Source organism: Musca vetustissima, unplaced genomic scaffold (genome assembly GCF_032173495.1).
Source record: "Musca vetustissima isolate MV318-11 ecotype Yass unplaced genomic scaffold, APGP_CSIRO_Mvet_v1 utg29781, whole genome shotgun sequence".
Classification (NCBI taxonomy): domain Eukaryota; kingdom Metazoa; phylum Arthropoda; class Insecta; order Diptera; family Muscidae; genus Musca; species Musca vetustissima.
In genome coordinates, this window is record NW_026887599.1 from 25,957 (window position 1) to 87,747 (window position 61,791).

A 61,791-nucleotide genomic window follows, 5' to 3' on the forward strand; every position below is an offset into this window, starting at 1 on the left:
AATTTGGTATAACGTACTGAATTGGGCCTAGAGTGATGTCTGCCAAATTTCGTGAAAATCGGTCCAGCTTTAGATATAGCTCCCATATATAGTTTCGTCCGATTTCATGTAAATGGTGCACCAAAATCCCTATATATGTTTCGATTTGCACGAAATTTGGCACAACGTACTGAATTGAGCCTAGAATGATGTGTGCCCAGTTTGGACAAAATCGGTCCAGATTTAGATATAGCTCCCATATATAGTTTCGTCCGATTTCATGTACATTGCGCACCAAAGTCCCTATATATCTTTCGATTTGCACGAAATTTGGCATAACGAACTGAAGTGAGCCTAGACTGATGTCTGCCAAGTTTCGTGAAAATCGGTATTGATTTAGATATAGCTCCCATATATAGTTTCGTCCGATTTCATGTAAATGGTGCACAAAAGTCCCTATATATCTTTCGATTTGCACGAAATTTGGCAGAACGTACTGAATTGAGCCTAGAATGATGTCTGGTATGTTTCGTGAAAATCGGTCCAGATTTAGATATAGCTCCCATATATATTTTCGTCCGATTTCATGTAAATGGTGCACCAAAGTCCCTATATATCTTTCGATTTCCACGAAATTTGGCATAATGTACTGAATTGATGCTGGAATGATGTTTGCTGAGTTTCGTGAATATCTATTCAGATCTAGATATATATATTTTCGTCCGATTTAATCTAAATAATGTACCAAGTTCTTATGTTGCATAGCGATTTGAATTTAACCAATATATGGCTGATAGGAACAAAACGTACTGAAATTAGAATAACCTAACCTGTGACAAGTTTCGTTGAAATCGGTTCATATTTGGATATAGCATCCATATATAAGTAAATTGTGCATCAAATTCCTCATATTTGTTAGATTGACATCAAATTTTGCACAACGTACAAAATTGAGCATAGTTTAAAGAAGAATACCTCGTACCTTTCAATGAGAGGCACTTATCTTCATCTATATGTAAAGAATACGTCCCAGAACTATTGAAGAAGACCTTCTATTCGTCTATTACACAATCTCCTGTCTTTTAGTCTTCTGGAAGTACACAGAAGGCCTGAATTCTATAAGAAGACACGCTGAACTTTTGTAAAAAAAAACTTTTGGTCATATTTAGCAATAATATGTAGCCATCTGTTTGAATAAAATCAGGTCTTCTTTAAAAATGCTTTTTTGTGTTCTTCTGATCGGGTGTAATAATTCCTGCTGGCTGTATTTTATAATGGCTTCCGATTTTTTATGAGAAGGCCTGTTATATTTAAAAAAAAAAAAATACCTTCTGGTCTTCTTTATGAAGATATTCTGGTTTTCTGTGAGGAGGTCTTATAGCCTTCTTTGAGAAGGTCTGCTGGTCTTCGATAATGATATATTCTAGTCTCCTTTGAGAAGACCAAAGATGAATGCGTTCTACAATCAAAAGACCACCTAAAAAGGCCTCATGCAGTATGAGAGTATATACAGCTCTTCTAGGAGAAGATATCCATCATTTCTAGGTGACGACTTCCACTTTTTCGAGATGACTTCCATTATTTCTACAAGAAGATTTCTAGGTCTTCTTCTGGCCTTCTCTGAGGATGTCTTCTAGCCTTCGTTGAGAAGGTCTGCTGGTTTTCGATAATAACATATTCTAATCTCCTTTGAGAAGACCAAAGAAGAATACATTTTATAATCAGAATACCATCTAAAAAGACTTCCTGCACTTTGAGGGGATAATCAGCTCTTTTAGGAGAAGGTATCCAGCATTTCTAGGAGACGACTTTCACTTTTACGAGATGACTTCCATAATTTATACGAGGAGATTTCCAGCTCTTTTACGAGAAGTTCATATATTAAAAGACTTTAATCTATTCTATGCGTAGATCTCCTTTTCTCTGATAAGACCAGCAGCTCTTCTATGAAAAAGAAGAAGACCTTCAGCTCTTCTATGAAGAAGACCTTCAGCTCTTCTATGAAGAAGAAGACCTTCAGCTCTTCTATGAAGAAGAAGACCTTCAGCTCTTCTATGAAGAAGAAGACCTTCAGCTCTTCTATGAAGAAGAAGAAGAAGACCTTCAGCTCTTCTATGAAGAAGAAGAAGACCTTCAGCTCTTCTATGAAGAAGAAGACCTTCAGCTCTTCTATGAAGAAGAAGACCTTAAGCTCTTCTATGAAGAAGAAGAAGACCTTCAGCTCTTCTATGAAGAAGAAGACCTTCAGCTCTTCTATGAAGAAGAAGACCTTCAGCTCTTCTATGAAGAAGAATACCTTCAGCTCTTCTATGAAGAAGAAGACCTTCAGCTCTTCTATGAAGAAGAAGACCTTCAGCTCTTCTATGAAGAAGAAGAAGAAGAAGAAGAAGACCTTCAGTTCTTCTATGAAGAAGACCTTCAGCTCTTCTATGAAGAAGAATACCTTGAGCTCTTCTATGAAAAAGAAGAATACCTTCAGCTCTTCTATGAAGAATAAGAAGACCTTACGCTCTTCTATGAAGAAGAAGACCTTCAGCTCTTCTATGAAGGTGAATATTTCGAGGTGTTCCAAACGGAATGACAAATTTAACATATACTCCGCCTTGTAGAGGTGGATATAAAAAATCTAAATCTGTAGTATATCTTTAACTTATTTCTATTTTTTCCTCTCTCTATTGACATTTCATCTTTGTAAACATGACCCCCCAAACAGGTTGCAGTATTTGGCATTTACTGTTTACGTTAATGTTTACAGTTAATTTGATTGTACATTTATCTCTGCACCAAAGTATTAAAAAACCACAACATCATTAGGACATTTGCTGTTTAAAATTCATGAAACGTTTAGAGGCGAATATCACTTCATGAATTAAAAATGGCTTTACGGGTCTCAATTTGCATACATCTGTGCGTAGGTATGTCTTTATTTTGAAAACCCGAATTGGAAACAAATTGATTGGTATGAGATTTAGGAATCATAAAATAAAAAAGGCTTCCATAACGTACACACGTATGTATGTTTGTGACATTTCTCAAAATTGCAATGCTTATAGCCCTTTAGCATTTGAAATATCCGTGTGTGGTTTTGTTTGTTTCATACCAATCATAGATATATCTATGATAGGTTATTTTATTTTATTTTATTTTATATTGTTTATGACAGTTGAATGTCCTTGACAGTGCAGAGGTTTTTTGTAACCAGTTTGCGTGTCTTTTACACAAAAATAGACATGAACACATAAATGTGTTGTGTTGTATAGATGAAATAAAATTAATATTTTAATATGGATATATAACTAGACCTCGGATTTTTGCATATTTTTTATGCTTTATCCGATTGGACTCAAATTTTGTATTTAGGCGTTTCATGCTTTAATCGCTCGATATTTGGGGTCATGTCAAAAATATGCAAAAAATATGCAAAAAATATGCAAAATATATGCAAAAAATATGCAAAATATATGCAAAAAATATGCAAAATATGCAAAAAATATGCAAAATATGCAAAAAATATGCAAAATATGCAAAAAATATGCAAAAATATGCAAAATATGCAAAAAATATGCACGGTATTGCTAGGTCGATATGCGATAAATATATGCAAAAAATATACAAAATATGCATTGTCGATATGCAAAATATGCAAAAATATGCAAAAATATGCAAAAATATGCAAAATATATGCAAAATATGCAAAAATATGCAAAATATGCAAAAATATGCAAAATATATGCAAAATATGCAAAAATATGCAAAATATATGCAAACATATGTAAAATATGCAAAAATATGCAAACATATGCAAAATATGCAAAAATATTCAACATATATGCAAAAATATGCAAAATATGCAAACATATGCAAAAATATGCAAAAAATGCAAAATATATGCAAAATATGCAGAAATGTGCAAAATATATGCAAAATATGCAAACATATGCAAAATATGCAAAATATATGCACGGTATGCTAGGTCGCAATATTAAAGATAGAACTTTGAAATTTTGCACATATATTATTATTACTCCTAGGATGTTTGGTATTGGAAATGGGATATATCGGTCCACGTTTTAGTATATCGCCATATAATAGTTATATATGTTTGCATGTTTAATACATATATTTAGCAAATTTTTCATAATGCCCCAAAAATCTAACAGTTGAACCATGAAACGCATACATACACAATTAGATTTCTATAGGTTAAAAATAAAGAAAGCACACAAATTCGAAAACTAACCTGTTTTTTTTTTTTTTTTTTTTTGATTAAAATGATTGCATATGTGAAATATGTTGCTCATATTTGCACATATTTTGCATATTTTTGCCTATATTTTTCATATTTTTTGCATATTTCTCGCATATCGACCTAGCATACCGTGCATATTTTTTTGTATATTTTGCATATGTTTGCATATTTTGCATATATTTTGCATATTTTTGCATATTTTGCATATGTTTGCATATTTTGCATATATTTTGCATATTTTTGAATATATTTTGCATATTTTGCATATTTTTGAATATATTTTGCATATTTTGCATATGTTTGCATATTTTGCATATATTTTGCATACTTTGCATATATTTTGCATATTTTGCATATTTTTGCATATTTTGCATAATTTGCATATTTTGCATATATTTTGCATATATTTTGCATATTTTGCATATGTTTGCATATTTTGCATATTTTGCATATTTTGCATATTTTGCATATTTTGCATATATTTTGCATATATTTTGCATATTTTTGCATATTTTTGCATATTTTTGCATATTTTTGCATATTTTTGCATATTTTGCATATGTTTGCATATTTTGCATCTTTTGCATATTTTTGCATCTTTTGCATATTTTTGCATATATTTTGCATATTTTTGCATATTTTGCATATGTTTGCATATTTTGCATACTTTGCATATATTTTGCATATTTTTGCATATTTTTGCATATTTTTGCATATTTTTGCATATTTTTGCATATTTTTGCATATTTTGCATATGTTTGCATATTTTGCATATTTTGCATTTTTTGCATATTTTTGCATATTTTGCATATTTTTCCATATTTTGCATAGTTTTGCATATTCTGCATAGTTTTGCATATTTTGCATATTTTTGCATATTTTGCATATTTTTGCATATTTTGCATATGTTTGCATATTTTGCATATTTTGCATTTTTTGCATATATTTTGCATATTTTTGCATATTTTGCATATTTTTCCATATTTTGCATATATTTGCATGTTTTTCCATATTTTGCATAGTTTTGCATATTCTGCATATTTTTGCATATTTTTGCATATTTTCCATATTTTGCATATATTTGCATGTTTTTCCATATTTTGCATATTCTGCATATTTTTGCATATTTTGCATATTTTTGCATATTTATAGCATATCGACCTAGCATACCGTGCATATTATTGCATATTTTAGCATATATTTTGCATATATTTTGCATATATTTGCATATTTTGCATATTTTTGCATATCGACCTAGCATATTTTGCATTTCTTTGCATATTTTGTGTATTTTTGTGTATTTTTGTATATTTTTGCATATTTTGCATATTTTTTGCATATTTTGCATATTTTTTGCATATCTCGTGCATATGCAAAATATGCAAATATGCAAAAAATTAAAAAATATGAACCCTTCAAATAATTCTAAATCCTTTGAAACGAATTTGTGTCCAATCAGAATTTCGATATCTTCATTATTAAAAAATATGCAAATATGCAAAATCCGAGGTCTATATATAACCCACAAAAAAGGGTACAAATTCTCATTGTGTCGAAGAAAGATTGAGATTATATAACAAAAAATACTCAGGTTCATATTATGGCATACCACAAAGTCTTTGTATAGAAGATCAGTCTTTAATATAGAACATCTGAAGGACTTACTATAAAATTCGGTCCTGCTAAACCAGACCACTAGTTCTTTTTTTATACATGTTTAAATGGTTTTATTCTTAAAAAAGGCTTATATACGGCCAAATGGACTTCTTAATAATATTTTACAGAAGACCAGAAGGAACAGAAAATTGGAAATTTCCATTTTATTTTCCTGTCTTTTATAAAAAGAAGGCAAGAGTATATTAAAAGAGCTGGAACTTCTCTAATAGAAGTGATGGAAATATTCTCAAAGAAGGGTTGGAGGGCTTCTCATTGAATAACTGGAGGTATTCTCATAGAATGCTGCTGGTTGGTATCTCATAGAAAAGCGTAATGACTTCTCATGGAAGAGTTTGAGACCTTTTCATAGAAAAACCGGAAGACTTCTCATAGATGAATAGGAGGATTTTTTTACAGAAGAGTTGGAGATATTATTATAAAATGATAAGAATCTTTTCTTGTATATGCCCAGAAGGTCTTGTCATATTAGACCGCATTAAAATCTGGCCTTCTCAAAGAAAACTAGAATATATTTTTACAGAAGATCAGAAGATCTCCGAAAAGAAGAACAGAAAGTCTTCACACAGGACACAAGCAGGTGTTCTTATTGAAGATCAGAAGGCCTTCGTATGGAAAGCCAGAAGGAATTAAAAAAAGAAAACCTGAAGGTCTAAAAGGAATCATATCTTTATTGATGTAATAGTGCATGAAAATGTATGGATAAAAATCCACACCTTTGACTTTGATAGTCTATGAAAAATATGCTGTGCACACTTCTCTTTTTTATAGTCTAGACACAAAATAATCACTCAAAATTTTCTATTACCCTTTAAAAATTCTGCGTTTGAAATACATTATAAACGTAAGCGCTTTTGTCGTTTCTGTTACCCTTGTGTTTTATTTTTATACGCGCTCCTGTGGTTTTTTTACAGTTTATGTCTTATTATAAATGTAGATATAATTGGTCATAAGAGATTTCACCCCACACATTTGTAACGATTACCTTTAACCGTAAACATTTTATTTTTATGAAAATCCTTATAGTTATAAAACGGTTATCAAATGTTTATATCATGCTTAAAATTGAATTGGTTATATATGTTTCCTGAGCTAAGTGGGGCGTATACGCATCATACATTGTTGTTTTATGGAATTGACACAAACGTGACATATCAAACTTAAAAGAAGCATTTTTAAGGTCTTTAGTTATTTCTTGTAAATCTCAAAAAAAAAAAAAAAAAAACAAGGACAGACAAGGCAATAGTTGAATATAGAATCTATTAATACGAAAATAATAATAATTATTGTTTTGTGGGAAGTGTTACACAACTAGTAATGTGTTTGTATTAGGAATTGAGTTACAAACTTATTAATGTCTTATAGTACGCCATATACATAAATTTAATAAATTATAAAAAGTTGCGTATACGTTATTTGTTCATATTCGAACAAACAACGTATACGCCAGAGGTAACATGAACATCTGATAGATTATCAAATTTGTCTCCACACCAATTTTACGTACCTTGATAATTTTGGACACATAATCACGAAGGGTGGCGGAGTCTGAGAAGAGAAAAATAATTCCGGATACAACTATAAATATATTCCGCTATGTAATTGTAACGATTTTTTTAATATATAGACATAATTTTTGACTGTTAAAGAGTACTGAAATATAAATCTATAAGGTTTTCTAATGAAATGTATTATTTAAGAGTTCTGTGATCAAATACATTTTCAGAACAACAAAGCGATTTAAAACTGCAATTGAATAGGAATGTTAGAGGAAATTAGTTATCTTTGACAAAAAAGTAAACTTTAAAAACATTCACAAAAATACTTTAGGTGGCTGTATATGGGCATAATAATGCGTAAATGGCGATTGGAAGAGTATGCAATCGACGTTTTTGAAAAATCGATTTTGATGACAATTTCTATTGGTATACTTCTTGTGGCATTCCTATAAATAGCATTTTTTTTTTTTGAAGCGAGTTGAATTTTGTTTTATATTTTATTTGAATCTACACTAATTCAAGAATGTTCATTTAAAATGTCTAGTGAAAATCTCAACAACTCCGGAAGATATTGCCGATTTATTGTGTCAGCATCAAGTGACGGCAGAAGTACCTCTCGAAATTTTATCACGTTTTTCTCGAAACAGTATTTTTACAAATGGCGGACACTATAACTCAAAAACAAATCATACAATCGGTTTCAGATGTAAACCTAGCCTATGAATTAGGATAAATGTAATCGGTCAACATCTTCCTTATTTTCTAAAAAAATGTTAATTTTTGTGCGATACAATGATTCTAGTTCGTACCAGAGCAGACATGGGTACTTTCGAATGCCGTTGCAAATTTTGGAATCGGATGTTCTAATGATTGGAAATGATGAAAATGTAAAATCGATGTATGTAGACCAATGTAGATTGAAAAGTTTGATTTGGTTTTATTTATTCCGAATCCCATACTGTTACAATGAAAGACTGACGCTTTCTGGCTGGCTGGTATACACGCTAACTCTTCAAGGGAGAAACTGATTTCAAACATTGTCATGTCGGAAGCCATGAACCAAACATTGCACAACCTACTGCTTTTCATCAATCCTGGGTCAAGTTCGAAGATGTAAGCTATCTATCAACTCCTTCTTGTACCTCTCCCACATAGAGTCAACATTTTCAATATTTATAAATTCAATGTAAGGCGAATACAATGTCTGACCCGAGGCAAACGGCGTACATCGTCATATCGTTTTCAAACTCAAATCAATTTCATCCGAAAATCAAGTGTAAGTCCGAATGTTTAGTTCTTTGGTCCACTCTTTCCCCCCAAAAATGTGTCAAAATTGTGAACTTTTTTAATCGAATGTCATGCGAATGGAATGACAGATTTGATCCATACTTTGCAAATCGTAATACTTTCATCAAGCCTAAATGAATTCGGATGATAACACCCATCGCCCCTCAACTTCTGGTACCTCCCCATTCGAACATAGTTTTACTAACAGTTTTACTTACAGATTTAGTGCATTTTTGGCTTAGATAGTTGATGGACCAGATACCAGACGGTAATTCCGAAAGCCTTGGCAAACCATATACTGAGACTACCTCTCGGCAAAACCGTCATACACTTTTTTTTCTCAATTTATGCATGTCCGGTATTGAAATCACGATAGAGCTCGCAATATTTAAGATAGAACTTTGAAATTTTCTAAATACTTGGCTATTACGGCTATGGTATTGAAAATGGGATATATAGGTCCACGTTTTGATATAGCGCCCATATAACGGTACCTCTAAATATTCGGTATTTCGAGATTTTTTGGCACTTTTTAACGGATTTGTCTGTAATTTGAGCTTCCATTGGATAGAAAATTTCCCTACCAAAAATGTCCGATATGGGTGCACTTTTTAGGATCGCTCCCATTACGGTATTCCACATTATTAGATGTTGGGACTTCTTTAAATAGATTTTTCATTTGTTTGGTATATTGAGTTTTTATTGACAGACAAATCTGATAGATCTTGCTAATGAAACCGATAAATATTGATCAACAGTTTACCATAACACCCCTGTAATGGTACTCCCAATTATTCGGTATTTTGGTGATTTTTGGCACATTGGGTAACACATCCTCCAACCAACTTCTGACCCCATATAAAATTATCCACAATTTATCGGTAACATAAGGTTTTTTTCCACCTTTTTGAACCAAATTAGCTGTAATTTAGTATATCGAATTTTCATTGGGTAACAAATCTTCCTACCAAAAATTATTAACATTGGTCAATTTCTTCGTAACAAAAATTATAAGTATTGGCACATATTTTAGATAGCCTCATATATCGATACTCCCCATTATTCCGTAGTCTTCTGATTTGGGCACGTATTTTAACCGAATGGGCTTTTATTTGGTTCTCACTGGGTATTACATCTAACTACCAAAAATTTATCATGGCATAACGCGCTACATACCTAAGGTGACAAATATATATCTTTTGGTGGAAGGTACACAACTTTCGGCTAGACCGAATTTAACGACGTTTTTTCTTATTCAAACTTCATAGAATCAAATATTCTTTAGTTTCTGGCAATATCTCTAGAAAAGCAAATACTAAAACATATTCTAGACTTTTTTGAGCATCATAGAAATTAAAAAAAAAAAAAATTAAATAGCATGATATGATGTGCTATAATTTTAATACGATCAGCACGTTGTATGTGTAAAATGTACTAAAAAACAATAACAAAAAATACATCTCATGTTTGTGGAATATTTTTGCTCAATATATCCACAATAAATAAATAAAAAAACATCACAACAACAAAATAAATACGAGGTGATAATTAGATTTGTAAATAACAGAAATAAATAAATAAACGAATATTAGCTACTTACCAACCATCAAGCAAAATGGCTTTAAATGAAAGCAGAAGCAGCTAATTTGAAATTCGAAGAAATTGGCTAAACGATAATCACACAAAATCACATTTAACGTATATTTATATTTCACTAAACACACTTAATTTTATATATAAACACAATTTTTTTTTTGTTTTATTACATGGAGGGAGAGCACAATATTTTTAAAATTTTATTTTTTTAAATTTATTTTTTAGTTTTTTTTCTTTAATATATGGCGCTATATATAATTCTAGGTTTTTTTTATACAATATCATTTAAGAAAATTATTAGATTTTTTTTTATTAAACATTGCAACAGCAAGTTGTAGCACGCCATGCTAACGTGTCACACGACAATTTTAAGATTTTCATTTTTTTTTAATCCATTGTACTTAAAGAGGGCAAATAAATCGATTTGACAGGTTTTTAAATTTTTTTAAAACTGTTATACTGATATATAACTGTTATACCATTACTGGTATACAACTGTTATACTGAGACACAATTGTTATACTGACATATAATTGTCATATTGAAATATCAGAAAATAATTTATTTATTTATGTTTTTTTCATATTTTTCTCACATATTTCGCACACACGCGAATGTATTGAATTTTCTTATTAGAATTTGACTATTCCCACAATCATCACTTGTTGTTGTTATTTTTGTTTTCTACACAAATTAAATAATTAATTATTATAATTATTCTATGTTTATCATGACAACAAAATCATTTGTGACAATTTTCAAATGAAAAGAAGAAAAACGTAACGGCATTAATTAACACTTGTTACGTTATGTTCACATTCATCCAATCGCTCGCTCACTCACAGACAATTTATTGTTTTCACTTTTAGTGTGTTTTTTTTGTTGGCTTTGTACTTTAATTGTTGCACCATTTAAACAGGTGGTTGTCACCTCCTTTTTCACTCTTGTTTTGCTCTAGCCTCAAATCGCTAGAGATTCAATACTTTTTTTCACACTTTTGGGAATTCCCTTTTACGCGGAAATGAGAATTGAAAATTCTCTAGCCATTAAAAATTTTCAAAATAATATCCACAATTATTTTTTTTTAATTTAAAACTCTTTATTTTTTTAATAACTCTTCTAATTTTTTCCAATTTAAAACAGCCTGTTTGATTTTTTAGAACGTTTTGCCACGAAGTTCTCTGAAAGCGCGTCGCGGTGTTAACCGGCCAACGTTTCACAGCAAAATGTTCGTTCGTTTTCACAATAATAAATAAATTTGCCAAAACCTAAAGCTCATCATCATCATCATTCTCGTTGCCGTAGTACTCGCCGCAGTCATCATCATTATCACGTTCTTGTTCATGTTCGCCGCAAAATAGTAGCTCTGCTGTCTGTTTTGTTAGCTCACGAACATCTGTTAAAATCGTCGAACACACAATGACAACAACCCCACAAACACAACTTCATTATCATCATACAACTACCACCCCCACTTTGTATGCCCAATACATCCTCATCATTATCGTTGTAGCCGTAGTAGTCCCCACCATTCAACCCCCAATGACTTTGCCCGCTTGCTGTAGGTCGTTGGGTTTTACTTCGCCTTTTGTTTTTGTTTGTATTCTATTCGGTTTTGTTTTGCTTTACATTTTCGTTATACGGAAGACTGTATGTCTAGCAAATGTTTGCGCACAATACATTGACATTGAAATGTGTGTGTTTTTTGTTTCGATTCGCTTTACTATCCTTTGTGGTACTTATATGGTTAGTGTGGGGAATAAAGTCAGATGGTTGTTGTCTGAACTAGAGGAATATTATATTATGGACAAAGGACCGAAAATGGCGGAAAATTCAATGCTAAATTTGCTTAGAATATTCGAAATATATACAACCGTTATTTATTGCACATATTCGAAATACTAAAGTCTGAACAAAATATTTCCAACGACTAACATTTAATCGGAATAGTCCTATAAAATCCAGACAGGAGTATTGGACTTTATTCTAACTAAATTGTTCGATTTGTATTTAATTTCTTTTTGTATACTCTCCGCAATAGGGTGCAGCATATATATTAACCCTTTCAGTGTCAACAAAAGTTTTTGTCGGAATAAAAATATAAAATTTTGTATTTAATAATCATATAATAATCATAAAAAGAATATATTCGAATATATTCGACAAAAACGCTGAAAGGGTTAATTTTTTTTTCGTTCGTACACCTTGTGATGTTAGTCGAAGACCCTATGTCGATTTTCCCTTCCCCGCCTATTGGCGGTTGCATGTATTCACTACTTCTCCTAGGAAGTTCGTATAGATCCCATATTACAATTGAAGGTTACCACCTCATTTTCCAATTGACGGGAACATAAGTCGGATTAAATTTCATTACCGATTAGATTTCATTATAGGTCCATTTTTTTTTTTTGATATAGCGTCGTGAATAGATTTCTTTTCGATTGTGGGTTTTTTGATGGTCCTACGTGAATTGTTACCAACAGAATAGTCTGTAAGTTGGCTTTCTTTTTTTGTATTTACACAAAATTTTTAATATAAGATCACGTTTTGGTTTCCTCCTTTTTTCGGCATTTTGAAGTTTGCAAAGTGACTGCAATTTGGCATTCTGGGTTTTTGGGAGGGAATGGAATATGAGAATGATGTCAAGGCATGGGTGTATTTTCTGCAAGTATATTTTTTGTTATTGCGAGCTCGATAAATCAAATACCAAAAAATGTGTAGAGTTTTAAAAAATTCCAAAATTTAAATGAATTTTTTACAACAGAAGTAAACAAGTTTTAAAAGGGAAAACCGAAAATCATTGTTTATTTTTTTGTTCTGTTAAAGTAGGTATTTCCAAAACTACCTCTATATAAATCTAGCGCTTTAATAAATTTGGTACCATTTATTACCTTTCGTACTCGTGTAGTACTTATTTCCTATAATAGTTTCAAGTTTCGTAATTCGAGCTCTATTGGTTAACCCATACCCATAATTTACCTTTCGTACTCGTGTAGTACTTATTTCCTATACTAGTTTCAAGTTTTGTAATTCGGGCTCTATTGGTTAACCCATACCCATAATTTACCACATGTAGTACCAATTAGTACATATTAATATAGATTTCCATAAGTAACCTCCATTTAGTACACATAAGTACAAATTTCAAAAACCACATACATTCCCCAATCCTACAGTCCAACAATAATCTTAATTCCAAATTGCAGAGTTCTAGCCCTATCGGTTGACTCGAAATCAAAATTATATCAAATATAATAAACATATGTACAAATTTCAATTACTATCTATATCATACAATCAAATGAAAATCGTATTTTCTTGTTTCAAGATTTAGCCCTATTGGTTTACCCTAAATCCAAATTGTAACAAACTAAGTGCACATACGTATGAATTTCCTCAATTCTACACTGCACAATTAATCTTTATTAAAATGTTTAATACCATTTACAGTACAAATTTCCAATCCTACACTCCAACATTGTTCCTAACTCCAAATTTCAGGATTCGTGCTCTATCGTTACATCGAAAATCCAATTTTAGTACACATCAGTACGAATTGCCAAAACGACCTACATACTTCAAGTCTGCAATGCAGTAGTAATATTATTTCTAGATTTCAGTGTTACTGCTCTAACTACATCAATAACCCTCAATCCAAATTTCAGAGTTCTGGCTCCACCGGTTCGCAAAATACAAATGGTGTGGTTTTTAGTACTTTTCGTACCGTTATAGTACGAATTAAAAAAAAAAAACTGTATTATCTGTTAAGGAAGTCAATCAGTATGTCAGTCAATCACTTAATCTTTTATTAATATAGATACCCAAGAGAGTGGAAATATAGTAACCATCTGCGGACTTGATCTAGGTTTGGTAGAAATATTACAGTTTGAATAAAATCGGACAAACAATTCGCTTGATATTGGATTAAAAAATAAAAAAATTACGCTGTCCCATTTTTGGATAGAATTTAGGTAAAGTCAACGCAATAAGATGTGCAAAGTTTCGATGAAATTGGATATTCCGTTCGCTTCGTATGACATGGACAATTAAAAAAAAGTACCCTTTTCCATAAGTTTGTTATTGAGTTGGCATCATTTCAAAATGTTCCCTTCGTAAGGAATATACCAGGCTTATAACCATCTTAGAAATTGATTTAAAGTGAGAAAAAATGCGAAAATGTTCAGAGTTTTGTCAAATCGGTCATTCCATTCGCCTGATATTGGATTTATGTTGACCCTTTGTGGGGGAGTTACTAGTATGCCGATAAGTCCCATCCTTCAACATTAAACTGTCATGGTTATAATATTATGTTAATCAAAGTCTACTTCCAACCGGATAGTATGTTCACGTGATAATATATAATAAATGTTTTTTGCTTTGCAAAATAGTCAGTGGGGAACGTATGGCATTCTCCGCCGAGGGGTAAGACAGGGAAGACTATAGTTTCGGATCACGCCACTGAAATTCATCAGTTCCCTTATGGGTAGATTGTGCAAAGCAAATTAACGGAGGAGGAAAAAGGGAAGAATAATTTTTTTATTCGAAAACTAATTTCCAGGTGTTGTCGGATGTATTGATGATACACACGTACATATATCATGGACCCAAAAGAAGATGTTCGCCACTTTCTGCCATTCATTTTGAATGCGTGTTGGTGGGCCATAGCAGTTAAGGTCTTCTGAAATGGCCTTCCACACATCATTGATAGTGGGTTTGGTTTGTAGTAATAATAACCATTATGGGAAGCCTACAAAGTTCAGTTATTATAAACAGCAACCAGAAATAAATGGTTGCCGAAAAATTCTATTTGAAGCAACTGAAGTTGACAACAGTTGCCATCCATAATGCAAATTTGGCAACTGGCAACGCAATTAAACTATGGTTGCCATCCATAATCGACCCATTAGTTTTTTGTTGGAATATTCTCCTCAGAATATATTTATTGCTTCTATACAAAAAACCTTTCATACCAAAATGTCTCTTGTAACAAATGTTTTGGTAATATTATGAAAAAACCTATAAAATCATATATAGATAGTGCCATAGTGTGTGGCCTAGAGACGTCAACGTTCGCCGCAAAAAATATAGTCTTAAAATTCAAACTTTGAGTCGCATATTAAAACAAAATTGAACATTTGGAGGATCTGAATTTCAACCAGACTAATAGCGGTGATAATTACCCAGGCTATGACTATGGTGTCGAATGTGCCCCATCAAATGCCGAAGCTACCCCGGGTAGGGTCACAGTCGGGAAATTTGGCTTTTTACAAAAATGTAAACATTTGTAACTAATACTAATTTATTATATGTTCTTTATACTAGTTTTTATAATTAGGTATCAGACGACAATAACCAGCCATATCTGTTGAAAAAGTACTGAGATATAGAGCTCTTAAAAAAGTGCCGAATGTGCCCCAGTCTCCGCTACTACTTATTTCCACATAGCCAATGTCAGTTGCAAATGTTTAGTCCAATAATGTAGCTTTCAAATTTTCCACAGACGTTGTTACTTATCCCTGGATGTTTGGTATTGAAAATGACATATATTGGTCCACAGTCGATACTTTTGGGGAGAGTTTGAACTTTTTTTCATCCGAAGTGACTGTAATTTATTACATTATGTTCCATTGAGTAGCATATCATTCTATATCGGTCTAATTTGTATGATAGCTCTCATATATTTTGAAATTTTAAATTATCATTGGATAGCAAATCTTCCTGCCAAGAATTGTCGATATAGGTCCAATTTTTGAGTATAGCCACAATGTAATGGAAACCGCAATTATTCGGTATTTTTGGTATATTGGGCAAGTTTATCAACCGAATTGGCTAAAATTTAGTATTTTGAATCCTCATTTGGTAGCAAATCTACTTTATAAGATATAACGTTATACCATTATTCGATATTTTGGGCAACTATTTTAAACGAATTGACACTACTTTGTTTGTCATTGGGTCTCAAATCTTCCTACTAAAAATTTACCATGGTATAGCCCGCCATTTAGGTAGGCAATCAATTGCTTGTATTTTATATGACCTCCTTATGGCGGAGGGCCCGGAAGAACTTATCAAAGTTTCACTTCTTTATTGTTTGAAGATTATTTCATGCATGGTGGAACGTTTTATTTAACATTTCGGAAGGTATCACACAAATAAATGCTTCGATGTTATCTTCTAATGCGTCAATAATACACGATCTAGACGGTCAATTGATTGGCATCGAAAAAAAAATAAATTCTCACCGATCTCGTCTCTTACGAATACGAATGCACCGTCTTGTTGAAACCAAATGTCGAGCTCTTGAATATAATTTCACACTGTTGCGTTTTTCTACGTTCCCATGGAGCCAAAAATGAGATTCGTCTCTGAACAAAAATTTTCGATAAAAAAGTGCGTTGCGATATGTCGTTCGGCTTCAATTCATGCACCAGGTGGATTTTGAATGGCTTCACAGCTTCCGCTAAGTGCTACACATTGTTGGGTAACAGAGACTCAATTGCTTATAATAGATCAATTAGTTGGTGAACTAAACTGACTATTAAATTGGAGAGGTGTATGATTAAATTTCTCTTAACCGGATATACCGGGTCATTATAGACTGACATAAATCTATGCAGAAAATGATCATTATAGACCCATGCTTTGACCTCCATATTTTGACATTTTAGGAGTTTTAACCGCATTCCGGTGTTTTGTAGGCTGGCGTACCTATACTAAAGGTTCATATTTTGGCATTAACCCCATATGAATATCTCGACCACTTTTCAGTATTCTCTTGTAGGCTATCGTGCAGAAAATTATAATTGCAAGTCCATGTTTTGACATAGATTCCAGATAAAGGTTTAACCCAATATTCGGTATTTTGAGGATTTTAGACACATATCCCCACCAAAAGCAATTAATTTGGTACATCTGGGAATGTACCGAACATTATTTTGCATACATGTATTTAAAGAATTAAAGAAGAAAATAATTTGACAAAATCTTGTTGTCTTCTTGTTGCTATTTGTAATTAAAAAAAATTCTTCTTTTCAACGGCGAGCATGACCGGCGATCACTGGAGCATCCGAATCATAAATTTCCAACGCAAATAGAAATAGTACATATCTGACTCTGGTATGAACTGGGATTATTGACTTTGAAAAATCGCATATTTTCAACCCTAAACCAAGACGGAAAATAGGGAGATTATCTTCCCTATTTTCCGAATTGATTTATCCCAAGATCCTATCGTTATATATGTAGGTCCAGAATAACGAGTTAAAATTTGAAACCAATTGGATTACTAGTTTTTTGTTTAATTATCGTGTCCACCAATCGTAAAACGCGGTTTCGAGAAAATCACGTTGAAATTTTGACAAACATACTCGTTATCAACTGCCGGTTACACAAAAAATCGATTATATATTCAAGAGTCTTGAGAAGTTATAGGTTCAAATTCTTGAGAAGTTATAGGTTCAAATTAAAATTAAATTTATTTAATTTAATTTAAATACATGGTAAAATAATTTTTCAATCCCCATAATTTTACGTCATTCTCAAATATTGGTAATTTTGGAATATTTGGACCACTTTCCTGCGAATTTGTTAATTAATATCACGAATTTGTTTATATATTCGAATTAAGGACTCTTTCGAGTACTTTTGTTTACAGAATTAAAGAAATAACTTTTAAATTTAATTCGAATCTACTATTACTTCAGAATGTCCCCTGAAAAATTCTGGTAAAAATATTGGAGATATTCCCGGTTTATGGTGTCCGTATCAAATGACGACAAGAGTGCATCGAAAAATTTCGTTTCCTCCGATTTGTCCTCTACATTTACACATAACAAACAATTGCTTTATAAAATTTATTTGCCATAAGCCATATATTTATCTCTTATAATACAGACATTCCAATATACATTTCTGGCCTAATATTTTCTGAATTAAATAATGATAATTATATTTGCAAAAACAAAGCAAATTATAATTCATATAAATATGTGAATAGCACAAAGAATTTGGCAAACACTCAATAAAGCGGCGAACGACGCACAAATGCTAGAAATTTCGCAATATTCCAGGTCAATTAGACTTTTTTTCCAAAGTCATTAATCAAAATCAAAATTTTTGTGACCATTCAGATCCTGAAGGTTATTTTTTGGGAACTTCTTCGCACGATCAGACAACATAGACACATTTGAAATAATTGACAAATAATTAACTTTGATTTTGTTGTCAACAAAAATTTGAGTGATTCCTATAAATGGTTTTGGCGCCCAACATAAAATTTTGTTTGGAATCAAAATCATCACATAGCGCGCTCAGTTGTTGTTTGTGTATTGTCATTATAGTGTCAAAGACCCCACCACCCCTCATAGAGTACAAACAACGAGCGTATTTGAATAGACTTTGTCTTTGATACGTTTATTTTTTTATGGAAATGCTGGTGAACATTTTTTCGGGCAAATAAATTTAGACGGATGTGTGTGTCTGTTGGCAGCCAACATTCCGCACACAAGTGGCCATGATTTTGACATACTGACACACACAACAGAGGTGTTAAGAATTTGGAACACGGTTTCACAACGCATCACACTGACAGCTGTTGTTGATAATTATATTGGCCCTTAGCATTAGTTTGCTTCTTTTTTTGGGATATAAATTAGGTATAATTAAATTTCGATTAGCAGGTTTCCGGTTTACGAGGTGAACAAGAATAAGATATTTTAATTTTGTTATATAATTCAGGGATGTGTGAAATTTTAATGTAACTTCGAAGGAAATACGTCTTTCACTAAGGGCAGAATTAAGAAGAATTTCCTGATCAGAAAAAAGGGGTAATCCATCACCGAAGAGATTTTTGTTGAATGACTTAATTTGGTTTTCGAAAAAAGTATTGGATTTAAAAAAAAAAAAATATCTATTGTATCCGTAGTTTTTAATAATTTGATTTTTTAAAATTAAAATTATTTGCAGGCGTGAATTTTTTAAAAATATTTTTTTAAGAGACTATTATAAGGTGTGGATTTTTTTTAAATTTTTTAAAAATATTTTTTTCAAGAGACTATTAATAGGCGTGGATTTTTTAAAATTATTTTTTTCAAGAGACTATTAATTGGCGTGGATTTTTTAAAAATATTTTTTTCTAGAGACTATTAATAGGCGTGAATTTTTTACAAAATAGTTTTTTCAAGAGACTATTAATAGGCGTGGATTTTTTAAAAATAGTTTTTTCAAGAGTCTATTAATAGGCGTGGATTTTTTTTTAAAATATTTTTTCAAAGGACTATTAATAGGCGTGAATTTTTTAAAAATATTTTTCCAAGAGTCTATTAATAGGCGTGGATTTTTTTAGAAGTATTTTCTGAATGGACTATTAATAGGCGTGAATTTTTTAAAAATATTTTTTTTCAAGAGACTTTTAATAGGCTTCTATTTTTTTAAAATATTTTTTTCAAGAGACTATTAATAGGCGTGAATTTTTTTAAAATATTTTTTCAAGAGACCATTAAAAGGCGTGGATGTTTTAAAATATTTTTTTCAAGAGATTCCATATATTTACGAATATGTATATAATTAAAAACATTTAGCATAACATATTATGACTTGTGATAATTAATTTACAAAAATCGAGAGTTAATTTGTTGTATATTGCTTTACAACAAATACAACACACGTTTGTAAAGATTGTGCGGTGCCTTTTTTATTTATTTATTTTCTGACACTTAACGATCAATAACTGGCACGTGATGTGCATTTTTAAACGCTGAATCAATTTAATAGACATGCGATTTATTTACAAGACACATTTGTCATTAAACACTACATACATATATAATGATTACACGCAATATTACCTCTACACACACACCGGCACTCTCAATTAACAATTATTGTAAATGTTAAGTATTATTGTTGTTGTTGAATGTATAAATTTATTATATTTGAAGTATTAAGTTATATTGGTGAACTTTGTTAAACCTGTCAATAAAAAGCTCTAATATTTTTTTATTTTCAGCTGATTCTCCGGTTTCGGTGCGTGATAAACATGAATGTAAGTAAGCTTTTTGACATGAAAGCTCTTGCTCAATTTTATACTCTACAAAATGCTTTACTGCAGGGTTGTTCATTTTAGTATTGTTTTACATATATTATATAGATTAGTGTGGAATGTTGCCAATAGATGGTGATATAGGCCATAGCTATTGAATACGCGAACTTGTAAAGATTTAGAATTGTTCGGTAAAAAATACAGAGAGACACTTTAGATTCAAATAGTCATAATTTATTTATGTACATCAGGCGCTCAATATTCCTTCTTTACCCAAAATGCCAGTGTTTCTAAAGAATTTGTAAACCAGTAGCGGTCTCCATAGGAAATTCAAATGTTTTGTTCCATTTGTTCACTTAAGGGAACCCCACCCATTCTCGATTTTAATTTTTCAAGATTTTCAATGGGATGATAAATCAATACCAATGCTTGTTAAGGTTTGTAACTTTACAAATATATATTTTTGGAGATTTAAAAGAGAAGAAAAATAATTTACAAAAAATTTTTGTTATTGTTTTTTTGTTGTTTTTTGTAATTAAAGAAAAATTCCTTATTTTTGATAACGGGCATTATAACTCCTCACTGGAACATCGGAATCCAAAAATTCCAACGGTGTTAAAAAGAGTACATGTCTGGCTCTCGTATGAACTAGGATTATGGCGGACCTTTGAAAAAATATTTTTGGAAAATCGCCAAGTTAAAAATAAGGAAGATCTTCACCGATTGGCTTTATCCTAGTTCATAAGATAGCTATACACTCACAGAGAAACGTGTAAAAATTTGGAATCGATTGGGTTATTAGTTTTTGAGTTATCGTGCCCGCCATTCGCAAAAGAGAAAAGATTCGAATTAAATAAAAAAAAAGAAAATTGACCCCAGAGGATGGGGGGTCCCCTTAATATTAAGTGTTATTGTAGAACAATTCAAAACCCGTCTTTCCCCATACCTAGTTTTGTATCGAAAATGGTTACCAAGATTTTAAATTAGTAAGTCAAAAATCGACAAGGCTGAATGAAACAATACCCTCTACCACGAAAAATGAAAAATAAAATAAATAAAAATAAAAGATAAATAACGAATAATGACGAGAACTGCCGATGGTGTTATTACATATATCATTTGGCGAAGCTATGAACCGATATTAAAAAATTGCCTACGGCTTAAACACTCAATATAGCCCCCATATAACAGTACCCCCAATATTTGGAATTTCGGTGATGTTGGATACGTTTTTTAATCGAATTGACAATTTTATATTTTCGGTTCTCATTGGGTAGTGTATCCCTCTATCGACATTGACACAAGTGTATTATTTTATTTTGTAATTTTAGGATTTTGGGCATGTTTTTAAACCGAATGGACTGTAATTTTGTACTTTTGGTACTAATTTAATAGTAAAATCTGTCTACCACAAACTACACTTATTATGGTAAATTTTATTAGAATTTGGGGAGTTTTGACATGTTTTTCAACTAAATTGGCTGTCATTTTCCTACCAAATATTATCATTATAGGTCCACATTTTAGTATAGCCACCATAAAACGTTATCCCCAATATTCCATATTTTATGGATTTTAAACATATTTTTCAACCGTCACGATTTATTATTCGTATGTTCAACGTCTGCTCCAAACCTGATGGTCTATACCTTGGTATTTCGAAGAAGATCCGATTTAGGTATTTAGAATGTTCACCTCAGGGTGGAGGGCGACGTTTTAATTTGTGTTCTCTCTGAATGTGTCAACTCCAAAACTGAACACATCATTAACATCTTCTGGGGATCGTTGACCACCTACGTTTTTTTTTTTAATATGTGAAACTAAAAAGAAGTAATTTGCTGTCAAGTCAAGGTTGTACATCAGATTATGACCGGTTAAAAAGACTTTGATTTCACGCCATGGTTCTCTATAATTCTTCTTCTTTTCTTCGTTTTTCGTATTTTATCGAAGACTTTAGCCAAACAAATTATGGTGTAACACTCAGAATTTTTAGTTATACATTGCTCAATTAGAACAGCCACTATATAGTCCACATAAGTCCTATTTTATTTGTCTCATTCGCATATTTGAATGATTTGGCACCTGTGATCATATAACTTTCTTCACTGACTTGTGACAGAACGATTGTTCCATAAGCCGAGCTTAAAAATGATTTCCAGGGCGAGTCCAATTTGAAAGGCCACGTTCCGAGATGTTGTCGTCCACTTGATATTTCCATCGGATTCGTGGCCTTCCCCTTCTGCCTTTTGAGCTGAGGCATTCTCATCCTTTCTCACAAGCTGGGGCATCCTCATCCATTCTGACGGCGATATTCACCGTCGACGCAGATCGGTCCATAGATCTTCCAGAGAATTTTTCTTTCAAACACTCTAAAAGCTGCCTCAAATGTTTGCGCAAGTGCCCATGCTTTAGATCCATACAACAGCACGGGTAGTATCAACGTCTTGTAGAGTATGAGTTTGGTCTGCCGGGAGGTGGTCTTGTGCTTGAATTGCTTACTCAGACCATAGTAGCATCCGTTTGGCCAACGCTATTCTTCTCCGGATTTCAAAACTGATGTTATTAGTTTTGTTTATGGCGTCACCTCGAAGCTGTAGTTCTCAAGTTCCACAGTTGGTCCGAATCTATCATCAGCTTGGTCTTCTCGCCATTTATTGCCAGTCTCACTTTGGTAGACTCCTTCTCTGTTAACGCTCGTTATGCTCGATCGCATTAATCGCATCGATCTTATTTTTATATCCTCTGCTTTCTGAGGGTATATAAACTTTGCCTCGGCAAAAATGTGCCGTATCGGAATATTGGTTTTAGGTCCCATGTTTCTTTGGCCCAAATCCGTTTCACATAATGTAGACTGTTGCGCACGATAACTCTCAACGGGTTTAACCAATATCGTCCAAACTTTGCACATCGTAATATTTTTTCCAAACTTAGTGTAAGTTGGAAGATGGGGAATATCGGCCCATTCCTTCTTGTAGCTCGCCCATAAAATGGTTAAAAATGTGCTAATATTTAATTTTATAATATCATGCAAAGGGACTATCCTATTTGAACATAACTTTGCACAATAAATTTTCTTCACCAATGGACTAATTGGTCCACTCCTTCTGGTACACCCCAACCAATGATCAACATTTTATTTATGTATAAATACAATATCTTGACTTGAAACCCAAAAGTTTTCAAATTTGTCCCCCTCTACACTGCACATAAGAACAAGTTTCTAAAACTCCCTATATACTCTAATCCTACACTTCATCGGTCCACACAAAATCCAATTGTATCAATTTTAGTACCAATTAGAGCAAATAAGTACACATTTCCATTACTACCTATATCATACAATCCAATAGAAATTTTATTTCTTAATTTCAGGAAACCAGACTTAAATTCAAATTTTGGAAATCCGATACTAAATTTAGTACGGATTTCCAAAACATCCTTCATACTCCAATCCAACTTTCTAACAGTGGTACTAAATTCAAATTTCAGAATTATAGTTCTATCGGTTCACACAAAATTCCCGTAGTCCCAACTCTATCAGTTCACACGAAAAATCAAATGGTACACAATTTAGTACCATTAAAATACATAAGCACGAATCTTCGAAACCTACCTATATACCTCAAGGTATATAAAATCTTTGACTACCTCGAAGATGTAGTTTTCAAGTTCCACAGTTGGTCCGATTCTACTGGACGTCTTGCGCGTTGACACCATCAGCTTGGTCTTCTCGCCATTTACTGCCAGTCCCACTTTGGCAGACCCCTTCTCAATTTCAATTTCAAAGGTGGCTGTTACCGCTCGCAGTGTTCGACCCATTATATCGATGTCATCGGCGTAGGCGAGTAACATGTTTTGTTTGGTGTACAGAGTGCCATTTCGGTTCAACTTTGCGTCTCGTATGACCTTTTCCAGCAGGATGTTAAAAAGATCACACGACAAACTGTCACCTTGCCTGAATCCTCGTTCGGTATTGAAGGGCTCCGATAGGTCCTTTCCGACTTTAACTGCTGACATTGTGCCACTTAAAGTTATCCTGCATAGCCGTATTAATTTTGCAGGAATGCCGAACGTAGACATGGTTTTAAACACCTCTGAACGGATAAAACTGTCGAATGCGGCTTTATATGTGACGAATAGGTGGTATGTGTCGATTCGTTTTTAGTGGGTCTTTTCCAGGTCTGAAGCCGCATTGGTATGGTCCAATAATGTCATTGACCATTGGCTTGAGTCGTTCACTCAGTACGCTGGATAGCACTTTATATGCGATGGGAAGGAGACTTATTCTTCTATAGTTGGCACATATCTTGTATCCTTTTTTGTGCACGGGACACAGGATGCTGAGGTTCCAATCATTGGGCATGAATTCCTCTTGCCAAATTGTACTAATCAGCTGGTGCATGCTCCTGATCAGCTATTATTTGATATCAGAAGCTTTTCAAAATGCTCCTACCAGATCTTTAACACGCTGTCTGTATCCGTCACCAAATTGCCTTCTTTATCTCTACAGGAGGATGAGCCTGCACCAAAGCCTTCCGTTTGGTGTTTTACTCGTTGGCAAAATTTCCGGATTTCGCATCTCGATTTGCTCCAGCTCACATTTTTCCCTTCTGATTTATTTTCCCTTCTGATTTTTGCATTAAAATCTTCTAGCAGAATTTCAATGTCATGACCAGGGCAGCGGTCATATACTGTTTCTAGGCGCTCATCATTGTCTTCATTCGGAGCATGTGCGCAAATGAGATTGATGTAGAAAATGTTCGCTTTTATACGGAATATAGCAATTCGCTCATCTACTGGAAATTTATTACCATTTAGTAGATATTAGTAGAATTTCCCTACATATCCTAATTCTACACCCCAACAGCGATCCTAACTCCTATTTTTAGTATTCCAAGATCCCTGTCAATTCGTCGCAAATTCCATTTGTACCAAATTTAGTGCCACTTAGAATACGTAAGTACGAATCTCAAAAAAACTACCTACATACCTCAATTCCATATTGCAGTAGTGATCATATTTCCAAATATCAGTGTTCCAGCTCTATCGGTTCACCCAAAAACAAAATTGTATTTAATATAGTACTATTTAGTACTTTTGGAACGCATAAGTACAAATTCCCAATTCTTCACTGTTTATTAAAAATTTCAGGATTCCAGCTCCATCCGTTCATCGAAATTCAAATTGTACGAAATTTAGTATGGTTTAGTACTTTTCGTATACATGAGTACACACTCCCAAAACCACATTTTTATATCGACCCTACTTTTCAATTTTGATTCGAATTCCAAATTTCATGTTTATAGCTCTATCCGTTCACATGCTAAGAAATTGTACCAAATTTTGTACATTATGACACTATCCGGAAATTTATAGTTCGGATTTCCAAAAAGCTCTTTAGTGCATCTAACCTGGGCGTTGATGAATTGTTAAGTCAGTTAGTCAATCACTTTACTCTTTTATTAATATAGATTAATTACCAAAAAATAGCAGGTCCAAAGGTGAGATTCATTGGACCATTTATTCTCGGTTTTCCCCTTGTTATTTTCTTTCCAAAGAAATTTTTGTACTCCAGAGATCACGAGGTCTACTTTCTTGCATAATTGAGGAAACCAGATTGCAACTCCACCTTAGTCAAAATACGTTATTCCTGCTTTCTGCAGTGGAGAGATCTATTGAAGCTAGAAAATGCCTCAAGAAAAAATTTTGGGAGGTTCAGATGGTCTGTTATTGTTATTTATATGTAGAAGACATCATACATGTCCTTTAGTATAGTTATAACCTTAGCTATAAGAATATTTTTATAGTTTAAATCACCGAAAAAAAGCTATCTAGGCTGACCTTCAAAAAATATGCGTTCATTTAGTTGGATAAAAATTTCATGTTAACCATGAAATTTGATTTTTTTCTCATTTCAAGCTAAATAAACAAAATAAATCCCTTCATTAAAAGATGAACGTATTTTACAGCAGGCAACATCGAAAAAAAAGCTATAGTAATTGCAAAAAAAGAAGGAGAACAAAAAAATCCATTCACACTAAAAATGAGGGCTTAATTTAATTAACTTCATAAAAGCAGGAAATGAACTGCTATGGCCCAAAATTTGTTTTTTAGTGGATGCTACTGCTGCTGGAAATTTAGGTCATCAGCAAAAAGAGCAGAATCAACCAGAATAAAGCATAATAATACACAATTTTTTCCATCATCCCACAAACATTCAAACCCAACATCCTCTCTTTTTGTTTCATCAAAACCAACCATTCATCCATCCATCCTTCCTTCCTTCCGTCTAATGGGTGAACAAACAACAGCTCAATATTTTACCCAAGCAAGAGTTAATGTCCGTTGTCATTTTGAATTGATTTGACGGAAAATTAAATTTGACAGCATGACAAAAATAATAAGAAAACCAACAAATGAGGAAGAGTGACAGCCGAAATAGCTGTGTGTACTCTCTCTCTCTAAACTAATTAATAAATTATATTTTAATATTTCTTTTTATGAGCTGAAATGAATTCGGTATCATGCCCCCACACACTTTTCCACGAATTACAAGTTTTTATAGGGCACAACCAATTGTAGTTTCGAATACCTCAGATTTTATTTTTGTTATGGTTCCGGGAATTGGCTTCTCCTTCTTCGGCTTCTCATATTGTTAGATAATGAAATGGAAATAAGTTCCATGATGATGCCTTCCATGGTGATATAAAGTAAGAGTAGTAGTAGCAGCCATCTAATCTAGTTAGCTGATAATTTTGAAAAAGTTAAATTAATTTTTATGTTTACTTATGTAATTTGAACTTTACACCGAATTTGACTGACCTTGGGCTTTAAATTTGAAAAATAATAAAAACGGGGCATTTTCCAAAAATTTGGAATTGTTTAAATTTCATTAGAATTTGGGGGTAATTTAATTTGCTAAATCGAACATAATATTTTGTTTCGGAGAAATCAATTTGATTACTAACACTTTATTGGATGTATGGAAATTTGTTTTTATTTGCTTATTTAATTTTATTATGGTCGTGTGAATTAATTATGATTCTCAATTAAATAAAAACAATTGTTGTATTTTTGTTATATAAATTTGTGTTAATAAAATCAATAAAAAGAGTCAGTAAGTGACAGCTATATGCTCTTAGCTTATGACACATCGAATGTAGTATACACTGATTTTTGTGGGTGAGGTACAACAGATATTAGATCTATATACCCGACAGTTGCCTTAAATCTATGGTTAGTAAATAAACATAAAATTCATAAAATGTATGAAATCTTTATTTGAATCGAGAGTACGGTGGTTCGGTTACAATTATTTTGCCAGCTGCATTTTAAAAGGCTTCACACCTTTATCCATCCTTAAAATTGTCCACGTTGATGAGTAACAGGGCACTAATTGCTGCGAACGACGACGAGGTTTCAAAAGGTGTGGATCGAACATGATATAGGTTTTGCTAGATATTGGATTTACAAATTTTACCAACTGTTTTCACAGTTTGTGGAGGAGGTGCCAGTAGGAGTAGGCCGATGGGTCACATTTTCGGAATTAAGGGTACCCCCACAACTTTTTTATGTAAATTATATTTAAAAAATATTTTTTTAATAAATAAAAAATATAGAATCGACCTCCCCGACGGGGAATTGAACGCCGGTCTCCCGCGTGACAGGCGGGGATACTGACCACTATACTATCGAGGATGTTAAAATGCGGGTGTCAAATTACACATTTAAGGCGGGCATGATAACTCCCCACTGGAACATCGGAATCCGAAAATTCCAACAGTGTTAGAAAGAGCACATGTTTGCCTCTCGTATGAACTAGGATTATTGACTTCGCTCTAAAATTAACAAAATGGCGGACCTTTGAAAAAATATTTTTGGAAAATCGCCGATTTTTTACCAAAAAACCAAGTAAAAAAATAAGGAAGATCTACACCTATTGGCTTTATCCTAGTTCATACGATAGCTATACACTCACAGAAAAACTTGTAAAAATTTGGAAACGATTGGGTCATTAGTTTTTGAGTTATCGTGCCCGCCATTCGCAAAAGAGAAAAACACGTTTAAAGTTTGAGAAACCCTTTAGCCGTCACTTTATGCTGACACAATAAATCGGCTATATTTTCAAGAGTTCTTGAGATTTTCACTTGAAATATTGTAGGGACATTCTTGAATTAGTGTACATTCGAATTAAATCAAAATAATGTTTGACCCCGAGAATGGGGGGGGGGGGGGGTGGCTTAATATAGGTTTTGTAAAAGTACACCGATTTGCAACATTTGTATGAAAATAGATATTCTGTTCGCTTTGTAGAAGATCAGCAAATTTTCCAAATGTTGGCCCTTTGTGAGGGAGTTACTAGAAGGTATGGATCGATAAGTTAAATCTTTTAATGTTGTTTAATTTAGAATAATATAATAATACTTATTGCTAGCATTCGTACATACAGCACGTATATCGTTGCGCATAGGCATATCGTTACCAAATAAAATAAAATAAACCTTGATTTATTTACTAAGAAAACTAACCATAGTAACGATCCCCATCGCTGGAGTCCCACTGAGCTAACCAAATGTTATTCTGGCTTTGTTAAAAAAATTAAGTTTTGCCAACTTTGCTGCATATCAGATACCTTCTTCGTATTATATTATAAAATTAATTTTCAGCTAAAAGTGTCTAATTTAGTGTAGGAGGTACCAATGGAATTAGGCCAATTTTCACCAACTTGATCTAAGATTGGAAGATATATTACAATTTGCAAAGCATTGACGAAATCGGTTACTCCCTTCGAGAGTTATCATGTGCACCAGCCGGCCAGACAGACAGACCAACAAACGGACGGTCATTGTAAATCGACTCCAAATTGTTTGAAACGGATTTGGTCCAAAAAAACATAAACTAATATTTCGATGATTCACTTTTTTTGCTCAACGCATAACTGACAGTGCAACATATCAGTTTACTAATTTAAAAAGGTAAGATCATTCTTCGGCCATGTTTAATATGGATAATATGTAATTGGATAATCAAGGATATGTGTAGACGCCAATCATATGCGGTTTACAGAAACGCAACTGGTCACCCTTTACCGTCATGAAATTCTACAGCCACCGGTCGGTAATTGTTCATCTATGGAATATAAGAATGAGAAATGCGACAGTGTGCCTCCTTATAGCGTCAGTGAACAATTTACAAGACAATGCGAAGGTCTCATTTCCTGTCAGCAGTTCTCCTTCAGAAATTGCACTTTTCGGGCGAAAATATATATGAGAGCTATATCTAAATCTGAATCTTTTTCAATAAAACTTCGCGGCTGCCAACCTGTAGTAACTTTAATACGTTATGCAAACTGGTGTCTCAATCGTGAAACATTGACATTATGGTGCACCATTTACATAAAATCGAAGAAAACTATAAATGAAAACTTCGCATTCATTAATCTAGACCTAATTCAATACTCTGTGCAAAATTTTGTCTCAATCGGACCAATATTGGCAGTATGGTGCTCCATTTACTTAAAATCGAAGGAAACTATATGGGAGTTATATCTAAATCTGAACCGATCTCAACAAAACTTCGCATACATCAAATTAGACCTAATTCAGTACTCTGTACAAAATTTTGTCTCAATATTGGTCCGATTGAAATTTTGTCTCAATATTGGTCCGATTGAGACAAAATTTTGTACAGAGTACTGAATTAGGTCTAATTTGATGTATGCGAAGTTTTGTTGAGATCGGTTCAGATTTAGATATAACTCCCATATAGTTTCCTTCGATTTTAAGTAAATGGAGCACCATACTGCCAGTATAGGTCCGATTGAGACAAAATTTTGCACAGAGTATTGAATTAGGTCTAGATTAATGAATGCGAAGTTTTCATTTATAGTTTTCTTCGATTTTATGTAAATGGTACACCATAATATCAATGTTTCAGTATGTTGCCCCATTTACATAAAATCAGACGAAACTATATATGGGAACGATATCTAAGTCTGAATCGATTTTCAATAGGGTTCGTTCTTGGGCCAAATAAGTGACATGTGCCAAATTTCATCCAAATCGGATCATAAATGCGACCTGTACTTTGTTCACATAGTTTTTTTTTGTCATTTAATGTTTAAATAAAGATTTTGATTTGAATTTTTTAATTTTCGGACATTTTTGTATATATTTTTTAATAAATAAATGGATTTCTGATATGTATGAATAAACTACATATATATTTAAAAATAAACACTGTAAAAAACATGCCGTTCAAAAATACCAAGCCTTGTTCAAAGGGGGCATTTTTATGCCCTTCACCACACTGAGGTACAGGGTATTATGTCTTTGCGCATATGTTTGTAACAGGCAAAAGGAAACGAGATAGACACATGATTCCTTTTGAGAATATGCATAGAATCACTTTTTAAGTCGATTTATGCATGTCTGTCCGTCCCTCTGTCTGTCTGTCCATGTTAAATTGTAAGCAAAATACAGGTCGCATTTATGATCTGAATTGGATGAAATTTGGCACAGCTCATTTGTTTGGCCGAAGGATGAACTCTATTGAAATTGGGAAAAATCGGTTCAGATTTAGATATAGCTCCCATATATATTTTTGTCCGATTCAAGGTAAATGGTGCACTAAAGTACCTATATATCTTTCGATTTGCACGAAATTTGGCATAGTGTACGGAATTAAGTGCACAAAATTTGGCATAGTGTACTGAATTAAGTACAAAATGATGTGTGTTAATCCTTCGATTTGCACGAAATTAAGCACAGCGTACTAAATTTGGTCTAGAATGATGTGTGTTAAGTTTCATGAAAATCGGTTCAGATTTAGATATAGCTCCCATATATACTTTCGTCAGATTTTTTAGAAATGGTGTACCAAAGTCCCTATGTATCTTTCGATGTGCACGAAATATGGCATATCGTACTGAATTAAGTGGAGAATGATGTGTGTTAAGTCTCATGAAAATCGGTTCAGATTTAGATATAGCTCCCATATATACTTTCGTCCGATTTTATAGAAATGGTGAACCAAAGTCCCCAAATATCTTTCGATTTGCACGAATTTTGGAGTAGGGTACTGAATCGAGTGTAGAATGATGTGTGCTAAGTTTCGTGAAAATCGGTTCAGATTTAGATATAGCTCCCTTATATAGTTTTGTCCGATTTTATGTAATTGGTGCACCAAAGTATCTATCGATCTGCCCGAATTTGTAAATGGCGTACTAAATTGCGCCAGGGGTGAAGCGTGCTAAGTTTCGTGAATATCGGTTAAGATTTAGATAAAGCTTCTATATATAGTTTCGTTCGATTTTAGGTAAATTATACACCAAACTTTCAAAATATATTTCTATTGAGACATTTTGCAGGGGGTATTAAAATAGGTCCACATTGATGTATACGAAGTTTTGTGAAAATCGCTTTAGATTTGGATATATCTAGCGAGTTTTTGGTAAATGGTGCACCAAGCTCCCAAGGATTGTCCGATTAATACAAAATTTGGAATAACGTGTTGAGATAGGTCCATAATAATGTATACGAAGTTTTATGAAAATAAGTTCAGATTTATATAGTGCTCTCATATATAGTTTCGTCCGATTTTATGTAAATGGTGCACCGAGGTGCTTACGTCTGTTCCATATACGCGAGATAAAATCGTGAACAGCACTATGTGCTGCAGCATGCAGCAGATTTGCATTTAGCTCCATAACTATTATTTTGCTCCATTTCATACAAATAGTAACCAAAAGAATCCGATTGATTATATAAAATTGTATGAGGCTTGAAAGAAAAATGTTTTCAAAGGTGCCCTCGTCACCCCTACGCAGTAGAATAAAAATGTTGCCATATTTCACACAAAAGTTGCTAAAAATTGCCACACGTGACTATATGGACCTTGACATAGGTATCAGACAAATAACAAACTCTTGTCCTAAATGCTGACAAAATATTTCGAATTAAACATATGTGATCCCAGGTATTCTTTTGCCTATATTTGAGACCTATTTTGGGATATGGACTCATTTTAATGAGTGGTGGTTAATTTAAAATATTCATATGATAGATGGGGTCAGGTCATCATTTTTTCCTTATATATCTCGATTCTGCTAAAATTGTTTATATTTTGATCCTGCATTAGAAAAAACATTTCAAGACCAAATGTGGAGCAAAGCTGGTAGACATAAATCGAAACATATATGAATGGCGGTCAGTTCAATATGCCGGTGTGACTGAAGTGAACAGAAGTGGTTCAGAGGTTTCTCAAGAAAGTATTGTATTAGAAAGATGACTTGAAGAAAAATGTTTTTCCGCTTGTAGACGAAGAGGTCGGTCTTCGTTTTTTTAATCTTGATTTGACCCCTAATCCGGTTCCATGGATGAAAACATAACCACACTTAATCCATTCCTCAATTCCATATGTCCGAGTGACTGAAGTGAGTTGAAGTGATTTTTGGGATTTCCACGAAAAATCTAATCTTGTTTCCTGGGCCCTATATTCGTTAAGCAATACTAACAATAAAATATTTAGTTCACTTTATATTTGTAGAACTACTCGTTCCACCGCGGTAAAGAATTAAGTAGTTTACACGTCTACGCACCACTGACTACATACAAAATATTCCAACTTGAGCCATTTTATTGGAACTCACACGTCACTCACAAATCGATATCACGTTTTTAAGATTTATCGTGAGACATCTAATATAGCAACCATTTATATGTGTGTTGGGAATAATGGCTACGTTATTAACTGAAATTGTTCTAATTTTATGTTTTTGAATCTTATTGGGTGTCAAATAGTCCTACCAAAAAATTACCATGGCATAGCTCCCACATAAAAGTCCCGAATGATTACAGGTGATTTAAATGTCCAACTCATGCTGGAGGGTTAAAAACCTTAAAAGCATTGGTATTGATTTACCAGCCCATTGAAAATCTTGAAAAATTAAAATCGAGAATGGGCGATGTTATCGACGTACTTACTTTTCAAAGTATTACTGATATTTACATCTAAATTATTTTCAATACCCAATACTATTTTTATGTGATAATATTTCCTTTTAATTTCCCTATAATTACACAAAATCCTTAAGTGTTTAACACAGTTTTATTTGCAAAGATTTAAAAAATGGCTTTTATTTTGAATAGTTTTTAAATCTTGATTGAGTGACATTGATTTCCGTTTCATTCCGGTTTTTACATATTTCACATTTGTTTTGCTTGTTTCCTTCCTTCCGTATGCTCGTTGTTCCTTCTTGGAATTACCATTGTTTGGTTGCTGCTGCTGCCATTGATCTCCCTAATGTTTAGAGCAGCCAGTGTTACGACATATGCCAAATTTGTAAATCACTTCGTGGTTGTATTCTTCATCCGGATTTAATATGATCGATGGGAAGTTGGGCTGAAATGAAACAAAAAGAGAAAAAAACAAAGCAAAGTAGGATGGTTAAAGTCAATTGATTAGATTATTTGATGCCCTCCATCCACCCACCCAGCCTAACCCATAACCACACATAGTCACTGTTGGAAGTCAATGGCGAGGACAAACAAAAAAAACTTTGGAATATTGGTTGGTAAAGCCTTAAACATTAATGCCTGGAAAGATAATGTGGTGGTGATGGCGCTGGTCTTGTTTGGCCTACTTGAAGACCTTTCAACTCAACTTATCATAGCAAATATTCTCCATTGAACCATTGGAACCTTTTGTTCTGTCTCTCTTAGTTATGGTGTCCTTCTTCGTCCCCTTCGCAGGCCTGCATGCTGTTTTATGTCCTCTGTTTCTGGTTCTATGAATCTTTGGATCTCTGTGTTTTTTTTTCTTCTTCTTTTTCTCTTCTCAATGGTGTTTTGCAAACGTTGAGCTTAAGTTTATCAACAAACAATTACAGGATTTACGCCCTGTCAGACAATAAGTCACTATTTGACAGCTAAAATAGACTTTAACACCTTATACATAGTACAATGAAGAGATACTAGTCACATACACACAGATATGCACACACATATAAGACAATCACATATACACCCCCATGTATCAATGTGTGGATTTGTGTGTGTTTAAGGTTCTTTTTCCAAAGAAAGTGTGATTTTCTCTATGTGTCTGTGGGGGTATCTATTCGAAACCGTAGCAGCAGTTATCAGTCAGTCAAGTCATTGGGTTATTGTGTAGGTGTCGGTGCCGTAATGGTCCCCTGCATTCTATGGCAAACAGCAAATTTCAGCTTAAAAAGAGGAAAACACCAGACATCACTGTCGGTTTGTAAACACAAACAATTTAGGCAGTAAAACAAACATTTCAAATGATGTAGCTTAGTTCCAAAGGTGCCCATTCGAGATGGTATGTTAATGATCGATAAGTAGAGGGAGAGAATCTTTGTAATTGTTTCCTGGAGTCATATTTTCCCAGAAACAAAGTTTAAAACCTTGTACCTAGAACTGTATAGAGACTATCAATTTTGTATAGCACCCACCTATTAGCTAATAAATGTAGAGACTTTTGTGTGATCCGCCTACGGGGAGCAGAGATGAATGCTAACGGGCTCGTCCACAGGTTGAGGATAGTGGAAAGCCCAATATTATTCTTCGGATCCTGGGGAAGAGACTCGGAGGAAATGACCGAGTGCTTATGATCCCAGGCTGGCAAGGCGAGAATGGTGTCTTCAAATATCCAATTGTAAGGTCTATCCAATATCTAAAAATAATGTGAATGTATACTGATGTGACTGCCTTGTCACCCTCAATCTCGATCTCTACAAGGCTTACTCTTGATGACGCCAACGAAAGCCTGGAGAGACATACGGACCTTCTACTCAACCTTATCGTGGAAAACGGCTCCTTCCGCCTTAGTCAGGACAGCATCCCGAATAAATTCTGGGACGACTAATTCTTGACAGAATTAAACGTATCAATCCCAATGTAATCTCTGACAAGAAGATTTACCGATGAGCGGTTAAATTCTGCAACCAATTTATCGGGCGGGACAGAGACTCAATCATGGATAAATAATTAATTCTATGTAAGAGGAACCTAAAAATCATTCGGAAGTTATCCACGAACTATCCGAATGATATTGCGTGTGACTTCGTAATTAAAAGGATTTCCTTATTGGTGAGAAGTGGTGGACTTCTAACCCAAAGGACGAGAAGAGTTTGAGTGGCCCGAGCACAACTAGGACGATAGTGGATAGGACTTTTGAGGCTTCAGCACCCCCAAGGGATCACTGACACTACTATCCTCCACTGCTACTATCGTGTTATTTTTACCAATCCAATCGGTCCACTCCAAAGAATGGCTATTTAGTCCAAACCATCACCACATTTTACAAAAACATTAAAGTTGTAGAGTCCCGATTTCGTTCACCCGATATATATGGTCCGTTTGTAGCACCCTGAAGGATTTACCGGAGACCCCAAAAAGTATATTTATTCTTGATGGAAATAAAATTCTTTGTCGATTCAGATATATCGGTAGGTCGGTTGAAATTGCGATAGAGGTTGCAATATTTGAAACAGAGTTTTGAAATTGAAAGGGCTGTAATTTGACATATAAGGGCTTTGGAGGCTGAAATACATTTCGGCAGGTTAATTTTTATACCCTTCACCACACATTGGTACAGGGTATTATGTCTTTGTGCATATGTTTGTAACATACGTCCGATTTCGTCCGATAAATGCTAGACAAAAGTCGGATTTAGATATATCTCCCATTTATATTTTCGTCCGATTTTATATGAATGGTGCACCAAGGCCCTACATATCTTTTGATAATACATATCTTTGAGTCTAGAATGATTTTCGATCCCATGTCTCTTTGGGCCAAATCCGTTTCAGACAATTAGGAGTCTATCGACAAATGCTCGTCGTTTGTTTGGCCACTGGTGCGCTCGATAACTTTCGATGGGAGTTACCGTTATTTATCCCAAACTTAGATCAAGTTTGAAGATGGAGGTTATCGGTCCACTCCTTCTGGCACCTCCCCCACAAAATGTTTTTCTATAATATCACGTGAATATACTATCCGTTTTAAACTAAACTTTGCACAACCTGATATTTTAACCATGTATATATATTTATATATGTACCTCCTCCACAAAGGGTCAAAATTATGAAAAAAACCGACTGCAATTTCACTTTTTAACTGGTTAATAGGTTATCAAGTACCTTCCAAAAATATAATAATAATAAAACCTGTGTTTAATTCCATAGATGAAGAATATATGTATATATATATATATATGTCGTCAAAACCGACTGCCATTTTTTAACTGGTTTAGGTTATCAAGAGGTGTTATATTTTAAAATTTCCGACTAAAGATCATCGGTATCGTTTTGGTAAAGATTACATGTAACGATACCAACCTCTTTTCGGTATTTTGAAGCTTTAGCTGCATATTCCCCCTATGTTTAAAGGGTTCATGAAGACTGACATAAAGACTGACATAAATATGTGCAGAATATCATTAATATTGGCTCATGTTTTGATATAGCCCCCATATAAAAGCAGACGCCAATTATCAGTATTTTGAATATTTTAGCCACATTTCCACATTATAGTCGCTGTAATATGCCTTTCCGGGATATTAGGAAGTATGTACACATTTTTGGGAAACAAATATAGGTTCAAGTTTTGATATAGCCCCCATTGAAAGGTCCATCCACATGTCCGAATTTTCAAAAAAAAAGTTCACTAAATTTTCCAAGTAGGCTCCTGTGGAGGAATGGATGCTACTATGAAGGTTTCAGCCAACAAACAAAAACTACGTTTAATTTTCGGTAGGTTGAAGTTCCTACAGCTTTCCATCTTGAGTATCTGTACTTTGGAACATTATTTTTTGTAGAACATGATATTTACTTGGAATTTCTAGTTCTCAATAAGTGGGACATATCCATGCAAAAATCAGCATAAAATATATCGGTCGGTTACATCCGTTTATGGCTGAGTTGAATAAATAGGCATAATTTTATACGCGGGTCAAATCATTCTAGATTCGCGGAAACAATACTCCCGAGTGGTTAAGCTTATTTTTATGAATTTGGCTGGATGTGGATAAGAAATCTCCTTGAAAAAATACCCATTCCGATGACTTTTCACGGAATAAATATAATGTCAGCTTTCCCAAATTGTAGTTTTTAATAAGTTTTGTATCTGGGTTTCTACATTAATTTTTTTGATTTTTTCCCATTATTTACATTCATTCCCCTCACCCACCCTCGTTAATTTTCACCTTATTTTGTTAGGGTTATTTTCATTCTCACTTCCACTAAAAACCTTTTTCTTTAGCCATTTTACTGTTTGACTACTGAGTTAAGATACTCATTTGGCTAAATGGTCTCTACAGTACGGAAGGATGGTTGTGCGGATTTTTGTTTACTCGGTGCTTTGTTATATCAACCTATCCATGGTGCTTGTACTGATGCAGCAGTAGCAGTAGAATCAAGTTTTTGGAGTTGTGGTTGCTTCTTGATTGTGCTTGTTAGTACTCTTTTATATTCGACAGTCAGCCAACGAACCAATCTGCCGGCCTTCCTTTCTCTATTCTTTTTGCCACTACAATGCTTGGTCATTTCTATAGAGTGTAGGCGGACAGGCAGTCAGTGCAGGTGCTGTGTTATTGGAAACTTACATGATTGACAGCATCGGGATACTTTTGAGTCTCTAGACAAAAGGCTCCATGTTTAGTGTATTGAGCACCATTCTTGCCATAAATGGGGGCCTGAAAAGAGAACGAGAGATATAGAGAAGGGGTTACATATTTAATTATTGTTGCTTCGAAAATGTTTTTGCTTCCAACTTTTTGAAATCTTCTCAAATTAATTCGTATTAAATATGAAAATGCCAAAATGTCAGAATTGTTGCGGTTAATGTAATAGCCTTTTTGATTCTCTGGGGATCAATGAATTATAAATTTAAAGAATAATTGGAAAGGTGATTACGAAAAAGTTATTCGACTGGTTAAATATGAGTTTGAGTTTTTAAGACAATTACAAGTTTTGTGTGTTCTGTTTTGTTTTGGTATAATGGTGTTTAATAGGCCATTAAATGATTTTTTTTGTGATTTATATAAATTTGGCAAGTTGTAAATTTGGATAAAAAAAAAAAAAAAATATTTTCGAATTTAACTTTAGACTCCTTGTTATGATAGTGGATCGAAATTATTGCACATTGCTACTACTTCTAGGTATAGCCACAATATTTTCGGTATTTTTTGGCTTTAACCCCCCTTTTTCTAATAAAAGAGATTTAAATTTCTTAGTGGTTAAATAAGTTATTCGCAAAAATGTTTTGACATAGTCCCAATATGGACCATCGTCCTTTGCTAATGACGCCACATAGAACATTTTTATCCCCCTAATCGACTCTAGGAGTGCCAATTTACAACGACCGAAGTCTTTATAAAATATATTTACCGATAATTTTCAATTATCTATGTGGAGGCAAACATTCCTTACAGATGGTATGTCCCTACATAAATACTTGGAAGATTTTAGTCGCTTTTGACCACTGAAATAACTGAAATTTCGATAAATTTTTCTATATACATCCATTTAATCGAACACTCAATTTTCGGTTTGCGGTAGGTTCATTCGAAGTGTTGTTAACGTCTTTACAGACACTTTTCAATGTGCGACCAGGAGATTCGGCTCCATTTTCTGTATTTTAAAGGCTTTAACCGCAGTTTCCCACCGAAGTGAATGTAATTTGGCATTCCAGGTATACCAATGTGAAAAATATCTTTGAGGACATTTTCGATATCGGTACAGCTTTTAACATAAATAGGTTGGTGGTTTTAGGACGCATTTGTCCAACGAAGTGGATGTATATTAGCATTCCGGATTATAGGAAATTTGTTTCTGGAATATTAATCAAATAGGTTCATGTGATCACCTAGCCAAAAATAAAATATTTTGTAGGTATATTTGAATTTACCCACCAAAGAGGCCCTAGTCTGGTCCCGACCTATATATTGATCCAAATTTCGCAAATCGTTATATTATTCATAATTAGATTAAATTCGAAAATAGAGACTGTTGGTGTACTCCTTCTGATACCACTCCCTCATATGTACATATATTTGATATGAACGAAAATGAGTATGCGATTAATGAGATGGGTTTTATCGGTTCAGTATGAAAATGGGTCTTGTCGGTCCTCTTCTTTTGATAACCCCTTTACAAAGGCTCAAAATAGGATAACCAGTTACATATCACAAGATATCGGGGTTGATGTAATCTATCAATTTCGATAAAATCAGAAGTATGCACAAAGTCAACGGTAGCTTACCGGCAACTCTCGAGCGTCAAAGCGCAATTCAAATGCAACATAATTCGAATTATCAGAACACTGCTATGAGAACTGCCACATTTCAATAAAATGTGGTCAAAGAAACGACAAAAGTGGTGGATAAGCGAGAATTTTAGATACCGTCGTTATAACCGATATTGGTCTACTTTTTAGGGTACCTTTATATATCGGTAACTAAATATTTCGGCATTTTGGGACAGATTGGACACTTCTTTCCACTTTTTCGGCCGACTTTTTGGTATAGCCAATATATAAAGATCCAGTCCCTTTACAGGTATATTGATGATGCTAGGTGCACTTTTATCCGAATTGACATTACAGAGTGCCAGTAATTTGGCATTCCATGCCACGCTTAATTGTCGGTATGTATATAAAAGTTGCGATCGGTGGAGGGTATAAATGTTCAGCTCGAACCGTTCCGCTCCGTTTGTAGAAATATTTATTTCCCTATAAAGTGTATATATTCTTGATCAGTGTAAAATTCTAAGACGATTGTTTTAATCTTTTGAAAGAATTGAGGTAGGTGCATAAAAATTATGAATATCGGTACACATTGCGTTTTTCAACCTAATTCGTTTTAATTTGGTATTTTGGATTCGTATTTGATAACAAATCTCCCTACCAAAAATTATTAGTTTCCGGCCTCTTATTCGGGGGAGTCCCCATACAGCATTTGCGGTTAAGAATTGGCCCTATATAAATGTATTTCACCATAGTATGGGGGATATTTTTTGAACTCAAAATGGTCATGGAATTCTATGACAATGTAGTCATTTTTGTCCGTCTGTACATCTGTTGTTATCATACTACCTTCGGAGAGTATTAAGAGTATGTTGAGCTTGAGGATGGTATTGAGATACAAAACTAAAAGGTTTTGTTCGAAAATGAGTTATGTGTTCACATTTAGGCATCACCTCCACATAATGATACCTCCCGACTTTCGGTATTTTCTACCAGAGTTATTAAATATTGTTCCTCTTTTTGGTTTGACCACATAAATAGTATTATTTTGGGGATTTTGGACACATGTTCTTCTCAACCATGCGTTATCAATATCGGTCAACATTTTGGAGTTTTGAGAAAATGCCCCTATTAAATGTTGCTGACTCCTATATTTCGAGTGCAACTACCGTATAATTTATATTTGGAAATTAATGAATGCGAAAAAAACTCAAAATGGAGCACGCAAATAAACTTTTGAGGTCAGTATAATGAAATGAGTGCAGGCACAGAACAATTAATGCAAAACTATTCAATTTTTCTCATATACTTTAATAATTGCCGAGTTATTAGGGGGTGAACCTTGGCTTCAGCTATGTCAAACAAAATTGTCAATATTTCCTATATATTCTTGTTTAGAATAAAATTTTATGTCGATGTAGCCATATCCGTCTGTTTAAATCACGCGATATTTGAGATAGAACGTTATACCTTGCCCTGACATTTCCATGAATTGGAATAACTCCCATATAACATAGCCGCAGTATTAACCGAAAAGGTAGTATTTTGGTATTTAGGGGTTTCGAATGCTGAACTACATCTGAAAATCGCTATTATATGTCTATATTTTGACATAACCCCCATACAAAATTTACGCTCAATTTCGGTATTGCCAGAGTTGTAGCGACATTTTCCAATTTTGGTCAATGTTTGTAAGTATATACAGATGTCCCGCTAATGGAGTAATTGATTAAATCGGAAATTGTTTTCAATAGGTATCTCACAACAGATGGTCAAATCTTTGATAAAAGCATATACAATGCATTAAGCGAATAGTAAATCCTAAATTTGGTACAATTATCGGCTATATAAGTCCATCAACTCTGTCCGCTAACTCCACTACAAAAACTGCCACAATTATGAAAAAATATGAAGTTAATAAAAAACAGTGGACGGAGCGGACGGTGCCGACCATACGATACAACTACCACTGAACTCTAACTCTCTGCGGACGTCTATTTCGAGCCTAGACAATATTTCGTGATAGTTGCACCCTCTTGCGCGATTAGAGGTCAACAGCACCTCTTCCTTGCACTGCCATATTTTCCATATTATTTCTCCATATTCCCTTCACCGTGGGTTTTGTTGTGATATTCGGCTTATAATTGTGGCCTACAGATCGACACAAAAATATTAAGTTTTCGGTCCACTTCATCTCAAAATTATTAACTGATCATCACCGAAAATTGTTGTAGGCGTTGTCCTAGACCATAATTGGAACCTCATGGAACATTTCAAAGCGTTCAGCACTATATTTCCGCCCTCCAGTGTGGTAATGGGTTACTAAATATCTGAGTACGTAAGCACCTGTAAATAATTAAGTGTAACTCCCACATCCGAGTACACACACCAATTAATTTGTATCAATTTAAAGGTAACCACTCCTCTCGAATATACTATCAACTTCTCGGATCAATGTCCTTCAGGGGTAAATATATACGATATAGAATTCAAACTTTGTCATTTTTCACACAAAAGTCGGAGCCCATGTGATCCGCTAAATATTGACCGATCTTTATCAAAACAGGCATGCTTATTCTTTGGTCCGACCCCTTCTCCATGTAAAAATTCGAGATGTTTGGGCCATAATTGTCTCTGGAGCGACAAAAATTCAATCAACGCTATATTTCCGTCCTCCCGTGTGGTTAAGTGTATTTAAGTGTAAAACCCACATCCGAGTACATACACCAATTAATTTGTATCAATATAAAGGTAACCACTCCTCTTGGATATACTATTAACTTCTCGGGTCTTTGTCCTTCAGGAGTAAATATACAAATTTTGCCAATTTCACACAAAGTCAGGATCCATTTGACCCGCTAAATATTGACCGATCTTTATCAAAACAGGCATGCTTATTCTTTGGTCCGATCCCCTTCTCCATGTAAAAATTCGAGATGTTTGGTTCACAATTGCCTCTGGAGCGACAAAAATTAAGTATTTGGTCCATTTCATCCCCTAAATATTAACGAATCATTACTAAAATCGGACGGACGGAAACACATGTCTACATCGAAGTTAAGTATTTAATCCATTTCATCTCCTAAATATTAACGGGTCATTACCAAAATCAAAATTTCTTGAAGATTGGTCCATAACTGTGACCTGTATCGTGTTTACAAATTGTAATGGACAGAGGGACGGACGGACACAAACATGTCTACATCGACTCAGCTAGTCGAGATATGACGATCGTTATACTTAAAGGTGGGTCTAAGACCAATATTTCGCGGTGTTACAATCTCTTGGGGCTGCACAAAAGCTATAATACTCTGACAACATAGTTGTGTAGGGTATAAATACTCCACCTCGACAATATTTAGTAATTCCGTAGACACCGACTGACACTTTTTTATTTATTATAACATCGACTTTACAATGTAAAACACAAACAACAACATAAAAATTATAATGGCAGACGACAAACAAAGCAAATTATGCCCTAAACCACCTTTGTTTGTGCTCCACAAAATAGGGATAGCAAAACAATGAACTTTTTAAACAAAACACTGCTAGTTAAAAAGCAGCAAAAAATAAAAAAATACATCAGCAATGAAATACAGTAAGGTGGGTCGAAATATCTGATATACCACAAGGAGCACAAAGCCATCATCAATTAGTGATTTTTTTCTATGAGAACCTAGACCGGATAATCTTTTATGACCATTTTCTTTAAGAATTTCTAAAATAACCCTCCACCATAGTATGGAGGGTATATTAATTTTGTCATTCCGTTTGTAACTCATCGAAATATTCATTTTCGACCCTATAAAGTATATATACTCTTGATCAGGGTAAAATTGTAAGACGATCTAGCCATGTCCGTCCGTCCGTCTGTTGTAATCACGCTATCTTCTGAAGGAATTGAGATAGGGTGCTGAAATTTGGCATAGGGTTGTCTTTTTTCTGCAGGCAGGTCAAGTTCGAAGATGGGATGTATCGGTCCACTTTTAGGCATAGCTCCCATATAAGGGTACCCGCCAAATTTCGGTATTTTGGGGTTCTTGAGCGCGTTTTTCAGCCGAATTTGCTGAAATTTGGTAAATTGGGTTCTTATTGAGTACTAAATGTCTTCACAAAAAATTATAAGTATAGGTCTACTTTTTCTGGTAGCCCCCATATAACGGTACCTCCCAATTTTCAGTATTTTGTGGATTTTGGTCGTATTTTTCCACCGAATTGGTTGTTATTTAGCATTTTGAGTTCCTAACAGGTACTTCCTAATAATAATTCATAATTTTTTGTGGAGAGTTTTGGTACTCTCCACAAAAAATTATGAATATAGGCCCATTTTTTCGGGTAGCACCCATATAAGGGTACCCTCTAATTTTCGGTATTTTGTGAGCCCGTTTGAGCCCGTTTTTTAACCGAATTCGCTGTAATTTTGTATTTTGTAGTCGTATATGGTAACAAATCTCCTTACCAAAACTTATTAATATTCCCCCCCTTTTAGGGGTGGTCCCCTTATAACCCCCTTTTTTATTTTAAAATAGCCGATTTTTTCCGTGTGTTGGGGTTATGCCATATAGCTGTATTCCACCATATAAGGGGGGATGTTCGGTAGACGAAATTTTCAGTTCATACCCCACATAGTATGACATTCTAAACCGATTTAGTCGATTTAGCCATATGTTGTAATCATTTTTCTCTCGGAGGATATCGACATAAAAACTAAAACGTGAGGTTTGAGAATGAACTGTATCGACCCGCATTTAGGACCAGGTACTATATAAACATCCTAAATATTTAATATTTAGCGTGATGGCCGGTATTGGGATTAAAAACTAAAATATTGGCTTGGAACTTGAGCTACTTTGGCGCTTAATTAGGCCTAACCCCATTATAATGAAAACACCAAGTAGTTGCTAATTCCTACACAATGTTGTCAATATTGGTCCCGCTTTAGTATGCCTCATATATAATATTGCCCTCTAAATTGGAGTATTTTCAATATTTTATACACATGTTTTACCGAACCATGCGTTAATAATATATGTCAACATTTTAGGGTTTTGAGATTTTAGGGAAACCCCCATTGAAATTGCTGAATTTTCTATTTGGTTTACAACAAGCGATTGGAAGAATTGTCGTTATATGTATGTTCCCTATGTTTTAATTTCAAAAAGTTGTCAGTATTTGTATGGTGGAGGGTATCCAAAGTTCGGCCGGCCGAACTTATCGCTTTTTTACTTGTTAAAATAAATCTTCTATTCAGACATTCATAGATTTTCGTAAACATTCTGGCATACAATCTGAAAATGTTGTATTTTGCTTAAAAACGTGTTGCTGCAACTTCTTTTCCCCATTTCCCAACAATTAGCTAGCGGTTTCTATTGTCGGAGAATACAATAGCTACCACCACAAACGTGTACGAGTAAATACAATTTTTGAAGAAAATTACTTTCAGACGACAGAAAATGTTAAATTTCTAAAGAAATCCCTTTCTCAACACATCCATTGAATTTGCCAAACAAAGAAAACCCACGAAACACTAAACAGAAACTTAATTACATAATTGCCATTGTTTTTGTGTTGACTGCAATTGAAAATGCCAATGAAATTGTGAGAAAATTAACTTCTTGTTAGGGGTTTTTTAAAGAATTTATTTTTCAAGAAAAGGAAAACGGATGTTTCAGTACAATGAAATAATTTATGTGAAATTGACCTTAGGAATTTTGTGAGGCGAAATTTAAGATAAGTTATATGTAAATGGTCTCTTGGAGAAATAACTTGGGCTAATTTGCAATTAGAGCATTTTTGTGTGGGTAAAATTTTTAAATTAGGATTGGACTAGGACCTCAAATTGGACTAGGACCTCACAACTGCAGATTAACTACAAAAAGGCCCGTAAATACATTTTTGAAGGACCAACAAGGCTTGGCTTTTTTGAAAAATAATTTTACGAAGTACCATCATGAACCAATAAGGTTTGGATTTTTTGAAGTACCAACAAGGCGGTACATTTTTAAAAACTAAGATTTAATATTGAATTATAAATAAATTTCATATTTCCATTCCATATTTAGGGTAAAAATACATACCTCTGGAAAAAATTTCAGAAAAATCTGATCGTTTTTACTAAACTAGAGTTAAGCTAAAAATCGTCGTTATGTGATGGTTGGACTGAACTCTTTATACCCTCCACCATGTGGTATGTGTATTGTCTGTTACAATGAAAATTTTCTGATTTTTTCCTTTTATTCGCCCGGAATCCGGAAGCCAACATTACAGTCCTTATAGTGGATCCTTCTCTATTTGGGACAATAACCAAACGCGGAATGTCAAATTACTGCCACTACTGTTTGGAAATCGGCCAAAAGTATGAACCTAGGACCTATTTCAAAACATGAACCCATGGTACGGAACCTTTATATATAGATTCTGTCTAAACATTGAATATTTAATATTTTCTGCAAAGAAATCATTCATCCCTTAAAAACACGGAATCCCAAATTGTAGCCTCTTTGGTAAGAAAATTCATCTAAAATCTTCAAAATACCGATAATGAAACTGAACCTTAACCTTAGGCTTATCCTAAGGCCAATATGGGAAAATGTTATTCTATGACGAATATATTTCCTTTTAAAATACATTGACAGGAGAAGTAGTCAGTATAGGTTGACCTTTCAATTTATTTTACTCGGATTTGGAAGTTATACGTAAATATTTACAGTCGTCTCCGTATTCTGATATTCTTACATAGAGGGCGGAAATGTCGCTCTGATGAAATTTCTGTTATGATCAAGGACGACACAATTAATTTTCTGTCATGATCAGATGATATTTATGGAATGAAATGGACCAAAAGCTTTATTGTTGTCTGGTTTTCTACCCGCTATAGAGGCCACTATTATAAGACGAATATCACAACATTTACATCGAACAACTAAACCATGATTCCGAAAAGATGCCAGTGTAAGAAAGAGAGAGGGTTTGTTGGCCCCTACATTTCTCGATATATTGTCCATGCTCGAAATATCGAGGAAAGTTATAGTTCACTGGTATTTATATAGGGAATCATATGGTCGGCCCCGTCCAATTATGCTGACCTTCTAACTGGTTTCGTCTTTTATTTATTTTTTCTCTTTTTACGCATAGAAGGCGATTGGCCGGCCGTAAACTAATTTGTTGCAAAGTATGGGGTATACATTCACTGCGGAAAGACATAACCGGGAAAGTGTGAATGTCGGATGGTTGACTTTTAACATAATATAAATGCGATAGAGGCTAGCGAACTGATATGCGGGATAAAGTCATTTTTAAGGGCATATACTCATATTTAAACCATGTATATATCGCTCAGAACCATGTTCAGAATTTAGCTAGACTGAAAGCTAAACTACAGTTGTTGTGTGGGGTATCATATAATGGGCCCGCTTGTCTATATTGCTCCGCTCACTGCTCTTAAACCGTCCACCATATGGTGAAGTGTATACAATCGAACTAATTTGCTTGGTCCCTACTAGGTCGCTATAACCGTACTGCACTCTATTAAAATTATCATTCTGTTTGCATAACCTCGAAATAATCGTTGAAGACCCAATTCTATGAAAATTTCTATGTCGATTAAATTTCGATATATTGGAGAAAGACCTTTGAAATTTCGTGCATACATGCTTTTACTTACAAGCTTTTGGGCATGGGTTTCAACGAAATTGTCTTAATTTGGCATTTTGAGTGCTCAGTGTGTATACAATTTTCCTACTAAAAATTCTCAATATCGGTATATTTTAGAGTAGTCCGCATGTAACCATGCCCTAAATATATGACTTTTTAAGTTTTTGAGCACGGTTTTCAACGGAATGGATTCAAATCTCTGGAGATACAATTATATGAAAAGTGGCATGTCGATTTAGCTATACTCGTCGGCCCACCTTTTAGGGTACCCCACAATATTCGATATTTTGAAGTTTTTGAACACATTTACAACACACTTCGCTTTAAGGGAACCCCCCCATTCTCGATTTTTTATTTTTAAGATTTTAATGGGCTGGTAAATGAATACCAATGCTTGTTAAAGTTTGTAACTTTGCACATATATATTTGAAGATTTAAAAAGGAAGAAAAATAATTTACAAACAATTTTTGTTGTTGTTTTTTGTGATCAAAGAAACACATCGGAATCCGAAAATTCCAACGGTGTTACAAAGAGTACATGTCTGGCTCTCGTATGAACTAGGATTATTGACTTCGCTCTAAAATTAACAAAATGGCGGACCTTTGAAAAAATATTTTTGGAAAATCGGCGATTTTTTACCAAAAACCAAGTTAAAAAATAAGGAAGATCTTCACCGATTGGCTTTATCCTAGTTCATACGATAGCTATACACTCACAGAGAAACGTGTAAAAATTTGAAATCGATTGGGTTATTAGTTTTTGAGTTATCGTGCCCGCCATTCGCAAAAAAATGTGTAGACAAAAACGAGTTTAAAGTTTGAGAAGCCCTTCAGCCGTCACTTGATGCTGACACAATAAATCGGCTATATCTTCAAGAGTTCTTGAGATTTTTACTTGAAATTTTGCAGGGACGTTCTTGAATGAGTGTAGATTGGAATTAAGTCAACAAAAATTTTGACCCCGAGAAGGGGGGGGGGGGGGGGTCGTCCCCTTAATTTGGCATTTTGGGTTTTCAATGTGTATACAATTTTCGTACTAAAAATTTTCTACATTGGTCCATTTTTTATGGGGTAGCCCCCGTATAAGGTACACCCCAATATTATATTTGTATTTGGAAGCTTTTGCAAGTTTTTTCAACATAATCTAATATGATATTAGGATCATTGACAGGATGATAACTGATCAGACATTGACCCATGTTTTGGGCTGGCCCGCATGGGGTAGCCCTAGAGTTTTAACCAAATTGTCTGTAATGTTATATTTTCATTGAGCAAAATATCTCTCACCTATCGTCTATCGTCGTCGACTATAAAGCCGCATTCGACAGTCCTATCCATTCATAGCTGTATAAAGCCATGTCTGCATTTGGCATTCCTGCAAAATTAATTCGGCTATGCAGGATAACTTTTACTGGCACAAGATCAGTAGTTAAAGTCGGAAAGGACCTCTCGGAGCCGTTTAATACCGAGGATTCATACAAGGTGACAGTTTGTCGTGTGACCGTTTTAACATCGTGCTGGAAAACGTCATACGAGAGGCAAAAGTTAACAGAAATGGCACTCTGTACAACAAACAACACATGTTACTCGCCTACGCCGATGACATCGACATAATGGGTCGAACATTGAGAGCGGTAACAGCCACCTTTGAACAAATGTAGAAGGAGTCTGCCAAAGTGGGTCTGGCAGTAAATGGCGAGAGGACCAAGCTGATGGTATCAACGCGCAAGACGTCCAGTAGACTCGGACCAACTGTGGAACTTGAAAACTACAGCTTCGAGGTAGTCAAAGATTTTATATATATCTTGGTACCACCATAAATAAAACGAATGACATCAGTTTTGAGATTCGGAGAAGGATAGTGCTGGCCAACAGATGCTACTATGGTCTGAGCAAACAAATCAAAAGCAAGACCACTTCCCGCCAGAACAAACTCACACTCTACTAGACGCTGATACTACCCGTGCTGTTATATGGATCAGAAGCATGGGTACTTGCGCAAGCAGATGAGGCAGCGCTTGGGGTGTTTGAGAGAAAAATTCTCCGAAAGATCTATGGGCCGATCTGCGCTGACGGTGAATGCCGCCGTTGAATGAACCATGAGTTGTACCAGCAATTCTCGGACATCGGCATTGTTAGACGTATTGAACTGCAGCGACTACGTTGGCTAGGTCATGTTGTGAGAATGGATGAAGATGCCCCAGCCCAGAAGGCATATAAAAGCGAACCAGCTGATGGTTCACGAAGAAGAGGAGGGCCACGAATAAGATGGAAAGATGAACTGCGCAAAAGACCGACGAGCCTGGAAATCTTTTTTAAGCTCGGCTTATGGAACGAAAGTTCTGTCAAAAGCCAGCTAAGTAAGTAAGTAACAAATCTCGCTATCAAAAATTATCAATATTGACCAAGATTCCGGGTAGCCACCATATAATGGTATTTTATTCAATATTTTGGGACATTTTGGGATAATTTTTTCTCGTGGGTTGTCCAATCTTCTTATTAAAACTCTTCAATACAGCTTTATGTTTTGGTATGGCTATCATATACCGGTACCAGTCCATTTGGAAGTCTTTAACAACATTTTCCCACAGTTGTGGCTCTAGTTTGGTATAAAGCCCTTTTGAAGGCTGGCATACATATCTACAGATATGTATGCCATGTTTTGACATAACCCCCAAAATAGGAAAGGTTCCCATTGTGACAATTGTAAAGGTTTTTGCCGTGTTTTCCCCATTTTAGTGTCCTTAATTGGAGGGTAAAACACGTCCTTGCCAAACAATTTCTATATGGGTCCAAGTGAGATATAGCACTCACATGAAGGTCCTGACTCATGTTCACCCTTGTAAAGTTTTTAATCTAAATTTCTCATCGAATTGGCCACCACATGTACCATGTCGGATTTCTGATAAATAAAACCCCAGAAATTATTTAAACAGACCCTGCAGATGTCCAGTTTTTTGGGGGTATGTTGAAGTTCTTACCGCAGTTTTCCAACCTCAGTGTCTGAAATTTGGAAATAATACCCACATAAAGGTCCACATTGATTTCAAGAATTTTGAATGCACGCGCCGTGGTGGAGGGTATAAACAATTCGGCCTGGTCGAACTTTACGACGATTTGACTTGTTTTACTCCCATTTTGTCTATGTGGTTGTAATTGTTGTTTTTTTATTCCCATGCTAAATTCTTTTATGTCTTTCAACGGAAAAAATCTGCATACTATTGCAGATTATAGATTTTTAATTAATTTCATTTGATTGGAGTTTTCCGCATATAGGAAAACAAGTATGTGCATTCTGTTGTTGCTATTGTAGATGTTGGATAGGCAAGAAAAAAAGTTTTTCTTTTTCAAATTCAAGGATTTCGATGCATTTTTTTGTTTTCATTGGAAACAGAAATATTTTCCACCATCAATGAATGGTAGTGGCTGCTGTGTAATTTCGTAGAATAAAATGTAAAAAAATGAGACCCTCTTAATACGTTTATGTTGAATGATATGTTTCTTTCGGCGAATTGAGGCTTTCGATATATTATACAATATATATATATATATATGTAATACAATACTGGTGTTTTTGTTGGACTTACCACTCCCTTTTCAGTATCGGGCATACCATTCGAGGTATAGAATTGTACTCCAGGTTGATTACTGGCAATTTCCAACCAACGGCCATTGGGGGGATAAAAGGCTCTACAAATAATTGAATTGAAGAGAAATTGTATTGAGAATTTAAAAGTAATGAAAATTGAAAAAAAAATCTGCTACATTTTAACTTACTTTCCAATAACATTAATACGATTGCCATCATAATTTTTATCCACACAATAGTTATCATCATAACCATTGGTGGGCAATAAGTTCTTTATGCCTTCACCCAGATTGGTCATCTTCCTTACATCGTAGGCGGTACCTTCGACAGGTGTAAAATTACCAGTCGGTATAGAGTCATCATCGGTTTCGGTTATTTTATCAGCATTAATCATTACCTCATGTCCATAGATGGCTTCCTTGCCAGCTGCCTACCAAAGAAATGAAAATAGAAGCAATTAAATTCCTCTTCCAACTTTGTGTCGAATTTAATTAGGTAATTTGGATTGTGGAGCATCGATCAACATTTTCTTTTATATGACAGGTGTCAAATTACTACATTCCATTATTTGCCAATTAATGGCTTACGATAATTTTGTGGTATTGATTTTATCTTTGGGTATTACTTAGATATTGTTGCGGTTAAACACGTGTATCTTTCACCACAATTGCGGTTGTCTCATGACAATGTAAGTCGATGATCTGTTTTTAGAAGTTGATTGTTTGAAAGTGCTAATGATGTTTATAAATCGGAAATTATCGTCTTGGTGTGTAAAGATAAATTGACTGCTTAGTATTATTCATACAAAATTTGAGAATGTATAATAATTTAAATTTTAAAAGTGGTAGTTACGTGACTGAGTTTTCTGTAAACAATTGTCGGGAGTTCGAAGGAATGGAATACTAGAAAAAGTCCGAAGATGAAACCCACTGGCCCACCCTTTCTGGTACTTTCCCAAAAATGGTCTTTGAAAAAAACGTATCTTAATATATAAAAGAGATTTGTGTTAAGTGAGTGAGTGACTGACCGACAGATCATCGCCCAGACGAAACGGCTAAAGCTAGAAGCTTGAAATTATGAGTGTGGGTTGGTGTGTACGCGTGAGTGGAAATTCGAACTAGAAGGGTACGAAAAGAAGAGCTAGAAATTTAGAATGTGGGTCACTGATGGAAAGTTAAAAAGATGTACAAAAGGGTTTTTTTTGGAAATTCGACCTATAAGTGTACGAATGGAAGGAGCATTTCGAAAAGCTTCTAGTATCAAATAGTGGCGATGAAGAAGATACCCCAGAACCAATAAGAGATGATGGTATAGAGTGTATACCACCTAGCCAAGACAAGGTGACAGTTTGTCGTGTGATCTTTTTAATATCCTACTGAAAAGGTCATACGAGACGCAAAGGTGAACAGAAATGGCACTCTGTACACTAAACAACACATGTTACTCGCCTACGCCGATGACATCGATATAATGGGTCGAACATTGCGAGCGGTAACAGCCACCTTTGAACAAATTGAAAAGGAGTCTGCCAAAGCAATTAATCGGCTCAAGAACAGCAAAGCAGCAGAAGCCGATGGGTTACCAGCCGAACTATTCAAGACTGGTGGTCAGATGCTGGGCAGGAGCATGCATCAGCTGATTAGCACAATTTGGTTAGATGAATGCATGCCCAATGATTGGAACCTCAGCATCATGTGTCCCGTGCACAAAAAGGAGACAAGACGATATGTGCCAACTATAGAGGAATAAGTCTCCTTTCCATCGCATATAAAGTGCTATCCAGTGTGCTGTGCGAACGATTAAGCCAATGGTCAATGACATCATCGGACCATACCAATGCGGCTTCAAACCTGGCAAATTCACCATTGACCAGATTTTCACTCTGTGCCAAATATTGGAAAAGACCCACGAAAAACACATCGACACATACCACCTATTTGTCGATTATAAAGCCGCTTTCGACAGCCCTATCCGTTCAGAGGTGTTTAAAGTCATGCCTGCGTTCAGCATTCCTGCAAAATTAATACGGCTATGCAGGATAACTTTAAGTGGCACAAGGTCAACAGTTAAAGTAGGAAAGGACCTATCGGAGCCCTTCAATACCGAACGAGGATTCAGACAAGGTGACAGTTTGTCGCGTGATCTTTTTAACATCCTACTGGAAAAGGTCATACGAGACGCAAAGGTGAACAGAAATGGCACTCTGTACACCAAACAACACATGTTACTCGCCTACGCCGATGTCATCGATATAATGGGTCGAACATTGCGAGCGGTAACAGGCACCTTTGAACAAATTGAAAAGGAGTCTGCCAAAGTGGGTCTGGTATCAACGCGCAAGACGTCCAGTACACTCGGACCAACTGTGGAACTTGAGAACTACAGCTTTGAGGTAGTTAAAGACTTTATATACCTTGGTACCGCCATAAATAAAACGAATGACATCAGTTTTGAAATTCGGAGAAGGATTGTGATGGCCAACAGATGCTACTATGATCTAAGTAAGCAGTTTAGAAACAAGGCCACCTCCCGCCAGACCAAACTAACACTCAACAAGACGCTGATACTACACGTGCTATTATATGGATCAGAAGCATGGGTACTTGCGCAAGCAGATGAGGCAGCTTGGGGTGTTTGAGAGAAAAATTCTCCGAAAGATCTACGGTCCGATCTGCGTCGACGGTGAATATCGGCGTCGAATAAACGACGAGATTGTGATGGCCGGAGAAGGATTGTGATGGCCAACAGATGCTACTATGGTCTAAGTAAGGAGTTTAGAAACAAGGCCACCTCCCGCCATACCAAACTCACACTTTACAAGACGCCGATACTACCTGTGCTATTATATGGATCAGAAGCATGGGTATTTGCGCAAGCAGATGATTCAGTTCTGGGGGTTTTTGAGAGAAAAATTCTCTGTAAGATGTACGGGCCGATCTGCGTCGACGGTGAATATCGGCGTCGAATGAACCACGAGATTTACAATTTATACGCGGACATCGACATAGGCAGTCGTATTGAGCTGCAGGGACTACGGTGGCTAGGCTATGTTGTGCGGATGTATGAAAATGCCCCAGCTCAAAAGGCATATAAAAATGAGCCTACTGATGGTTCCCGTAGAAGGGGAAGGCCACGAATTAGATGGAAAGACCAAGTAGAAAACAACATCTTGGAACGTGGTCTTCCAAATTGGTGGACTTGCACACAAGACCCACGCGCTTAGAAATCTTTTTTAAGCTCGGCTTATGGAACAACCGTTCTGTAACAAGCCAGCTAAGTAAGTAAGTGTACGAAAGGTACTAATCTTTACTAAATTTGGTTGTATATATATATATATATATATATATATGGAATACAGGTTGGGAACTGGTATTGATGTAGGGATGTGGTTTCAATAAATCGTACTTATTTGTATAAAAAGTACAAAATGGGTCTAAATTTGGTGCAACTTGGATTAGTTGTATAATTATAATGACTGTTGTAGTCGTTCAAGAAAATTCGTAATTTTTGGTACGAAAAGTACTTTATGGTACTAAATTTTGTACAATTTGGATTTTGCTTGAAAGGAGAGAGCTGAAAACCTGAAATTTGGAATTAAGAATATTGTTGAAGATTGAGGTATAGAGACATTTTTGGAAATTCGTATTTATGTGTAAGGCGAAAAGTAGTAAACGGCACTAGGTTTGGTACAATTTGGATTTGATTGGACGGAGAGAGCTGGAAACCTAAAATTTAGAATAATGGCTGATGTTGAAAGATAGAATTGAGATATGGAAGCTTAGTACTTATGTGTACTAAATAGTACTATATATGGAACAATTAGTTTTGTGTGAGCGGATATCCTTAAATTTGCAATTAAAATGAAGGTTGGAGGGTTGGTCCTAGACCCACCTTTAAGTATAGCGATCGTCATATCTCGACTAGCTGAGTCGATCTAGACATGTGTGTCCGTCCGTCCGTCTGTCCATTATAATTTGTAAACACGACACAGGCCACAGTTATGGACCAATCTTCACAAAATTTTGCGTGTAGGATGGGTTCTGGCCAACGAAGACCCCTATTGTTTTTGGTAAAGATATGTTAATATTTAAAACAGGTATTGTCAAAAACAAAACAAAAACAATATATATATATATATATGGAATACAGGTTGGGAACTGGTATTGATGTAGGGATGTGGTTTCAATAAATCGTACTTATTTGTATAAAAAGTACAAAATGGGTCTAAATTTGGTGCAACTTGGATTAGTTGTATAATTATAATGACTGTTGTAGTCGTTCAAGAAAATTCGTAATTTTTGGTACGAAAAGTACTTTATGGTACTAAATTTTGTACAATTTGGATTTTGCTTGAAAGGAGAGAGCTGAAAACCTGAAATTTGGAATTAAGAATATTGTTGAAGATTGAGGTATAGAGACATTTTTGGAAATTCGTATTTATGTGTAAGGCGAAAAGTAGTAAACGGCACTAGGTTTGGTACAATTTGGATTTGATTGGACGGAGAGAGCTGGAAACCTAAAATTTAGAATAATGGCTGATGTTGAAAGATAGAATTGAGATATGGAAGCTTAGTACTTATGTGTACTAAATAGTACTATATATGGAACAATTAGTTTTGTGTGAGCGGATATCCTTAAATTTGCAATTAAAATGAAGGTTGGAGGGTTGGTCCTAGACCCACCTTTAAGTATAGCGATCGTCATATCTCGACTAGCTGAGTCGATCTAGACATGTGTGTCCGTCCGTCCGTCTGTCCATTATAATTTGTAAACACGACACAGGCCACAGTTATGGACCAATCTTCACAAAATTTTGCGTGTAGGATGGGTTCTGGCCAACGAAGACCCCTATTGTTTTTGGTAAAGATATGTTAATATTTAAAACAGGTATTGTCAAAAACAACGTCTATAATTTCCGGTGATGATCAGATAGTAATATTGGTATAAAGTGGACCGAAAACTTAATTGTTTGGTTTTTTTTTTCTATAGGCCACAATTGAAACCCGAACATAACAACACACGGTAAAGGTCAAGAGAGTGCAAATATTGCCCAAGATCAGAATGTAGAACCACACAAAGTTAGATTTTCTTGGAAGTTGTGTAGGGTTTCATATGGTCGGTCCTGTCCAACTATACTGTTCCGCTCACTGGTTATTGACCTAAATCGATATTCAATGTCTTCGACTTCGCAGTATATGATACAAACGTGCTAATTAAATTTTTGCGGCAAACCAGTTTTGCAAGAACACAATTCACCCACGATCTGTCGTCTGATTTTATATATTTTAAACGACTTGAACTTTTCCCCTACCCTATTTCACTTCTACTTATTGGTTTTATTGTTTCTGTGTGACTCATTAATGTTTTCCTTAGTCATCCATCAAATTCATTTAAGGGGGGACTTTTAAATTACATTTAAATGCCATTGATTTTGATTTGGGGATTATGACTATTTCTCATCTAAGGCCATTGTCATCATTAATTAAATTATGTCACTTTGATATCATAAAAATGACATAATCTCCGCATATTACATTGATTTTTAAATAACACAACGGATGGGAAAGGGGATTACATTTTAATGTCACACTTAAAAAGGGGTTGGTCAGTCAACCCCTTTTTTTAAGTAAAGGGGATTCATAAAGGGAATTTAGAAATTCATCTGAGGGCAGACGTGGTTAATAAATTCATGTAGAAGGAGAAACTTCTGATTAACTATAAAAAGAATTACTTATATCCTCCAAAAATAACTTAAAAACCAGTGAGCGGAGCAGTATAGTCGGACGGGGCCGACCATACGATACCCTACACAACTACCACGGAACTCAAATTTTCTGCTGATGTTTATTCCGAGCCTGGGCAATATTTCGTGATATTTGCACCATCTTGCCCGATTAGATGTAAACAGCACCTCTTCCTCACACTGACATATTTTCCGGATATTACGAGTATTCAGTACAGCTATTGTCCAGATTCCCTTCACCGTGGGTTGTGTTGTGATGTTCGACTCGACTCGAAAATAACACAAAAAATTAAGTTTTCGGTCCTCTTCATCCCAATATTATTGTCTGATCATTTCCGAAAATTATAGGCGTTGTCCTTCACCATAACTGGAACCTCATGGAACATTTCAAAGCGATCAGCGCTATAGTTCCGATCTCTAGAGTGATAATGGGTTACTAAATAATATAATATACGGAGATACCAGTAAATATTTAGGTTTAACTCCCACATCCGAGCACATACAACAATATAATTGGTCTTAATTTAAAGGTCAACATCTCGTCTTGGATATAATATCAACTTCTCGGGTCTATGTCCTTCAGGGGTAAATATATATACGCTATAGAATACAATTTTTTTCATTTTTCACACAAATGTCAAGTTCCATTTGACCCGCTAAATATTGACCTATCTTTATCAAAACCGGCATGCTTATTCTTTGGCCTGATCCCCTTCTCCATGCAAAATTTCACGATGTTCGAGCCATTATTGCGGCCTCTGGAGCGACCAGAAAAACCGATAAAAATTTAGTATTTGGTCCATTTCATCCCCTAAATATTAAATAGGGGTCTTCATTGGCCAGAACCCAACCTACATGCAAAATTTCGTGAAGATTGGTTCATAACTGTGGCCTGTATCGTGTTTACAAATTATAATGGACAGACGGACCGACGGACGGACGGACACACATGTCTAGATCGTCTCAGCTAGTGGACATATGACGATCGGTATACTTAAAGGTGGGTCTAGGACTAATATTTCGCGACATTACAAACTTTTGGGGCTGCACAAAGCTATAATACCCTGACAACATAGTTGTCTAGGGTATAAAAAAATAAGAAGGCCTTATAATCTTCGATATGCAAAATTAAAAAATCTTCCAAAACGAAGACCACCCTCCTTCCTTAAGATTTACTGATTATCTACAAAAAAAAAAAAAAAAAACCTTCCGGCATCCTATAAAGTATAAAAGGTCCTTGTGGTCTGTAGTATAAAAAGTTCTTGTGGTCTTCTATAAGAAGGAATAATTTTTGGTCTTCTATAGGAAGGGCTTCTGGTCTTCTATAGGAAGACTCTCTAGTCTTTTATAAGATTTTTGGTCTTAGTTTTTGAAAACGATTATTGGAGTCAACCTACATTGTAATATCCAAATCAAAATGTGTGAACAGTCCGAACCCCCTATACCTGTACTATCTGAACTGTCCATCGCATCGTTTTACTAAACCATGACAGCGTTATAAATCAGATTAAAAGGTGTTCCTTTCAATATAGATTGAAATTTATCTATAGAAGAAATTAAATCCAATCTTGGAGCATAAAAACATCTCTAATACTAGAATTTCCTCTTCCAAATAATCAGGAAGATAAATCAGATGTTTGGTACAGGGTGTTTCAGATAATTTATTTCTCGTCTTAATGTTAAGGAAAGAGATCCAGCTGCTTATACAGGGTAATCTCAACATCATATTTTTCTTTAAGAATCCCAGAAACATTAAGAGGTTGTTCACAGAAGTTTACAAAAAATGTCATAGTCGTTTCCCCTAACAAATGAACAGCAAGATAAATCAGCTGTTTTTACAGGGTGCTTCAGACCATTTAGGTTTAAATTAAATACAACATAAATGTTCACACGAAACGCCAAAGAAAATTACATGATGGACGATGGTCAGAAGTTTCTACAGGGACCTGTTAGGATTTTTAATCGACATTTTAACTTCCTATAGAAGACCAGAATGCCTTCTTGTAGAATACCAAAAGGTCTTGTTATAGACATTCTGGCCTTTACAAAAAGACCTTCTGGTATTCTAGAAGAAGTCCTTCTGGTCTTCTACAAGAAGTCCTTCCGGTATTCTATGAGAAGATCAATAGATGACCTGGAAGTCTTAGGTTATTTGAGAAAAACAGTTTGTCTTCTATGAGAAGACCTTTTGGTTTTACAGAAGAAACCCTTCTGGTCTCCAAGAAGAAAACCTTCTGTTTTATATGAAAATATCTTCTGGGCGTCTATACGAATACTTTGTGTTAGTGGTCCTTAAGCAGTCCTTATTCATATTTCCCACCTAAAAAATGTCCCGGAAACAATGCTCATGCTTAACAATAAAACAAATATATCTATTTTCCAGATTCCCTAATACAATTTGAATAAAATTGCAATGGGGTGTTTTATAAAATTTACATTTTCAATTTGCAACGGTTATCGAATCGTATGCATGGTGCATTTCAATGAAGCCATGCGCTTCCACTAAGCTGCACAATGTCCGAACATGTTCGATTGTTGGTGGCATGCCGGTCATAAATCTTAGTCTTATGTTTGCGATGTTTTTCTTTTGTCCACCTTATGCGGAAAAATTCTTCGACATCTGATTTTTTTTTGCTCCATGTATAACCTGTCCGTACAGGTTTGCTTGTCCTAAACCCCCACCCCCTTCTATCCCTCTTTGTGTGTTCATAACATTCTAACATATCCTTCCGACAATTTCAATTTCATTTGAATTCCCTACCATTTCCTCTTTGCAAAAGAAGATTTTATCGTGTATTCTGTTCTGTTGCAATCTAATCCTCAACTCAATCATGGCAAAACTATTGCCGAGGCCGAGCAGAGTAACATATGTGTTCAATGCCCCGGCAACTAGCCAAGCAAACCATTCCTTCATTGTCGTCATCCTGTGTACATGTCATTTTCCAAACTGCAGCACAGCCGGAAAAAATATGCCTTAATCTGAAAACGTAATGCGAATAGCATCAATCGATTCGATTTGAATCGAATCGTCGTACTTACATGTCCGGCCAAATTGAAATAGCTATGATTTGTCATATTGACAGCCGTTGTTTTGGTCGTCTTTGCCTGCATCAGCAGATGTAGACAATTGTCCTCGGTCAATGAGATTTTGACTGTTGCGGTTACTTCGCCCGGATATCCTTCATGGCCATCCGGTGAACAATGCTGAAGTGTTACACCGTCTTGATGTCGGCCCACCACTAGCCAGTGGACTTTGTCGAAGCCAATAAAGCCGCCGTGCAATTGGTGTTTGTTGTTCAGGTTACGAGAGACCTGTATCTCTTGACCGTTCAGCGTGAAACGACCGTTGCCAACACGATTGCATACACGGCCAACGGTAGCACCGAAATATGGATTTGTTGACGTTTGATAACCTGGAAAAAGAACAACAAAAACAACAGAAAAAGTCAACTCTCATTTCAAAAAAGCAATTCAGAGGAAATGATGATGAAATCAATTCGAAGATGCATAATGAACGATATGGTTTTCTTCTGGCGATGGATTAGAGCGGATCAAATCTGCATGGTGGTGCTAATGTTTATTTGATATTGAAGTTTTTTTTTTAGAATGGTTTGGAACATTTAGCAAATTTAATCAGAAAGACTCGCTAGTTGAAATTATGGAATGGGAGCTTGAAATTGTCATTTTGCAGACAAATTAATAAAGGCCTTGGAAAATTATTCGCCTTTTGTAAGGCCTTGAAAAAATAATCTTTAAAAATCCACGCCGTTTGTAAGGCCTTGAAAAGATATTCTTTAAAAACGCCTCTTGTAAGGCTTGAAAAAATATTCATTAAAAAATCCACATCTTTTGTGGTGTCACCTGGGGTACCTATTTTCATCACCCGATGAAATAGTGAGCTAATATGTGCCGCCAGTTCACCCATAAGAACTATAAAAAATGGGTTGAGGCATCGGGTTAGTTTCCCACACTCTTAAAACCGTACCTACTATGAAAAAGCTAAGAAAAAGAAAACCGCACCCACCTAATGTTGACGACCCCCGCAAACGACCTGCAATTGGAATGTGCGCTCGTTGTACAGAACAGCCGCAGTGTTCGCTTTGGCGTATGTACTCAAGAAGTACATAGCCGATATTATTGCCTTACAGGAAATGCGATGGGAAGGGACTGGCGTAAGTAAATCAGAAGATTACGCCCTGTATTATAGCTGCCATGAAACGAGACATGCATTTGGCTATGGATTTTTTATTAACAAGAGAATAAAAGACTTTGTCTCTAGATTCACTCCAGTAGATGAGCGAATTGCTATAATCCATATCTCATTTGCGCCCATGCTCCGACCGAAGATAAAGATGAGCAGACCAAAGACATACCGTTGCCCTAGCAATGAGGAAATTCTGCTAGGAGATTTTACTGCAAAAATCGGAAGGAAAAATATATTTGGCCCCGCCGTCGGAAAATTCAGCCTTCATGAAGAAACATCCGACAACGGCACGAGGTTGATTGACTTCGCTGCAGCAAAAAACATGGTAGTTAACAGCACCAGATTCAAGCATCTCGATATACACAAGGCCACTTGGAAGATCAGGAGAGATCCAGTAACGAGAAATCAAATCGGTCATGTTGTGATAGACGGAAGGCATTCGTCCAGTGTTATAGACGTTCGATCAATCCGAGGAGCGAATATAGATTCGGACCGTTACCTTGTAGCAGCCAAGGATCGCACTCGTCTTAACAAAGGTGTGATCTAATATAACACGGAAACTCGACGTCGAAAATCTGCAAACACAACAGTAGGCTTCTGCTACTCCGCTCAACTTACCCAACTGTTTGACGAAAGCACCCCTTGTCCCGATAATAATATAGAAGCACCGTGGCAGAGAATTGCCCACTCCCTACAAATTGCAGCAAAAGCAACACCACCATCAAATACCACCATCAAGAAATCCGTGGTATGATCAAAGGAGGGAGGAGAAACGTATTTTCGGAAAAAAACCGAAAGAATAAGAAAAACGTGAGCGTGAGCTAATCGAGATGTACAAGAGTCAGAATGAAGTCCGAAAATTCCACCAACGGGTAAAACACCAAACACAAGGCTTTAGTGCAGGCACATTCGCCTGTGGAAATGAAGAAAGAAACCTGTTGAGGATCTGGAAGGAGCATTTTGAAAAACTGCTGGCATCAAATAGTAGCGGTGAAGAGGATACCCAGAAGCAAT

The 61,791-nt window shown here is 35.0% G+C and overlaps 1 protein-coding gene and 1 non-coding gene across 2 annotated transcripts; both read right to left on the reverse strand.

Annotated features, from left to right (window-relative positions):
• Window positions 1-27,949: 27,949 nt before the first annotated feature.
• Window positions 27,950-28,021, reverse strand: Trnad-guc (transfer RNA aspartic acid (anticodon GUC)). Its single transcript has one exon. It is a non-coding gene; the product is annotated as a tRNA-Asp (tRNA).
• A 5,600-nt stretch (window positions 28,022-33,621) lies between these two features.
• On the reverse strand, window positions 33,622-60,025 carry LOC133335230 (galactose mutarotase-like; the record flags this gene model as incomplete). The annotated part of the gene is made up of 5 exons (XM_061543528.1): window positions 33,622-33,724; window positions 37,946-38,035; window positions 50,829-50,931; window positions 51,019-51,260; window positions 59,613-60,025. Coding segments are annotated over 5 exons (950 nt in total), but the record flags the coding sequence as incomplete, so codon positions are not given.
• Window positions 60,026-61,791: the final 1,766 nt, after the last annotated feature.